At 45.1% G+C, this 72,089-nt stretch overlaps 1 protein-coding gene across 1 annotated transcript; it reads left to right on the forward strand.

The window, feature by feature from the left end:
- Positions 1–4,516: 4,516 nt before the first annotated feature.
- Positions 4,517–37,454, forward strand: TGFBI (transforming growth factor beta induced). The gene is made up of 15 exons (XM_079144343.1): positions 4,517–4,738; positions 9,565–9,663; positions 18,996–19,060; positions 20,572–20,732; positions 21,063–21,227; positions 21,464–21,610; positions 23,815–23,956; positions 27,067–27,279; positions 28,012–28,149; positions 28,734–28,879; positions 29,675–29,811; positions 30,599–30,729; positions 33,271–33,395; positions 35,062–35,164; positions 35,705–37,454. Exons 1-15 carry the CDS (start codon positions 4,605–4,607, stop codon positions 35,920–35,922), a joined length of 2,124 nt encoding a protein of 707 aa, XP_079000469.1. The 5' UTR covers positions 4,517–4,604; the 3' UTR covers positions 35,923–37,454.
- Positions 37,455–72,089: the final 34,635 nt, after the last annotated feature.

Consider the following 72,089-nt stretch of genomic DNA (forward strand, 5'->3'; position numbering starts at 1 on the left):
CTTCCCAGCCTCTTGCCTATGAGAGGTATGTTTCCTAGAAATGGTGATGCTGCCAGTTTTCCTGGTCCCAGGAAATGTTTTCCAGTATGCAGCAAGAGCTTGTGTCTCTTCGAGTGCCTTCCAGAACCCTAGACCAGGTATTCAGTTTCAAACAGAAAAGTTTTTTGCTGTCAATCTAATGAGTATTTTCAGATCATTATTGTGATAGTTGCTAGACTATCATATCTTTTCATTGACCTCTCTAATACAGAACAATTACTGGAAAGAGGGAATAACAACAGCAATTCAGAATGATTGGCCATTGTACTTGACCTATCTCATACAACCTACCCTAGAGTATTGTGAAGTAGGTTTTATCATCATTTCTGGGAGGCTGAATAATCAACTTAAGGCTGTTTAACTAGAAAGTAGCAAGACTGGTGTTGGAACTCAGGTTACCTGCCTCCAGAGCTGGCACTCAACAACTTTGCTACACCAATGCCATTCTTCGTCCACCTGGTTGGGAGATCCAAGCTATAAACCTAAACTATAGTTATGGTTTGTATATGAGGTGTCCCCAGAAGTTCCTGTGTTACTGCAGGAGTGTTTGGAAGTGAAATGATGGGGTTGTGAGATCTATAACCCAGTCAATCTACTGTGAATGGAATAACTGGGTGATCACTGTAGGTAGGTGGGGTGTGGCTGGAGGAGCTGTATAATTGAGGCTGAGCCCTGGAAGGGTGCATATTTTCTGCAGTCCCTTTCTGTCCTCTCTCTGCTTCCAAGCTACCATGAGCAGAACAGCTTTCCTCTGCTGCCCTTTTGCTATGATGTTCTGTCTCATCTTGGGGAGTAATGAAATTGCCTGACATGGACCAAATCTCTGAAACAATGAGTCAAAATAAACTTTGTCTCCTCTAAGTTGTTCTTGTCAGGTATTTTGGTCACAACAATGCAACACTGACTAACACATGGAGAAATGTTGCCAAGGGCTGCTTTCTCCCCTCTGAACACACACCCTTTCCAGAAACTTCCATTCCTTGCCCTACCCTTCTGGTCAGGACCACCCTGATTTTACAAAGGTGTTACTTTAACATCAGCTTGTATTTGGATGCCAACACACAGAGGCCACACTGTGTTTCAGACCCTCACCCTGGACAAGCCCACCTTCCCAGCTTAGAATCTTAGCTGCCATCCAACTTATGTGCCTAGTGGGGTCATTGCCAGTGGCACCTCTCTCTTTGTAGGATCCACTGGCTGAGCAGAAAGTCAGTAAATAGGATTTTTTGATGTGGAAATCACCAGTGTCCCTTGAGACTTCAGAAAAACAAAGAAAAATGATGATAAATACCACAATAAGGAAAATGATTCACAGATAAAGTAAGCCTAACTCCCAGGAGCCCAAACCCAGAACTAGTCCAGCAAGAGAAGCATACTCCTCTCTCAGAAAAGTTGTTTCAGGGAAAATCCACTTATTCTAGACTAAATCTTGTGCTCAACAATCCTCACCAGCAAGCAGTGATGCCCCACCTGGGCAGAGACAGGACAAAGGGAACATTTATCCCCATGGGACAGAGGAGTCTAGCACTGGAACTGGACCCTATGTGTAGCAGAGGAGTAAATGTCTCTCTCTGGGGGAAATGGAGTAAGGTAGGAGACCAGGAGGGCATCAGGGAAGGACCTGGCTATTCCCAAAGTTAAAGCCACTCCAGAACGTGCTTCAGTCTTTAGTGCAAAAGATATAGGCTAGGGTTAAAATGTTCCAGGGAACTTTTTATAGTTTTGTAATCTTTTGTTTCCTGAGTGCCAAGTGCTAGACACCACTTACTGATTTGGTCCAGCCTGAATTCTGTGTCCCACCCGGTCATGATGGTGGTTCTCTGAAATTCTCTCCTATGGCCTCTCTGGATTTCCCTGGACCTTTCTGTTCCTTCAGTGTTCCTCTTCTGCCTGCCCCTCAACCCTCTCAATGTTTCCAACTTCTCTACATCAGAAAATCCTCCCTAGGACTCTGCCAGTCATCCTTTCCTCTTCTCACTCTTTCTCCTCCTCTATTCCAACCCATGTTCCCCAGGGAGCTCATCCAGTTCGTGGCTTTCGAGACCACCTCTAATGGTGGAGACTCAAATAGGCTTCTTCAATTCTCATAGCTCTCCTGAGCTGCACATCTGTAAACACAGCTGTCTCCCATCCAGTTCATCCACCTGGAAATGTGGGGGCTTGTTAAGCACCATGTGGACACAAGTGGCTCACTGCCCTTGTGCACCCAAATGTGCTCCTTCCCAGGGTTCCCTGTTGATGCATCCAGTCCTCCCAGCTATAAGCCCCCTAGTTTTCTCTATCCCTGTCCCCTATTCTCCATGTCCAAAGAACTTCCACATCTAGACGGTGCTATTCCTAAAATCTTCCCTAAACCTGTTCATGCCTCTCCACTTGCTCTACTATTCCAATCAGGCCCTCAATACCTTTCTGCCCTCAGAGGAAAGAGACCCCACTCTTCCTCCAGCACCTAAACTGCTCTGCTCCAGGCTCTTCTTTACCTCCCACACTCATTACCTCCCTCCCTCCCACAGCTTTGACCTTCTCCTTCCCACCTTTTTCTATCAGGGTTCTTGACTGTGTCTCCCTCTGGCTTCCATCCTAACTCTCCCCTTCCCTAACACTCACCATCTCCACTGCTTCCTCTCTGCCTCCAACCACCATATCTGGTTTTGGCCATACTGCTCTCCACAGCCAAGTCCCCAGGGACCTCTTTGTTTCCGACCAGTGGATGCGGTTGGGATCTGCCTTGTGTGCAGCATTCCTCTCTGTTAACAGCTTCCCCCTTCTAGGACTCCCTCCTCCCATGACAGCTCCACACTAGCCATTTCCGCCTACTCTGCCGTCAGCACTCTTTTATCTCTTTATGGACTGCTCTCTGCCCCTGTCTCCTCTCCATCATCTGTCATCACTCACCTCTGCCTTCACATGCCCTCACTGCAGAATGACTCCCAGGTGTGAATCTCCAACCTGCATCCCTCACTAAAGGCCCAGATCCTTACATCCAGCTGCCCAGGGGATGCTCCATCTGGATGAGTCACAAGCGCCTCAAACTCAGTGTGCCTTAAACCATTTATCTTCTGGCAAACCTGCATTCTCCTCCAGGTCCCTCGTACTAAAACCGGCACCACTGTCCACCAAGATTCTCGGGCCAAAACGCCATGGTCATCCTTGACTCTTCTTTCTCCCCAACTCCATGTATGCAGCTCCTAGGTCTCCTGAGCATGTTACCTCCTAGACACCTCTCTTCCTCTCCATCTCTGCTACCACTGTTCAAGCTCTCACATAGTCCCCTCTTGGTCACCCGATTTTCCTGCCTCCCACCTTGCCTTATTTCATCTGGTCTTCTCAAAGCCTGTTCCTGACACCCACCGACCATGGCACTGGCTTGCTTCCCCATTACCTGTAGGACTCGGCTTGGGGTGGGCCCCGCTATACTCCTGCCTTCCACCCCTATCCTGGACTCCAATCCTCATGCTTCAGACAACTGGGTAACTTGTTTCCTAAATATATGCTTCATTTTGCCTGGTTAACTCCATTTCATCTTTCAGGCCTAAAAGTAGACGTCAGCTCCTGTCCAGGCCAGGTGCCTTCTCTGGACTCCCAAAGCCTAAGTTACTCCTCTCTGTACCACTCTGTTGGCTTGACTGTGAGCTTCTTTGGAAGAACTGGGTCTCATTCACACAATCATCTTTGTCTCCCCAGGGCTAGCAATGCCAGGTAACTGATGGGTGATTAATAAGGGCTGGAGTGAGTACTTACTTCATTTGCATAATTGCTCTGACCATTTGCTTAATTGCTCTGAGCTCCTTCAGGGCAAGAATCTTGCCTTTTCCATCTCTTTGAATCTTTATCTGGCACATAATGCTGCAGAGATGTTCGTTGACAGATAGATGAATAAGGTGAGGACTCCACCCTTCCCCAGGTTTCCAAGAGCAGCTTAGTGCCCAAGGTAACCTGCCCCACATTTTAAGGCTCTGTCAACCAGAAGATTTACTCCCATCCGTGTTTCTATTATCATGACTGGAGTATCTGGAACACAGAGGCCAGTCTGATGGGCCGCAGCGTTGTGGGAATCAGCACAGCCCCCTCCCCTTTCCTGCAGTGTTTGTAACCTGATCATTGAGGCATCTTAGGACTCAGGACATGGAGCACCCAAGGGAGGAACAAAGTTTGAGGCGGGCCTCAGAGACAGTGACCCCTCACTCCCAATGTCCCCACTTGGAAGAAGCCAAGGAGCCTCCCGCAGGACCTGCACACTTGGTGCCCAAGGGCCAATTGACTAGCGAGGAGACGGAGGGGGGCCTGAGAGGAGGGCTGGGCAGCGCAGGAGAGAGCAGAGAGGAAAGTGATCTGTGTGCGGAGGGGGAGTAGTGGGTGCGGATCGCAGCCCCGGGCGCGCGGGTTGGGAGGCGCCAGCAGCCCGCCCTCCCCACGCCGGCCGACCGGCTTCCCCGCCCCTCGTGGCCGCTCCCTCGGCTCGCCGCTTACTTAACCTGGCGCGGGCAGCGGGGCGCTCTCACTTCCCCGGAGCAGCCCTCTGGCGCGTCGTTCCGTCGGTCAGTCGGTGCGCGTCCTCCCTCTCCATGGAGCTCCTTGTGCGGCTGCTGGTCCTTGCCCTGGCGCTGGCCCTGGGTCCCGCCGTGACCCTGGCGGGTCCAGCCAAGTCACCTTATCAGCTGGTGCTGCAGCACAGCCGGCTCCGGGGCCGCCAGCACGGGTAAGCCAACCCGAGGGACGAGTCTCCAGGCTCGGAACGCACGCCGCTGGGGATATCAAAGAGGGCAGAGAGCAGGGGACAAAGCCCGAAAGAAAAGCAGGCAACGTGCAGCGCTGAGACCAGTCCTGCATTCGGTGGAGGGAGGGAGGTGCAGGATGATGGAGGGAAGCCCTCGCAGGACGTATTGTAGTGGAAGAGTGTGGGGGAGCTGACCAGTGACCCCCGACACAGGACAAGAGCATGGGACAGCTGGCGCTTTCAGTTTCTCCTCCCAGGCATAGATAGTAGGGGGCGTGGGCACCTTTCTGACCAGAATCATCGTGGGAAGGTGCCCAAGGCAGAGTGGAAGCCCAACAGCCATGCACATAGCCGGCCCAGCTAGGTCATTGTCCAGTGACTCCAGACATGAGACTGGGGCTACGCCAGGTAGCATAGGTGCCTCAAGCTCTGCACCTGGTCATGCCCTGTACTCACCATGTGACACCAGGCAGTGCTTTCTGGGCACGGAAGAGACAGTGTGGCATCTCCCCCTGCCCCACACAGAAATGAAGAGTATTATTCACCTAGCTTTCATGCAGGGGTGGGAAAACTGAGTCCCCAGAGGACACAAGACCTTCCCACAATCCTCTGGTATGTATTGGAGCCAGGATTAGTTTGACTTAAAGCAAATCCTGAGTTTGTAACCATGGGGCATTGTAACTGCCAGTATTCCTTTGAGTCATGGAAGATGTCTTTGCTTTAGGAGGCAGACCCAGGTGAAAGATCTGACCTGGTAAAGATCCAGGCACAGACCCATGCAAAGCTGGGCAATATTTCTACATCCTTCCAAAGTAGGCCATGTGGGCTTCGCACATTGCCAGGCTTTACTGTGGGTTTCAGGGAGTCCTCAGGGGAGGACCAGATGCTATTGAATCTGGCATTGACATTATAGGCAATGCCAGCCCTCTAAGGGTCTGGCCAGATCTGTACTCCGATGAAAACTCACCGTTGAAGGTGATAAAGTTAATTTTGTAGGCCCCAGTAAACACCTTGGCGCCCCATACCTGGGCATACTATACAGGGTTGATATGGGATGCCCCTTTTAGAGTGCAGTAACCCTTGTTTCCTCCTTGGCTTTGTGTCCTCACTTGGCCTTTTGGGTGCTCAGGGATTTGGGGGAAAATGGCTCTTGGGGGCAAGTTTATCTTGTCTGCAGAATGAAATCAAGCCACAGCTTCAACAGGCTCCTGGAAGAAGGAGAGCATTGGGGATGTCCTGGAGTCTTTAGGGAAGTGGGAGACCACCTTTGACTTAGGCCATGTGCAAAAGGGTGAGAGAGCAGGTTAGAAAGATATGGGGGATATGAGGCCTCAGTGTCAAAATGTGATAACTGGCATTTTAATTTTATTTATTTATTTATTCTTGGTACTGAGGATTTAACCCAGGGATGCTATACCACTGAGCTAAATCCCCAACCCTTTTAATTTTAATTTTGAGACAGGGTCTCACTACGTTGCTCACTAAGTTGTTGAAGCTGGCTTTGAACTTGTGATCCTCCTGCCTCAGCCTCCCAAGCCACTGAAATTACAGGCCTGGCATTTTTATTCTCTCTCCCCCAGCTCACCTTTAGTCCTTCTGCCTTTCTTGTGTTTTGTTTGGGTGCCACAATCTGTTCCTCCTGCCTTTTAACCACGAAGTCAAGAGAAGATCCCCATAGTGTGCCCCGCTTGCATTGTCTCCCAGAATGGCATTTCTGTACCCAGTGAAGGGTCCCCAAAGACACTGAGGGTGCGACACCAAGAACCTAGTAAACCTGCTTCCCTTCAGAGGCCAGAAAAGACACTGACAGGCTGGAAAATGTTTTTTTTTTTTTTTTTTTTTTAATGCAGATTTTTTTTTTTTTTTTGAGTTTCAAATATTAGATCAATTTCCCTGCCATACCCCTGCAGGCGAATCCTCTTGATTAACTTCTTGCAGTGCAGTTGGGAAAACCCATAGTAGTCTGTGATGGGCACAATGATAAGAAGTTACATGAGTACTGCCTCCCCAGTAAAATCTGGATGCACATGTGCATGAACCATGACAAAGTGGTTGCAGGCACGGTTGCATTTACCCTGATCTAACTGTCCCTTAAAAATACCACGGGACTGCCTGGCCCTGCACACATGGGTGTGGCACCCTGCACAAATGGATAACCCTGTTCAAGTTCCAACCCTTTATTCAAAGTGAGAACTGGTGAAAAGGGAAGAAAAACTTTTCTGCTAGTTTAAGGAAATGGAGAATGCTCCAGGATGTGAGGGACAAAACGGTCACTGTTTGGCTCACAGGCAGCATTTTCTCCCTACCACCCCTTTTGTGTTCAACTTCCCCACAGCACAGTGAGATCTCTTGTCACATTCCCATTTTACAGATAGTGAGAGTGATTTCATCTGAACATAGAAAACTTTTGGGAGGGTAGTCTCTGTAATGTGGTCTCTTGACTTCCAGGTATATCTTTTGCAATGGGAGGGGGGAAATGCTACCAAAAGAGAAGTTAGAAATGCAACCACACTTCCAAACATCAAAAATCAAAAATTGGACTGAACTTCCTAAAGCACTTGGTTTTTCAAGTTCAAGTTGAAGAGCAGCACTGTTATGCTTGAGGCAGAAGGCCCAGAAATGGCTTGCTCTTTTTGATTGTACTACATCATAAATTTCCTGTGTACACAGCTCAAACACGCCTGATATGAGAGGGTCACTGCAGTCCCCAACTGTTGTGCCTGTCACTAAGGGCAGCAGCAGTGGACTCTACCTCTGCAGAGGAATGTTGGAACCATATTCACAAAAAGCACTCTGAAGATTGGCCAAATGCCTACAGAAAGTTGCAAGGAATCCATCAACACTAATTATTTCCTGCTTGGTCAGATAGGAGAACTTGGGGAATTATTCAATGATAAGTAAGACTTACGGCTGGAGTGTGGCTGGCTGGGAGTCTTCAGGGGTTACTTAGGGACTAATTCAAGCATCAAACAGGGAAGCAAAGTGTTTAGAAATCTGTTGGGGGCTGGGGACATTTGGTGAGACCCTGTTGGGAATAAGGAACCCCCGCCTGCCCTCCTGCTGACTTGTGATCTTCTGTCCAGCCTTAGCTCCTCTCCCCATCAGGTTGTCACATTAGTTCCCTAATACTCACTTTGCCTCTGTGACACATTCACCTTTGCCTATTGAACAAAAATGTGGACAAGAGGTGATGGTCATGTGGTAGAAGAGACAGGGCAAAAAAGTGAACATTCACCCAATAACCTAAATATTTAAGAGCTGACTAAGTTCTAGCAGTTCAAATAGTGAGATGGTAGGTATAGCTCTCACTGCAAAATCAGTGTTTTCCTGCAAATATCATGCATATCAAAGGATACCTGTGGATTACATTTTTAAAGTCACAAAGAAATTGATATTGAAGAAAATTGTCCACCCTTTGGATCACCCCTGAAGCTCTCTCAGCACTGGGGTCTTGTGAAAGCTCTAAGTTGTAGTTTCTATGGTTTGTCTGATTTATGATTCAGTCAGATGAACTGCCTGATTTATGATTCAGTCAGATGAACTCCCATCATCTCCCCTCCCAATTGTAACCATGAAGCCACCAGCAGCTTCCTTACCCCAGGGGTTCCTAATGGTTTGAGCACAGTTTGGACTGGGAGATGGTATAATATAATAAAAGATTATTCTAACCTTCTTCTACATCTGACTGGGTGCCAGAGTCCATCCAGAATGTCAAAGATAGAAAGATGCAGAGGGGTTTTTTTTTTAGGGAGTTATTGGGGATTGAACATGGAGAACTCAGCCACTGAGCCACATCCCCAGCCCTATTTTGTATTTTATTTAGAGATAGGGTCTCAATGAGTTACTTAGCACCTCACTTTTGCTGAGGCTGGCTTTGAACTTGCGATCCTCCTGTCTCAGCCTCCCTAGCTGCTGGGATTTCAGGCAGACACCACCACATGCAGCTCCCTCAGGGTTCTTTTGAAGGTAGCTGGAGAAAAGTGACATCCATGGCAAATCAGTTATAGGGTTTCTGGTAACTAGCATCCAAATGAGCTGCATCTCAGGTCAGAGGATGTAAAGAGGAGTGTCACATGGGGCAGTGGAGGAAGGCTTTTTGGGAGAACTGGAAATCAAGCTGAGGACTAAGTAACTGACAACTGAAAGTTAAATGGGAGAACACCCCCTGTTTTGGTCCTAACATCAGGTGGCCATGCACCCTCATTTACAGGGTTGTCACTCTGGGTGAGTCCTTTCTTGGGAGACAGGTCTAGACACTGAGTATATCTGTATGTGGAGCTAACTGGGAGGTGCTGGGATATTCCCCTTTGACTGCAGAGCCTGTGACAGATACTGGGATGTCAAGTGTGGGCTCAGGGTTGAGTATAGATGCAGAAAACAGCTGGAATGTCTTTCAAAAGCTGCTTTGCTTAGGAAACATATCACTTTGACTTTGCTCTTTTTCTCAATCTATAGCATGTAATCTAAAACATTTAAATGCCTTTATTTACACTGGTCCATTGCCCATGCCAAGGAGAGTTACATGAAATTATATCATTGTGCCAAGGAGAGTTACATGACGTTATATCAATGTGTAAGATAGAAAAACAATTTTTTATTTGATGGAAAACTTTCATGGAGACTGATAGGAATCTGAGTAGACAGGTCCAAAGCCTACGTCATAACCTCCCTGCTGCTAAGACTGAAATGGCTATCACTCTTGCATCTCTGGACAGTTCTGATGAGCTGGGAAGACCTACATGATGTGATGGACATCAAGGTAGGTGGTGGACATGCTGACCTTACTAACACTGTGATTTTGTTTCTAGCCCCAATGTGTGTGCTGTGCAGAAGCTCATTGGCACCAACAAGAAGTATTTCACCAACTGCAAGCAGTGGTACCAGAGGAAAATCTGTGGTAAATCAACGTGAGTATCTGTAATTATCCAAGACCACCAGCCACCTAGGAGGCCACATTGCATGTGTGTCAGCTGCAGGTACCCCCGGGGCTGGGCCAGCCACCCTCTAAAAGGTCAGGCTGCCTAAAGAATCATGAAGATTCATGTACAAACGTGTCAGGGAATGTGTTTGGGGAGTGGCATTTTTAGGAAGCTGACCAATTTTGTTTTGCATTTTTAAGACTGCTGACAACACTTGGATACATTGTTCAGGGCTGATTTGAGATTGCAAGAAGCATAAAATTGTATGTGTATGTGTGTCTAAATCTTCACCAAATGATTCAAATATTCCACGGAGAGGCCACCAGCATGTTACTCAGGGAAAGAAAATCTGTTGGTGAACTGATGTGAAAGCCCATTCTTACTCTGTTGTCCTAAGGTAAACACCTCAAGAAGATTTAGATTTATGTACCCCTGATGAAATGGCCCCACATGTTAAGACAAGCTCAGACCCTGTCTCTGCCAATTAACATTGACAGAATTTATCTTTAGAATGCTCAGCTGTCTTATTTGTAAACTGGAAATAATGAAAGACCTGCTTTATGGTTTTGTTATGAGGATTAAATGAAATAATGTACATAAGAGAACAAATATGGTGGCTGGCACATAGTAACTGCTCAATAAATACTAGCTCCTATTATCATTACCCTAGAGTTTGCAAATTAGACCACACAAACAGAAGGAAAAGTGGTAACAGGTTGTGGTCCGGTGCAGTTACTATAGGGCTTATTGGTATCTCTATCGCACAAAAGGAGGCAGTCTTCCCCCACACTGCCCAGCACCTGGTGGAAACAGAGTAGTGTGCATGTTTTAACAGAATTCTGGGGAAACGTAATCTGTTTGGACACTAACTGTCAGCAGATGTCAAAGCTGGCTTTCTTCAACATATAGAAAGATGTGCTGTGCAAAACCTCCTGAGCCACTTGTGGGAGTCTGACCTTCCTCTTATCTACATAATAGGAAGATAGAGAGACTCTAAGCCACTATCCTGGACTTTTTCCACTGTTAGGGATTTTAAAATTTATTTCTTTGATGTTGCTTTCAAGTAATCATCACCTTCAGCTTAATAATTAATTAAAAGAAAGGGAAATGCTCTTTCCCTAAATGTACAGGGATATAAATATCCCAATGTGTGGCCCTGATTATGTGAGGCAATTATCAATCCTAGTCTGGATCAAGTGAATTAGGAATCACAGCAGAAATGGAGAGAGCTACCACTCTCTGGAGCCTGTCTAAGGCAGGTCTGTGGCAGCTGGCTCCCTGCCTGATGACAGTCTAGCCTCAAATCTAAGAGGTGCGTGACTTAGAAGGACACACCCCACAGTTTCAGTGAACAGAAGTTCAATAATTTTTCCAGTTTTGAACAAAACAAGATTATGTAAATTCTATGGCTAGCCTATCCTTCCCTGATACCCAAATTAAAAAAATAATAATAATAATGCGGGGTGTGGTGGGACACACCGATAGTCTCAACAACTTGGGAGGCTGAGATAGAAAGATTGTAAGTTTGAAACCAGCCTGAGCAATTTAGTGAGACCCTGTCTCAAAATAAAAAATAAAAAGGACTGGAGGTGTATCTCAATGGTAGAGGAACCCCGAGTTCAAAAATAATAATACCCCTAGTACCAACTGATTTTTTTCATATGTGTGCATTATCTACTCAAGCAATTAATTACTCTATTAAACACAAAGCCTGGCCCCACATAATTACTTCTTGGAAGGTAACTAAAGCACCTGTGCCAAGAGAACAGCTCTTCTCCATTTCAAAGCTCTGGGTTTCATAGAGGTCATATTTTTGTTAGTTGAAGTTTCTCTAAAAATATTCACCCACTTGTGATGGCAAGCTTGCCACAGGGAGGCATCTGCCATGCCATTTTGGGTGCCACCCGGTTGCCCAACTGGTTAACAGTAGCTTGATGACTTTCCTCGGCCGCTCAGGGCTGACACTGATGGAGGATGAGTCACGTTGGCTTATTGGCTCTTACCACCCGCCTCTTTCTGTGTGTGTGTGCCAGGACAAGGCACAAGCAGTAGAGCTATGTGTTGACAAACACTTGTGGCAATAACCTTGCCCTCTGGGGCAGGTTTGGCTTTGAGAACGTGGTGAGCAAGTGGAGCAGTACCCTCACTCTAGTCAGCATGGAGGAGAGCCCAGGAATGGAGAAAAGGAAAATGTGTGGGGGATGGTCTCATGAAATCAAAGGGAAAGGATGTTCACATTCAGCTCTTGAATGTAACTATTGCTCTGAGTAGCTTCAAAAAAGAGGAAATGAGGAGAGAAAAACAAGAGTCGTTGTAAAATTTCATGATCCAGGACAAGAGAGGCCCTTCCTGGAACATCACGTGCAGCATCAGAAAGGTGGAGCTGACTTGGAAAAGAACCAGCAAAGTCAGAGAGGAAAAGAGGAAGAGGTTGAACTCACTTCTGTTGTCCCCCAAAGCTAAGGGCAGTTTTGCAGGGAACTTGTTTATCTAGGACCAAGACCCCTGAGGATGATGCCATCTGACCACTGTGAATTAAGTGCTATGGCTACAGGGAGTGGGAGTGCATGCTGGCTGGAATTGATGTCATCCTGGGGAAAGTAGGTCCCTAGTGCATTTAGTTGGGTAAGGAACCAAGTGGGACATGGTGGTTGCAGTAAAGAAAACCATCTTAGAGTGGTCTTCTAAGTCTGGCCCTTTCCCCAGCAAGACCCCAGAGAGGAGGCTGAAGCAGACAGGTATGTTGGAATGAAAGAGAGCAAATTGGATTGGAGGCCAACACAGGTCATCAAGGGGCCTAAGACCAGAAGGAAAATTTGAACTTGAAAGCAAATAAGCAGCACCAAGATCCAAGCTTGGGGAGAAGACTGTGGTGTGAGTTCACACAGAGACACAGGGACAGGCCTGGTGAAGCAGGACCCTGCAGCCACTTGTCTACAGCTGGGAGGGTTTGGACTTCACCTCCCCGAGGGGAGAGGACAGCACACTCAGTTCTGTCCTCCTCAGGGGAAGCTGCCATGTCTTCAGACAAGAGTTTTTCTGCATTTCTGAAGAGAGAAGAATGTGAGACTTGGGTACTATGTGTCAAGCCAACATACACATTTTATTACAAGATGTAGTTACCACTGGGCTCCTACCTAGGGACTTGAGTACCTTCTATACCTTAGAAACTCACTTTAGCTTTTATTTCAGATCCTAAGGAACACCAGAGTGATAAAATCATCAATCAAAAAGGGTTATGGGAAGTAAACATCATCCTCCTCTCTGATTTCAGGCCCTGGTTTGATTGGTAGCCATAAAATTCTTACATGTGGCAGCTTGAACAAAGGTGCAGGAAATTGTGGTCAGGAGCCTGGCTGTCTCTCTGCTGGCCTTTTTGTGTGTGAGCCCTGGAGAGAGGGAGATCTGTTTAACAGCTAAGCCAGAACAGACGTCATGGGGATGTCATAGACATAGCAGGAGCTCAGACATCATGAATGTGACACAGGGAGGCAGCTGGCAGGTAGGGATGGCAACTCTCCATTCCAAAATCTTGAAATTGTTCCATCAGCAACACATTTCACAAGTGCAGAAGCAGTTCTCTGGAACCAAGATGGGCTGGCAGAATACTGCTGTTTTTCTAGTAGCAAGTGTTGCTTTGCCCAGGGGCTAAATTGTAATACTTGTTCAGCACTGTCTTAGGCTTAGAGATGACACCTTTACTAAAGCCAGCCAGGACAAGGTTGAGCTTTTCCATCAGGTGGCAGGTCTGTTTTCAGTAGATTTTATTCTAAATAGGGCACTCCGAGACATCTGACATGAAACTGGAAAAGAGCCATTCATTTTCTCTTTTCTGTACCCCATAACCTTCACCCCAAAGGAAAAAGAAGAGGATGGTGAGAAGCCATCTAGGCTGTCCCCAAGCCCACCCCAGTACTTTTTCATATTCCCCTGACAACCAGCTAGGACTTCATGGATGATCTGCTCCAAATAAGGGAAATTGGACATATACCAAAAACATATCTGTTGAGCAGTCCTTCTTGAAGATTCTAGAACATTCTGTAAATTAGGAGGCTGCTTAGCTGATTTGAAATTTTGTGCCACTGAGAACTTACATGAATCACCTATTTTCTTCTGGGGATAAAAGCCCTGGGAAAGGTAGAAAAATTACCCCTAAAGATGTTCACATCCTAATCTGCAAACCTATAAAGATGTTCTCTTACATGGACAAAGGGACTTTGCAGCTGTGGTTAAGTCAAGGATCTTGAGAGTGGGGAGCCTTATCCTGGATTATTTGGTGAATCCAATGTAGTCATCAGAGTTCTTATCAGAGGGAGATGGAAGGTTCAAATCAGAGATGTTGTGGAAAGTTGGGGTGATATGACAACAAGCATGCAGCAGCCTCTGGAAGCTGGGAATGGAAAGGATGGAGTTTCTAAATGCCTCTGGAAGGAATGCAACCTTTGCTTTAGCCCCATGAGGCTGATTAGTGGCTCTAACCTCCAGAATTAACATAATAAATTTGTATTGTTTTAAACCACTACATTTGTGGATATTTGTTACAGTAAGCTCTGGGAAACTAATAGAGGCCTTCTTTCTACCCATGTATTATGGGGAATTTATTTATTACAATGTGATTTGATCAGTGGACTCACTGTAGGATATTGCTTTGCATAAAGTTATTATTCTAGCTTCTACTTTAAAGTCTACGCCTGAAATGTTTTGTTTTAGAGGATGCTCAACAACTGAGCACTTAGTGGACATCAGGCATCTGTTAAGTGCTTCTCGTATGCAAGCTCATTCACTTATCACACTGTATGAGCTAATAGAATGTGATCTTAGCCCATTTGTAGATAGGGAGACTGAGGCCCAACAAGCCTAAGCATCCTGCTCAGAGTCATCTGCTGGTAAATGGGGCAGTTCTGTCCACTATATTGTGCCACTCCCAGGGAGAATCAAGCCTAGCAGCTAGTGTCAGGGAAGGAATACAAGTGAGCATTCCTGTAGGACCTGGGTGAACTGCCCAGGTCTCTCTCTCCAGCCCTGAAAGCTGTGTTTGTGGTCCCAGAGACAAAACCTCCTCAGGATCAGAGAAGCCCTTTTGCCCCAAAGACACTCCCAATCTGTTGGTCTTGCTGATCCTTTGCTGCAAGAGGCCTCCTCAAAAGCCCTCATCAGATGATGGGCATGGGACCTGAGAAGACAATCAGCATCCAGGAGTCCCCAAAATGTCCTCCTACACCACACACAAATTACCACAATTGCATACACTCATTTTCTGAAGTCTTCATCCTAATCACTAACCAGGCTGCTGAATTCCTGTGGTGGTGGAAGCCTTTGCTGGTGGAAGGTGGGTTAGAACAATCCCTGAATTTTTATTGTGGACCTTAAGAATCAGCTGAGCTGCCTTTACAAGGCCAGAAGTGTAGAAAAAAGTGAACCACTTCAGGCAGGCAGTCTGTGGGGCATCCCGATGTCTAGACACTGTGACTCTGTGTTTGCTCTGCAATTCCTGTTGGAAACTACGGCCCAGTGAATAGTTTACCTTCCGTCACAGGAGTCTGGCTCTCAGGCTCTGCTCCTTGCTCCATCTATTCCATGAGTCTAGTTAATTCCTGGGCATTTATGGCCAGTAAAGCACACTGGGGAGAGAGTGATTGTTTTAACTTCATATTAACTGTGGAAAATTGCTTTGGGGAGAGAAATACTGGTCCTTTCCTCTGTCCAGGTCTGTGTAAAATGTTGGAGGGGGATGGAGGAGAGCTTCTCAAGAATCCTTAAACCTAGACCCTGTGTAGATACTATCTTTTTGTCCCATTCCTTCAAATAACCTTCTAACCCTGACACCTTGACTCACTTTCTTCTGCAGCTTGTTCTGTCCTAAGAAACTGGAACCAGATAACTTGTTGCCTTGAAGAGTTTGCTTTTTCTGACCTGAGGTTTTTAGTTATTAGAGACTGTTTCTGGTTAAAGAGAAATCAGGAGCAGAACAGTTTTGGCTGATGAAATTCAGAGACCAGGAATTTGGTCCTTGATGTTTAGGGACACCTAAGAATGGCAGGGGATGCAGAGGAGAGGCTCCTGCTGGTTTCTGTCCTTCTCTGTGTTCATCCTAGAGGGATGGCATCAGACCCAGGCTTCTGCTTCTCTGTGTTCTCCCCAGATCCCACATGGAGTAGCACACTGGGCACAGGGAGGGTGGGAGAAGATGCTGTGGAGATCAGCAGCCCAGAAATCTCTAGTAAGGATTATCCCAGTGAGCCATTTTCTAGGTCTACAGCCTGTAGCTGCCCTCTGCTTCTCTGGAAACAGGAAGGAAAGGGTCATTATTGTTGGGACGGCTGGAGCAAGGAGACTTGTAGCTGTAGAATCATCTAAAGTCATAAGCCTGCCATGCCAGACTGAGAGGTCCCGCCTCCACTTGCACATACAGAGAGGGCAGAGGAGAGGGAGGCAAGCAAGGCAAGAGGATGAGGAAGAAGCTGCTGAGAGCTGTGCTCAGTTCACCAGAAAAAGATTTTGCCTCGGGGGAGGCTTTGCAGCCTCAGAAACTGAGTCTCTGCTGTGGGGAACTTGCTGCAAAAGCCATGTGTATGTGACAGCAGGGTGCGGTCCAGCAGCCATGAGACACGGGTGCAGAGAGCCCACCTGAAGAGGCACAGGAGTGCTGATGGGAGTGAACCTTAACCACTTTGCAGACACAACTGTGCCCTCCAGATGTCCGTGTCTGATCAGTATGCTTTTCCCAAATGTGTGCATTGTCAAGAGCAATGGAAAAGGAGTCAGACTTGGCACAATGTGAGGAGGGCCCTAGGCCTTCCTCAACCCACCTGCCCTGTTAAGAGGCCCCTTCACCCCTCAGAGCTTTCTTCTTATTTCATCCTGTTAACCCACCCCTTGCTGAGACTGTTCTTCTCAGCTCTGTCCTTTTCTCCCCAGCGCCCCAGCCCCACTTTCTCCTGTGATATTCCCTACATGTCCTACTTACACACATGAGCATATGTGCCCATGGGCACGTGCACGCACACACGCATACACACACACCCCTTGTTGCAGGAACAATAGGTTCACATTTGGTGAGACCACCTGAGCTATTTGTCTTTTCTGTGCTTTTTTTTTTTTCTGGGGGTGGGGCACAGATGGAACTCAGAAGCCAATATTTTTTGAGAGTCTTTGGCCAGATTGATGGGGGGCTCCAAGTCATAGAGTATGTAGCACCCATGCTCCCCAGAGATGAGGACTTGGTAGATTTTCCAACTGTCCTTCTGTACTCCATGGAATTTTATACAAATACTTTGGGAAAGAAATTAAGTTTGGGGGGATATGATCTATTCTTGCTTCCCCAACTCCAGCCACAGAGCCCCAGTATTTATCAGAGAAAGGTTGGGATCCCATGTATGGGTTTTTCAGGGACTTTGGGTTCAAAGCTTGGAGCTCTCCCTAGATTGAGAGAGTGGCTCTCTATCCCCTAGAAATCAACCCACCAACTAGAAGACCTGTGAATGTGAGGTTGGAAGAAGTTTTAGAGATCATCTTGTTTAACTTCACCTCATTTTATATATGGGTAACTGAGACCAGAGAGAGAAAGAGACTTTCAAGGTCCCTCTGCTAGTTACCAATGAATCACAATGCAGATCCCATTATTCTAGTACTGTTTCTCTTAAACTACATGCCTTTACAAGTTGTGTGTTAATGAAATATTATTTTAGTTGCAGAGTTAATTTTAGTTGCTGAAGATAAAATTGTGGGTGGGTCAAGGTCTGTCTTGGGACCCCAGCAGGGATGCAAGGTTAGAAAGGAACAGAAGGGCTGGACAAAAGGAGAGAGAGGAAGCAGGAGAATGGAGAAAGTGAGACAGAGAAGAATGTGTCTCACTTTTCACTCCTCAGTCATTTCCTTGGGTCCCACCTGTAGCCGAGTGGTACCTGTAACTCCCTGGTATCCTGAGAATCTGAAACATCCCCCTGGATAATTGGCGAACCAGGCTTCATCTTCACTTGACTAAGTCTTACCTGAGTTGACTCTGGTTAATTCAAAAGAGCAGGATGTCCCGTGCACACTGAGAGCACACTCCAGTGCCCCAAAGCCACATTTCTTCCCAATCCATCTACCTCTCTTCTGGTGATGTCATTAAGCATCCTGCATGCACAAGTCTAATAAAACACATAGAAATTCAAGTCTCTCTTGTCCCAAAGGGCATATCCATGTATAAGAAAGAAAGGGAAGGCAGGGGAGACCATGCTGTTTGCATCTGGCTCCAGGTCTGCTAAGGAGAGATGGCTGGTGCTGTGGTGTGACCTCCAACTGATCTTTCTTAGGAGTAGACTTTTAGAAGTTTTCCTTGCAATGTTATTTAAAGTCCTAGTCTTTGGGGACTTCCTCATAGTATTGCATTGTCTGAAGCTGTGTCTTTCAGACCTCCACACAGGGGTCAATGTCTCATTATAGGCTGGTCTGAAGAAGGAGAGGAGAAGAAGGTCTTTAGTTTTCCTGAACAAATTGTTTCAAAGGTTAAAACTGTACTACCAGTCTCATGTTCATCCAAATGCAGAGAATTTTACCAATGGAAAGTATGGGTTATCTCCTGGAAGGACAAGGGCATGGTTGAAAGACAAGGATGGATGAGGAACACTTTACTAGGTACTCCTTTGTATATCTTCAGTGTGAAACCATAAAAACATCTTTATCGATGAACATGTTTTTAGTTTTAAAATTTAAGAAAGACAACTTCATAAGAGGAGCTGGGCTTTTATTTTAATTTTAAAATTTAATGTTTGATTGCAAAAACTGAGAAAAACTTATGATTGTTTATGCCCTGTGCTTTTTGGTTATTAAATCAGAAAGTTAGAAGAACATGAGAGATTTAACCAGTGACACTGCACATACACACATGCATTTTACAGATGAGGAAACTGAGACCCAGAGAGGAAAGGGGACTGGCCAGGATGTGAGGGATTGAGCTAGAACTAGTGCGTTTCTGTCTGCACCTTCCTGCTCCCTTTCCAGCACACTGCCCATCTGGTTTCCGGTGCATGTTGAAAAGAAATTTTTGGTGTTTTCTAATCACATTATTGACTATACTGAATTAGTTGGGTTCCTCAGTTGGTTTGTGATAGATGTTGGCAAACTTCAGGAACATTCTACAAGGCCAAGGAGGTATGAGGAGCTCCTTGCCAGTGGAAGGCAGTTTTGATCTAGCAAGTGGCCTCCTAAGAGGAGGATGTCACACCCATGCTTTGTCTTCCTCTACTCTGAGGTGATTTTTGTTGGGGCAGAGAGACTGATGGCACTGGAGAAGGAATGAAGCCCTGCCTGACACATGTGTGTGCCTCTTGTTACAGAGTCATCAGCTACGAGTGCTGTCCTGGATATGAGAAGGTCCCAGGAGAGAAGGGCTGTCCAGCAGGTAATAAGCCAGGCCTTGCCTGTGGGTGTGGGTGGAGGAGTGAGTTAAGAGAGGAACATGCATGTAAAAGGGTGCAAGGTCTGAACGGGGGTCCTCGGGATAAGGGTATGTTGGCATTCTCCCAAGTATTCACTGGCCTTTATGTTCCATGCAAGAGGCAGAGGATGGGAGTGAGAAATGGTGTGTTTCCTGAGCTACTCCTCAACGAACAGGTGCAGTAGAACCCAGCTACCCGGCCTCTTCAGTAGGTGCAGGCTCCTGGCCCTCCTGTCTCTGGCTGAGAATGATTCTAAATGCATTCAGCAGGGTTGGCCTGGCAGTCTTTTGCTTTCTGATCAGTCTTGCTAGAGGTCAGATGGAATAACTTGGTCTCTGATTGGGCTGGGAACCCAGAACACCCAGACTCTGTGTCCAAACTCAGCCCGCTGGAGCTCAGCAGGGAGGAGAGCCACAGGCTAGGGAGGCTCACCGAAAGTCAACAAAGGGTATCATGAATGGCCACTCCCTACCAAAAACAGCATGCCACCTGTCAAATTGATCAGTCTCTTCTTTAGTGCCACACATCACCAGAAACTGTGCAAAGGAGTTGCTATTTATTTTTAAATTAAGAATGTGAGCCTGAAAATGGCTAATAAAGTGTGGTAGTAAAAGCAGTGTGATACTGAGCATAGGAGTCAATAACTAGAGCAAAGTAATAAAATATAGATTCCCATAACAGATAACAAAATAGACCTTTTTGACAAAAAGAAAGAGAGAAAGAAAAGAAAAGGAAAAGAAAAAAGAGAAAAAAAAAAAAAAAAGAATGTGAGCCTGAAACTTAAAAGGTTGGGGGAAACAACGTGTTAGTGCCAAGGTCTTGAGGAGGGTGTGGTTGGTGTGGGTGGGGGCCTGGCATTATGACCCAAATGGAAGGACTAGCAGGGCTGGAAAGAATGGATGGGAAACGGAGATTGGCCATAAAGGGGAGCTTGACCTCTGGACCCTAGTTTTAGATCTTTTAAAATGAACATTAGGCTCACTGTCTAAGAAGGCTCACTGTCAACTTCAGGTTATTTTGTAGAAAACACATTTTATTTATTACCTGCAAATACACAAATACCTCACGGTTTACAGTTGTTTCATTCTAGTAGAGGCCATTAGGAAACTAGTTCCAATAACAAGATAAATCTGTAAAACTAGTCTGTAATTAGGATTTCTATTTCTGGTGTACATTCCTTACCTATGTTATCTAAATGTCTAGGGGGAAAAACTGTGCTCTGCTGCATTTAAAATGATTAGGAAAAAAAAATGATTAGAAATTTCCAATTAGCTGAGTTCACATAGAGAGTTATTTGACTTCGTGAGTTATTTTAAGCTTTGAGCTCCACAGCAATAGACTGTCTTCGGGCTTTTCCACCCACTTCCTTGCCCCTCTTCACCAGTGGATGTATCTCCAGGCCTCTCTGGCAGAGAAGGTCTGGCTTGGGTGGCCCCCCAGAGACCTAATGCTCCTCTGTCTTCTGCCCCTGTAGCTCTTCCTCTCTCAAATCTGTACGAGACCCTGGGAGTTGTTGGATCCACCACCACTCAGCTGTACACAGACCGCACGGAGAAGCTGAGGCCTGAGATGGAAGGGCCCGGCAGCTTCACCATCTTTGCCCCTAGCAACGAGGCCTGGGCTTCCTTGCCAGCGGTGAGCCATTCCTTCTGCCTCAGGGGCTCTTCCTGGGAACTGCCTTACTCTCCGAGGACTGGGCATGGAGAATAGGATCTGTAGCAATGTCCTACTGTTTCTGGAAGCTTTTCCATTCACCCCTCAGATAAAACTTAAATATGACTCAACAAGTCTCTTCCAGTGTCTGTCTGTCCCAGTGGGGACAGACTCACTGAGTAGGGCTCTTTGGCAAAAGAGAGGTCTAAGTCCACTTGGGTCTTAGGAAGCAGGTTTCCCAGGGGAGCGAGGGTCCACCCTTTGAACATGAGGTCTGCAGCCCCATAACTGTCACACTGTTTCTCCTTCTAGGAAGTTCTGGACTCCCTGGTGAGCAATGTCAACATTGAGCTGCTCAACGCTCTCCGCTACCACATGGTGGACAGGAGGGTCCTGACTGATGAGCTGAAGCATGGCATGTCCCTCACCTCCATGTACCAGAATTCCAACATCCAAATCCACCACTATCCCAATGGGGTAGGGGAATCCCCAGCCACACAGCACTATCTTCTGTCTACCCTGAACCCACTGCTGGGCCATATGTGGGGCTGCTTTCTGGGATTTTGTCCTGCAATCCCTCACCTCCTGGGTTTTCTCCTCATATCCTCTTGTTCCACAATGGGTGGGTGTGAAAACACCATTTTCCCCTCCTGAGGATTCCAGACTCTGCTTCTGTTTTGCTAACCACTTGTCCTTGCTTCTTCTCTGAGCAGATTGTAACTGTCAACTGTGCTCGGCTGCTGAAAGCTGACCACCATGCCACCAACGGTGTGGTGCACCTCATTGACAAGGTCATCTCCACCATTACCAACAACATCCAGCAAATCATTGAGATTGAGGACACCTTCGAGACCCTTCGGGTGAGGGACTTCCCTGAATGGAGGCCCAGGCTAGGGACACCTGGCCTCCCAAGAGGGGCCTAGTAGAGCAGAGGATGTCTCATGTGGGAAGCATGGAGAATCCACTAATCATATGCCCTGCTTCACCTGGCTGTGAAATGCCTGCTGTCTGTCCTCTCCTTTGCAAAGCTTTCCTTTCCTTGACTACCCTGGAAGGTTCAGTGGTTTGTGACTATACAGGGTCCTCTGAGCCCTGGGCTGCCTGGACCTCCACTGTGGATCCCACAAGTAAGAGGACCCTTCCTCCCAAATGTTGGCTCCCTCATGGGGGCACTAGAATAATGGCCTGACAGGCTGTGTAGACCACCCATTCCCACCCTAGGATACCTACCCCAGTCCTACCCATGTTTCCTTGAAGCCCAGACCAAGCAGAGAGGCTACCAGTGTGAACACAGGAGTTTAAGGGCTGACTCCTGGGCTGGCTTCTGACTGTTCTGGATGAAGAACACGGTCCCTTCCCCTGTGCCCAGCAAGTATCTGTCTTACAACTGGAGGCATGAGTGGCATTACTCTTGAAAGCGGCCGCTGAGGGAAGTAAATGCAGGCTGCCCTGTCAGGGTTTTTGCTATGATTCAAGGAGGACTTCCTCACCACAAAGGGTACAAGTGGGAGTGGGCCACCCCTCCCTGGAGATCTCCAACACAGAGAGAAAAATACGCTGGGTCCAGCTGGAGTAGATGGGCCTCAGCAAGTGGGCATGACTTGGAACTGACTCTGGAGGGCTCTGTGACTCTGCACTCTTCTCCCCTGTCTTTCTTCTGGGTCACCCAAAGGACAAGGGTCTGCAAGGGAAAGATGTCACTCAAAGTTGGCAGCATATGTTTTCATTAACAACAGATGATCCTGTTGAAACTCCTCTTACTATTTAGGTTTGGCAAATATTCCTCCCTTCCTTTACCCTCTTTGACCTCCCTGATGGCCATCTTTCCTGTTTCCAACAGACTTACTAAGCACCTCCTACTTTCCGGGTATTGTTCTATGTGCTGAGGTATAGAGTGAACAATTCAAATTTCTGTCCTTGGTGGTGCTAATATTCTCTGTTGTGTTAACCACTCAACACAAGCGAACAAGGTAGCCACAGACTGTGAATAGAGTGTGAGGTCAGCAAGTCAGTGGTGAGCAGAGTAGCTGGAGGACAAGGGCAGGCCTCTTTGGAAGAGATAACTGGAGTGGAGGCCTGATGGATGATAATGGGCCTGTTCTGCAAAACACTGGCAAGAGGATGGCCAGTGGATGGAGGGCAAGAGCAGAGCCCAAGAAGACACAGCAAAATGGAAGCAAAAGAGCCAGAGGGACAACCCTAGAAGGGAATAAGATGATGAGGCAAGGCCACACCAGACCATGCAGGGCCTTGCAGAGTGGGACAGGAGGCTGGTTCTACCCCGAGACTGACAGGAAGCTTTTAGGAGCTCATCGTGGCTGCTGTGTAGAGAATGGGTCATGTGATCCTTACACTCCTGGAGCTGACATAAGTAATTACCAATAACTATGGAATTACAGTTGAGAGAAGGACAGCAGGAAAGTATCTGTGCCAGGCAGATAGACTTTAATCTGGGGGCTCATAGGCCCTGAGGAATGCCAAGCTGACCTCCCAAAGAAAGGGCATTCCTGAAGAAGGAATAAAAGTCAAAGAAGCAAAGAAAGAGTGAAGGGCTGAGGGAACAACCTGAAGGTTGGAAGGAAGAAGTACAGTAGTATCTGAAAGATGGCCATTATGGTTGGGGTCAAGCCAGGCCCCACGGAGGCCATAGGAGAAGGGAGGTTTGGTCCAGCATCTCTAAATCTCTAATCTCTATTCTCTCTCTCTCTCTCTCTCTTTTTTTTTTTTTTTTTTTTTTTGACTAGGGGTTGAACTCAGGGATTCTTTACCACAGAACTACATCCCCAGTCCTTTTTAGTTTATTTCAAGACAGGGTCTCCCTAAGTTGCTGAGGGTCTTGCTAAGTTGTTGAGAATGGCCTTGAACTTATAATCCTCCTGCCTCAGCCTCCTGAGTTTCTGAGATTATAGGAGTGTGCCACCATACCCAGATCAGCTTCTCTCTTCATCTTGGGCTTCTATAAGAGCCTCCAGCCCCAACAGAGAACTAGCAAGTCTGTGTGTTCATCCTTCTGGGGAGAGACCAGAGCCTCCATGAAGTTCTTCATCCTCTCTCTTCCTCCCAGGCTGCTGTGGCTGCATCAGGGCTCAACACCGTGCTTGAGAGTGATGGCCAGTTCACTCTCCTGGCTCCAACCAATGAGGCCTTTGAGAAGATCCCTGCTGAGACCCTGAACCGAATCCTGGGTGACCCTGAGGCTCTGAGAGGTGAACACCCTTAGCTTCTGCAGCTGCCTAATCAGCCAGACTGAGTCCAAGACCTACTCTAGTCTGAGACAGGCATGCTACCTATATGAGGCCTTTCAGCCATGGCTTCTGTTGTTCCTGTCTGGCCATGTCTCTGCAGAAGCCAGAGAGCCCCTCCCTGGCTTTAAGGGGTGAGCCCAGAACCCCACAGCATTTGTTGAGAGCTAGAGAGGTAGACAGAGCTGGAAGTCACAGATGACCTGGCCAGACACAGAAAAAGACTTGAATGGCCAAGACCAGAGCAAGGCTGCCAGGTGGATAGGCAGTTTGGAGATGTGGGATGGGGGTGGCAGGTAATGACATCCTAGAAAAGGAATTACCAAGCTGACCCTTGAAATCTGCCTGTGTCTGACCAGAGGCCTCATGAATAAGCTACAGTTAATACTTAGTTCTTAACTCTCCATTGCTGGTTCCATCCTTTCCTCAGTGAGCTGCTAAGTTAGCTGGTCATTAACTATTGCCAGAGGGGAGGGAAGGGACAAGCATAGAAGGGAGGTTAGAGGGGGCTCTGCTCTTCCTCCACCTGGCTCCTTTCAACTCTATACTTCTTTTTTTTTTTTTATTTTTTAAAATTGTAAATGGACACAATGACTTTATTTATTTTTATGTAGTGCTGAGGATCGAACCCAGTTCCTCACATATGCTAGGTGAGCACTCTACCACTGAGCCACAACCCCAGCCCTCAACTCTGTACTTCTTAAGGATCATAAGCACTAAATTTCCTGATCAGTCCCAAATGCCCTGGAAAGGAAAATAGGCCCCAACCACACAATTCCTCCCAAACAAAATCCAGGGATGACTTCATTTCTTTTGAATCAATTTAAACCTACCTTTGCATTACAATGCCTCATGCATTTCAGACACCCTTTAAATTTAGAATGTTCTCCTTCTGGCAAGGCAGAGATAGAAAAGGGCACATTTCTGAAAGCACAGATGGGATCTGTTGTGTGTCCAGAGGATTATGATGCCTCTAGATGCCTGTGCTGTGCTGGGTCCTGGGGTCACAAAAGTGAATACTGTCCAGTCATTGCCTTCAAGGACATTAAAGCCTAGTGGAGTAGCAGGCTTCAAAACAGGTTGTTGGGATCTGATCTGATGAGTTCAATGACAGAGGTACTTAACACAGTGTGGGAATGAGGCAGGGATGGGGCCCATGCAGGTTCAGGGGTCTTGAACCTTTCTGGAGAAGAGTCTTACAGCCATCTCAGCATGTTTTGCTTCCCATTTAGAACTATGTCCCCTGTTGTGTTAGCCAGCTTTCTATCACTTTAACAAATACCTGAGACAATCAACTTATAAAGAGAAAAAGTTCATTTGGGCTCAGTTTGGGAAATTTCAGTCTATGGGCTATTGCTTTTGGGCCTGTGACTTTGGGACCATTCACCTGAAAAGACAGAGAGAAAGGGTACAGGTTTCCCCAATCCTCTGAGGGCCCACCCCCAATGATCTAAAGACCTCCCACTAGGCCCCACCTCTTAAAATTTCTGCCACTTCCTAATAACACTATCCTGGGACCAAGCCTTTAACACCTGGGCCTTTGGGGAACATTCCAGATCAGAACTATAGTACCTAATAAAACATCTTTTGTGAAGAGCATTATTATATCTTCATAAGTGTCAGAACTCCTTACTGTAAAGCAGAAGAAAAAATGACTGCTAATTTGTGTCTTTTGCATATCTGGTTTTTCCTGCTTGGTAACTGGTTTTCTCAAAGAAAGGGCCCTCTGTTGCTATAGCTGCAGAGTTGAAGGAAGAAGGCCATGGGTCTACCATCAGGGGTCTCCTGCTGTTACTAGTAGGTTGACTAATAGGCAAGAAGCAACCTTAGGCTGGAATGTCCCATTCGAAGCTTGACTTCCATTCCGGGCCTTGCTCACCCTTTGAGTGGCCCTAAAAAGTCACCTCTACCCCACCCTGGAGTTTCAGTTTCCTTGACTGAGATGCAAGATCCCCAACATGCCTGTAGGGTCTTGCTGTCCTTTCTCTTCTCTGGCTGAATAAGGTCAGCACTGTCTTTCAAAGCCTGTTTCCAGCAGCCCAGAGCCTCTACAGTGTCTCAGAACTTCCTCTTCTCCATGACAGCACAGTTTTGGTTCCCACATTCGGGGACAGATTGAAACTCAACTCTGGTGAGACTGCAAGACAAAGGGCCTTGGTGGTCTTGGAGAGCAGCAGCCCAGAAACCTGTTTGGTCTGGGAGTAGAGGGAGGCATTGCCTCCTTGACCATCCTTATAGCCACCTCTGTGTGGAGGTCATATGCCAGCAAGAGCCATGATGGGCTTAGGAGCCCTTTGTGGGGTCCTGCCCCCCTGCCCTGTCCCTCATGTAGCACCTGGACAAGTGAATTAGCAATTATATTTATTATTTCAGGTGTGGCAAATGGAATGGCCAAGGCTGTGTCTTACTGTTCACCATACACACCTCTAAGACAGAGCCTAGAAGCTGGTAGTAGGCCCTTGGGTAAAATGAACCAAAACCCAGACAAATGTAAAATGTACAAATAACTTAGAACTGTCCTTTGCTGCAGTTTTCATCTTTTCCTGTTGTATTTTACATTTTTATAAAGGTTAGTAGATTTAAAAATCCCATGATAGTCTCACTTGAGTTTTTCTTTTCCCCCTGAAGTTCAGGTCCTAATAGAGAATTCCCCCTGCAGTTGAGTGCTCTCAAGTTAATGGGAACATTTGTGGAGCATTTGCTCTGTTGTCAGGCAGTGTGCTGAGTGCTTTTCATTTCAGATTTCGTGGCAGCCTTACAGTAGCCTAGGAGACACATGCTTTCCTCATCTCCACTTGACTGATGAGGAAGATGAGACCCAAGAAGGCTGAATCCCCCAACCCGCCGGTGGCGATGGGATTCAAACTCAGGCAGTCTAACTATAGAGCCCCAGCTAGTTTTTAGAGGGTGGCCTACAGGAGGAGAAAGCACCTGGGCCCTGTGGCATCCCAGTCTTATCTGAAGGTCATTATCCAAAAGAGTAGAATCCTCACAGCTGTGGGCAGGCTGCCAACTGGCCCTGAGGTTGGAGTGGAGCAGGCTCTGGCTTGACCTGTGTCCTGTTCTATACCCAGACCTGCTGAATAACCACATCCTGAAGTCGGCCATGTGTGCTGAGGCCATTGTTGCGGGGATGTCCATGGAGACTCTGGAGGGCACCACACTGGAGGTGGGCTGCAGCGGGGACATGCTCACTATCAATGGCAAGGCCATCATCTCTAACAAAGACATCCTGGCCACCAATGGTGTGATCCATTTCATAGATGAGCTGCTCATCCCAGATTCAGGTAAGCCAGGCCTCCAGGGCTCTTGGTTCTGCTAGGTTTACCACCCCTGCTGTCCCTAGAGGTGGGGTTGGGGGATTCAGGAATCCTTTGGGCCTCCTCTTTGTCTGCACTTAACTGATGGGTTGGGACCAGATTGTAAGGAGTCATAACTTCAGGCATGGGGAGCTTGACGTTACCTGGGAGGTAGTGGGGAGCTATTGAGAAAGTACGTAGAGAGGGAAGACACAATCTCAGAATCCTTTCAGAAGATCTGCCTGCTGTGGTTGGGCATAGAGGACCATTTGCTGACCTCAGAGTTTGCTTCATCAATGGTGCTCAAGCCATCCCAGGGACACTGACCTAGGGAGGATGACTGGATGGACTCTGGCTTCTGTCCTAGTTAGCCTGTTGGTGAAGGAATCTCACAGTTATAAACAAAGCTCCTTCTATGGGAGAGGTCATGACCCTTATGTACTCTTCAGAAGCCACCACACAGGCAACGGTGGCCTGCCCAGCATCAGACAGGCCCTAATGAAACCGCCTAGGACAGCCACTCTCTGCCCAACTGAAGCTCACCTATTTTCCTCTGAGTTAGGTTTTCTGATGACACAAACCCACTGGGCCCTGCAGTGTTTAGAGAATTGTTGACTCACGAGATGACATTCCTGCTGATACGTGTCACGCGCTGGGGTGGACGGATGCTAAGTGCAAACAGCACTGTTAACTTTTGAACCCACTCTCTCCTTCCCGTAGCCAAGACGCTGTTTGAGTTGGCTGCCGAGTCTGACGTTTCCACAGCCATTGACCTTTTCAGACAAGCGGGCCTCGGCACACATCTCTCCGGAAATGAACGGTTGACCCTTCTGGCCCCCCTGAATTCTGTATTCAAAGGTAACATGGGGAAAATGTCCCAGCTAGGCCATCTTTGGGGACAGCCACACCACCCTTGTCACCTCCAGGACACTCTCCTTATTTTCAGGACCCATTAGACCTTCCACCAAGCTCTGTCCAAAGCAGATGTGACTCCATCAAGAAATTCAGGCTCACTGTTTCGTTTGGCCGTGCTGAGAGTTCATTTGGGGATCTGTTTCTCAGAACTCCAGATTTCACCTCTGCCAGGAGAGCATTGTGACCCCTTGCCTTTTTGTTTGTAGGATCAATGCCAATGCTTAGGCAGGTGGTCAGTGTGAAGGTAGCACTGAGCTGCAGCCCTGGGGAAGGCAGAGAAGGGGGCCAAGTCATGTGCACACCTTCCCTGTTCACTTAGTGCAAGACTCCAAACACCTTCCATTATCTCCACTTTTTTTCCTTTGAGGAAGATGCCAGATGTTAAGGAATATTGGCAGCCTTGCTTGATTTCTCAATCTCCATTTCCAAACTCAAATAGTATTGGGCTTTTCACTGTATTTGTCTCTCATCCTTCTTGTCCTCTAAGGAGCCTATCTCTGTGGATATAACCACACCTTCTCTTATAGATGGAACTCCTCGAATTGATGCCCAAACAAAGAATTTGCTTCTGAACCACATAGTTAAAGACCAGGTGGCCTCCAAGTATCTGTATCATGGACAGACCCTGGAAACGCTGGGTGGCAAGAAACTGAGAGTTTTTGTCTATCGTAATGTAAGTTCTGGGTTCTAAATCATGCCCTTTCTGTGCAACTCTGAGAAATGGAAGTTGTAGTCATATTTTTTAAAATGCCCTCGATAAGCAGGAGTTTGCATGTGAATTGGTTTCTAATAAGGAAGGAAGTGATTTCTGCAAAGCGTATAAGATAATAAGTGAGCTCCTGGAGAAAGATTAGAACCTCTTTTTCTGGAGGTCTCAGAGAATAAACCACACATCTGTCTGATCTGGATCATTAAAGAGTAAGGCCACCTGGAACTCAGAGGGACACATGGGAAGAGGAATGAAGGTTTTGAGTCTTTCTGAGCTTATGTGAAGAGAAGTCCTCTGAATGGCCATCCTTGGTCCAGAAGGCTCTCTTTTGTCTTCTATCTTGTCTTCAAACCCCACAACTACCCTGGGATATCAAAAGGCAAAGCGTTGCTCCTGCTTGGGACCACCCAGCATAATTTGACTAAAGATGGTAGTTATCTGTTAAATAAATAGGCCAATGGCTTCCTTCTTCTTATTTGATCATTGTCCAAGTCCCTCAAGTGTAACTAATGTTCTCTTTATGGGGCCCCTGTGTAACTTTACTGGGACCTCTATGTCCTTTCTTTCCTTGAGGAAGGCCATTTTGTATTGTTTTCTTTCCTGGAGAAAATGTATCATTTTATCCCAATCTTTTTGACACACCCCAATATATCTTCACTGAGTTTTATGGATGATGCCATCAGTACAGGCCCTGAACAGATGGGCGGCCCCACCTGGGAGGATGACGGGCCCTGCCTTTCTCTGCCCTCTTCTCTGCAGAGCCTGTGCATCGAGAATAGCTGCATTGCTGCCCATGACAAAAGGGGGCGGTACGGGACTCTGTTCACCATGGACCGGATGCTGACCCCTCCCATGGGGACTGTCATGGACATCCTGAAGGGTGACAGTCACTTTAGGTAACCAGTCTTATCCCGGGGGGGACTTTTGCCAAGTGGTCATGCCTAGGCAGGATGCTGTACCTCAGCTTCCTGAGAGCTTCGGTTAACACTAGTAGTACACTGGTGTGACCATCCAGGCTTGGGGTAGGAGAAGGACAAGAGTCACCTTGGAATCTTAAATTTAGAATAAAGTTTACTCCAGGAGTGTCATCCCTATAGTCAAGGGAAGTGGAAAGAGGGACTATGTTTTTATTACTAAAGCACAAGAGAAAGTTTGCTCTCTCATTGTAAGGTCCCCAAGAGCTGAGAGCACATGACTCTGAGGAGGAGACATGTCTTTCCCTCTCTTGCTGCAGTATCTACTTATTAAAACTGAAGTCCCCAGGCCACTTGGTTTTTCTTGCCCTGCCATCTTCATTTCTGGGTATTGTCATCTTGAGTTTCTCAGCTGTCTGCACCAGAACCTGGGAGACACACCTTTCTTTACTCCCCACAATCATATACCCAGTCCCCAGTGGCTCAGCCAATCCCTGGGTCAGCCATGTCTCCCAACTGTCTTTTCCCTCTTTCCCCTCTGGTCCCTGACCTCTGCCCATTTAAACATGCATGGCATTAATATTGGGTGGAGAGAAGATGCAGACAAGAATAGTTTCCTTTTCTTGCATAGAGAGCATGTCAAAAGCAGTAAGGTGTATGCCTTTTGGTTGTCTGGACTCTACTACCCCCAGTGGTGAGGTATTTGGAGAAAACCTCCCCAACTCATCCCTTCACAGGTGGGTGACATTTTCTTTGCATGTATCCACAGCATGCTGGTAGCTGCCATCCAGTCTGCAGGGCTGACAGAGACCCTCAACCGGGAAGGGGTCTACACAGTCTTTGCTCCCACAAATGAAGCCTTCCAAGCCATGCCACCAGGAGAACTGAACAAACTCTTGGGTAAAAACCAATTTAAGTCCAGGTTTCCACTTTTCTAAAGTAAAGATCCATCAGGGCATCAGCAAGAAGCAGCAGATGTGTCCAAAAGCATTGACTCAAAGGAATTTAGTGATGAGCCCATTTGTAGAATGGGCAGTGTTGAGGGAACTAGCAAAGGGTGAGGCCATCCAGGGCTGGTGACAGAAGGAAGCCTTTACCACCCCTGGATCTGGGGTGGGGAGTGAGGACAGAAACCAGGGAGACCTTGCACCTTGGACAGAGAGCAACAGAGCCATTCATAGCCACTGTCAGGACTATGGCACAGGAGGCCGCTAAGTGCCCTAGCTTCCTCTCCTCCTAGCTGTCTGCTGGGCCTTCCATTAGCCAATCACAGGAGGAGGAGGGAGCCAGGATGTTGCCATTTGTCAGTTTTCTGGGGCACCAAATGAGACAAAGACAGATAGGCAGAAATTGAGTGTGGATAACAACCAGCCCAGTCACAGGGGTGTGTTTTCCACTGGGGACCTGTGAGAAGAGCAATAATGAAGCCATTTACTTGTGTTACTTGTGTTCACTGTCACTTGGGTTAAAAGCTTTCCCAAGAAGTTAGTCACAGCCTTGAGAAATTTCCCTGAGGACCTGTGGGAGGCAATCTAGCAGTAACAAGCCTGGGTTCCGGGATTACCTGAAAGCGGGTTCAAATCCTGGCCCAGCCATTTACCAAGTGAGTGACCTCCAGCAAGTTGCTTAACCCTTCTGAGCCTCAGTTTCCCCATTAGAAAAATGAGGGTGTCCAGAGTCCCTCACTGGATGTGTTATGGGAATTCTGTAGGGTGCTGCGTGCAGTGCTCGGTACACATCCTGAATCAACAAGAGCTGTGAGGACAAGAGGGCCCTGGGGCTGCGAGTGTTTAGCTCAGCTGCAGCCCCTTGAGAGGCACAGCCACCATCACAGAAAGGTGAGTCTGAGGAGGAGGAAGAGGAGGAGGACAAGGAAGGACCTCAGCCAAACCTCTAGGCACACATTGTTTATGCCTCCCTTCCTGCAGGAGAATGGACAGCTCAGGTTGCAGTCGGCTCTGAGCTAAATTTGTGTCCTGTTTAATTTTCTTTATTGCTAAATGAATGTGTGTGTCCCTGAGGCTGACGTATGTTCCTGAGAAGAGGGGAGAAGTTCACTCTGAACATAAACTTTCCATCCTCTCTCCGCTAGGCAAGAATGGAATATTCCCCAGGTGGCCCAGGCCTGTTGGGCTTCCCTCTCATTTTCAATTGTGTGGGAGTGGAGGAGGAGCAAAGGAAAAACTTCCCAAACACCTCCACCCCAAGCAGGCCGTATGGGCAGCCCTGAGGGCAGAGTGTAGTCCAGCTCCTTCTGGAAAGAAAGAGGCCCCTGGCATCCGGGGCCTCTGCTGGCTCTGCACCTCCTGACAGTATTTTTGTGGAAAGGGAACTCTTGTAGTGGCAGCTGTAGAGGTTTAAAACCACTTGGTACCCATGACTTCATCCCCTGGCACTAATGTAGATTTGTACAAGTAAGTCTACAAGATGCTTTAAAGTCGGTCAGGGGAGATGGAACTCACCTGTAATCCCAATGCCCTGGGAGGCCAAGGCAAGAGGATCTCAGGTTAGAGGCTAGCCTGGGCAACTTAGCAACACCCTGTCTCAAAATAGAAAGGTCTAGGAATGTAGCATAGAGGTAGAATGCATCTGGATTTGATTCCCAGTACCACCAGAAAAAAAGCTTTAAAACTTCCTCTGTTCTCAGATTCAAGATGATGGGAATAGCTGCCCTTGAACCCTGGGAGAATCAGCCATTGACCTGCAACAGGAGTTTCAGAGTTGAGAGGGCAGCTGGCAGCTCTAGAATCTGCCTCCCACACTTAATTTGGGAAAGGCCTCTTCACCTTTATGAGCAATCAGATTCCTCCCCAGTTGGTGGAGAAATGGATGTGGGCTGAAAGGAATGGAGACGTGCCGAGGAGAGATGCTGCAGAGGGAATACCCACTCTGCCCTGACCTCATGGGCTCTGTGTCGCCTCCAGAGTGCAGCTGTTCGCTCTTTTAAAGTCTCCCTTCAGGAAACAGCTATCTCAAACAGAATGTGCATTTGAGGGCAGAATGTGTAAATATTTCACTACTGTGTTGTAAGCATCGGGAGCCACACTGCTGAATCGTCCCAGATGCCAGTGCTAGAAAGATCCCTGGCTTTCCATGCAAATGTTTAGTTCATGGAAACATGAGTCATTCTCACAGGGGAGTATGGATTAACTCCTTCTCAGCAGCTAGGGAGCCCAGCATCATAGAAAGTCTGAGCTTAACCCAGCAGCCCTGGTCCTGCGGGGGCAGATTCGTGGCCACAGATGTGTGCTTGGGTCCACTGACTATTAGGCAGATAGCAGGTCACAGGGATTTGCACACACTGAGTGCTCATTATGAGGGCAGAAAGTTCTCCATCTCAGGGGTGACCACTTGCATCTTCTCATCTGGGCCCTCCTTGATCTCTCCAGCTAGTTTCCAATCTTGGGATTAACTCTGCCTCCTTATCCCACCAACCTGTAGGAAATGCCAAGGAACTTGCCAACATCCTGAAATACCATGTAGGTGATGAAATCCTGGTTAGTGGAGGCATTGGGGCCCTGGTGCGACTGAAGTCTCTCCAAGGAGACAAGCTGGAAGTCAGTTCGGTGAGTGCACCAGCAAGAAGTCTGGCTCTGGCCTCCAGGGTTCCAAGGCACCCAGGATGGCCCACAACACACACATCCTTTAAGATGTATCCTGAATCTCTGAGAGCAGTTTGTCCAAAGAAAGAGAGAAAAGAGAACGGTGTCCTCGGGGAAATGAAGTGAGATTGTAGTTAAACACGAGTAAGAATTTCCAGATTTACAGAGGATAAAGTATCTGGGGACACCCTTTTGGGAGATGGCAAGGAATGACATATGTGTCTTGAGAGAGTAACTCCTTATCCCCTTCCCATTGGCCCCCAAATCCAGCAGTTCACTGAGCTGCCTCATGAACCAGACCATTCCAAGGATCTTTTCAGTTCTAATGCCTGCCCTGTGAGTCTTCCCTTGCTCTGCATGTTGATGATACTGTTCTGCCTTGGAGCTTTGCTCAGAGCATCCCTACCTTGGAGAGAGAGCAGATAGCCAGCCCAGGCTAGCCCAGTGGCTTCATTGGCAGAGGCCACTGACTTCTCCATGGAGTCCCCTGCTCTTTTCTCATGACCTTCAGCATCTATTGATCACCAGTCCAGGAGCATGGGAAGACATGTAGGGAGGTAGACTGGGAGTAATTTGTTTGACTCCTGCAGGTCAGGCCAGAACCTCTGAGCACCTAGTTTCAGGTGTTGGGTCCTGTCTGTCATAGGAACACGTTCAAGAAGGCCTGAGGTAGATATACCCTTTGTGGGCCTCCTTTGAGAAAATCTGAAGCTGGGCATCCAGAAAAAGTGGAAAGAGTCTTTTGCATAGAACTGAAGTCCTGGCTTCTGGGCCCAGCTATCATAGCTATATAGCTTAAAGGATGTACTTTGTCTCTCCTGAGCCTCAGTTTCCAATAAGTGAGACAATAAGATCTACCCTCCTTCTGGGTATGGTGGTATACACCTGTAATTCCAGCAGCTTGGGAGTCCGAGGCAGGAGGATTGCAAGCTCAAGTTCAGCCTGAGAAAAATTTTGAAAAGAGAGGAAACTGGGAATGTAGCTCAGTGGTGCAGTGCCCCTGGGTTAAATTCCCCAGTAACAGAAAGAAAGCAAATCAAAACAAAATAAACTACCTTCCTTACCATACTCTACTCTGAGGACTAAGTTGGTAACACAAAGGAGAATTTTGTAAATCGCAATGTGCCTAATCCATCCCAGGGGTTGATGGTCTGCAGAGGGTTGAAGGTCTTGTGTCACTCAGCAGAGTATCCCCAGTACTTAGAGAGAACCTGGCACAGGCATGTGTTCAGTAAATGCCTAGTGAATGAATAAAATAATTATGTTCTGGACCAGGCATGGTGGCGTAGACCTGTAATCCTAGCAGCTTGGGAGGCTGAGAGAGGAGAATTGTGAGTTCAAAGCCAGTCTCAGCAACTCAGTGAGGCCCTAAGCAGCTCAGTGAGACCTTGCCTCTAAATAAAATACAGAACAGGGCTGAGGATGTGACTCAGTGGTTAAGCACCCCTGGGTTCAATCCCTCATAACGCCCCCCAAAAATTATGTTCTGTTTTATAATTTATTTATTTATTTATTTATTTTGGTGCTGGGGATCGAACCCAGGGCTTTGTACTTGCAAGGCAAGCACTCTACCGACTGAGCTATCTCCCCAGCCCCTCTGTTTTATAATTGTTGTCTCTCTTTCCTTTAGAAAAACAATGTAGTGAATGTTAATAAGGAACCTGTTGCTGAAGCTGACATCATGGCTACAAATGGCGTGGTCCATGCCATCACCAGCATTCTTCAGCCTCCAGGTGAGTCTCTAACATATCACATCCCTGCTGACTCTGCAGCTGTTCCTTCTCTCCATGTGCCAGAAGAAAAATGGTTCTAAACAAAGATACCATGAAACTGTGGCGTTCCCACAGTGGCTACATGGATGGCCTCCTTGTGGCAGCTTAAAAAGTGAATTGGGGACTGTGGTTTTGAAGGTGCTACACTAAGGAGCTTGAGGATACATTTCTCCTTGCCGAATTGCCCTCTGGCTTAGCTTCACTCAGACATGGTCCAGTTGTGTGGTGCATGCAGGTGCTGGTTGCAGGGTTACCAGCACTCTTCTTCCAGTATCTCTTTACTCCCAGGGCAACTGGACTTCAGTCCTGTCCCTCTTCACTTGGGCACTTTACCTTGCTCTGCTCTCCCTCCCCATGGACCAAATTCCACCATGAGCTAAGAAAAGTTATAGGGGAAAAATTTGTGTGGAAACATGAGTCAGAAAGCCCAATAGTGCCTGTCATTCATGACTGTTAGGAACGCCATGCTAAGCATACCAAAGCTGCTTTTTCCTTCTCCAGCCAACAGACCTCAGGAACGAGGGGATGAGCTTGCAGACTCTGCCCTGGAAATCTTCAAACAGGCATCTGCATTTTCCAGGGTAAGACGCTTGCTAGGTTCACGCCTGGCTGGAACAGCCGTGGGGCCCCCGCTTGGGCCCATGAAGGGTCTTTCCAGACCCTGTCTTCCTTGGCCACTTTCTCAGAGCTTTTTTGAAATATCCCCCCACTTCCACTGATACATCCGCTGCCTTAGCTGATGTGGAATCCATGAAAAGTACCCAGGTAGCCCCTGCTTCCTTTGTGAACTTTAGCCCACAGAGGAGTAGGGCTGAGCTCCTGGGAGCCACCAGTCCCTCAACTCCAGGCTCTGATCTTGATGGAAAAGCCCAGCTTGGGGGTCTCCCATAAATGTCCACTTGAGCCCCCACTTGAAAGGGGCTTACACAGACTAGGACTGCTGAGACCTGCTGAGGGACTCCCAATGGCCCCTCAGTTCTATTTTCCCTTTCCCCTTTCTCTCCCCGGCATGTTTTCTGTGTAGGCATGGCAGTGGGCCAAGCCACTCCATAAGTAGGTGCAGGTATAATTTTCTCTAGAAAATTTGACGCCTTGTGTTCTCTTTCAGGCTTCCCAGAGATCAGTGAGACTAGGTAAGTCTGGTCTGGATTTGTAGTCCTTGCATTTCTCATCTGGGCCATACCCCCAGCAGGCCCAAGCCTGCCATCTACTGTATAGACATAAGAACATCATGGAACAGTAGAATAAGCTGACCTTTGAACGCAGATCAGCGAGATGAATTGAGGTCAGACTCAGAAAACCTTTTCCTTTTCTGTAAGATGAAGATTATAAGAATAACATCCTGTTAAGGTTGCTGGGAGCTTTGGTTTTGGGAACCTGGGAATATTGCACAGGGACTTGGCAGGAGTGTATGGTAAGGATGTGGTTCCAAGCAGATAGATATAGAAAACCCCAGCACATCAGACATGGAATAAGATAGGAAGTTTTACAAACCAAAAAACACCTGCTGTGTGTGGGAAAGCATGGCAGAAGGCCACTTGGCCCCTTCCTCGAGATTCTGAAAGTGTCCCAAAAGAACATGGGACGTCTGCATCTTTTTCACTTTTCAAACCTCTTTTACAGCTCCTGTCTACCAGAGGTTGTTGGAGAGGATGAAGCATTAGCGCGAAGGGCCACAGGAGGAATGCACCTCCCAGCTTCCCGCCGATTTCTCTCAGTTTGCCAAAGAGACTATTTGAATGTCTTTGAAACCAAATATCACACTTCAATACACCTGGGCCGCACCATAATGAGATCTGAGCCTTGGGCTATTGGGGGTGGGGTGGGAGAATATGTGCTTTTTACTTTTTGTTCCCCCTAAACATGGTTGTTGATCTACTGCGTGTAGAGATCTGGATGTCGTTACCTGACATTCATTTCCAGAAAGGACTCACCCCAAATGTGGAAATTTCCTGCCTATGCCAAGTGCCTGGAAAAGAGCTGCAGCATTGTGGAGCTCACAAACCATGAATCAAGCAATGCAGCACTCTGGGAAGTTCCGGCATGGTTTGGTAACGCTCTTCCTACACAGCTGGAGAAATGGCGTCATTATAAGCTATGAGTTGAACTGTTTCTGTCAAATGTGTCTTGCATCCACATGTGGCTTGGATGCTTCTATGTGGCCCTGTCCAGGTAGAAAAGGATGTAAAGCCCTTATTTCCTGAGTGTGACAGCCATGGTGTGTTTGTAATAATAAAACCAGTGAAATAGATGCCCTGTGTGGATGGGACTGTGTTGGTCTGGGTTCTGTTCCTTGGGGGCTGTCACATTCCTTCATACCTCAAGTTCTTCTGTGACCAGCTCAGCAAGGAGCTCTGAGGGATGGTCCTTGGGAAATTCCAGCAGCTGACCCTCAGATACCCACATAGCTCATGGGGATTTAAACCTCGATCTTTGAACTTGTTTCATTTCTACCTCCACCAGCCCTGGGCGTTTGAGTCCTCATTACACTTTATTTTTTCCTATGTTTATATCGGTGCATTATAATTGGACCTAATGGTGGGATTTGTTGTTACATATTTGTGCATACACACAATGTAACAATATAACATGGTCAATATTATTCCCCAGCCCCATCACTTTATTCCTCTCATTACTCTGAAGCATCTTCCCTTCTGCGTTGTGATCCCTGTCTTTGTACTGTGAAGTTGTTGCTTAGGTGGTCGCATTACACAGATGAGGAGACTGAGGCTCAGGAAAGGGAAAACCACTGATAATGTAGAAAATGGCTGGGGTTATAACTGACTCCCAGAGACCATCATCTGATGAGAGCGAGTCCAAGTTTCCCACGCCTTAGCCTCTGTCCCAATCCATAATCAAATTCCTTCCCTGCTCCTTATCTGCCATCTAGACTGCCTTGGCACTCAGGGAGCCATTCTGTCGCTGTGGAGTCACTGCACCCTACCTGTGTGGCCCTGAGGATTCATTTAACTCTCAGAGGCTGCTCCTCTGTAACAGGGAAACGACTGTCACATCCACTTCCTGGATCCATCATGAGGATGAAATGAGAGTCCATGTAGAATGGTTGGTGCAGCACGGTGTGTCCTTCCTGTTACCATTAATGGATGCTCAGGATCCGTGAAGCTGTGAGCTTTTATTTGTGTCTTTCCCAGAGGCATCCACTTTCCAGGAGAGTGGGACAGTCCTGCCTGTTCTCACCTGACTCTGCCAAGGCTGATTCACTCCACTTCATGAACCCAGCGACTCAATAATATGTCCATAACAAAATACAGCTCGGCCCACCATTACTGAGACTAGAGCGAAGAACGAGGTACCCAGAGGTCCTGCCTTCAAGAGCTTCCAGCTTAGAGAAAGACACATTAAATCAACCCAGTAAAGTCACTCATCCAGTTTGGTATGTGGTTTAGTGGTAGAGCCTTTGCCTGGCATGTGCAAGGCCCCCGGTTCAATCTTCAGCACTGCAAATAAATAAAGTCGCTCATCCATTTTTTCCACAGATATTTGTTAAGGGCCATCTACATACATTCCCATGCTAGGCCCTGGGGATAGACTTGTCCTTGTTCTCATGAAGTTTCCCTACAGATGGGGAAGAGAATCATCAATCAGTGAATGGCACTATGGAGTATGTGTACAGGGACTCTGAAGGATAGCACTGTGGTTCTGTGATAGGTAATGAAGGCATCTGAAAAAGTAGGGGCCAGAGGAAGGGATTCCGGGAGCAACCAGAAGTGGGAGGAGATGAGGCGAGGTGAAGGAGCTAACTGGAGGGAAGGGTCAGGCTGGAGAAGGCTCAGGGAGAAGGTGCCCTGAGAGGTGAAGCTTAGCCTTATGTGAGTACCCAATCATGGTTCCTTTCCGATAGCTCATCATGCCTCCCAGGCTGTCGCCAGCTTGGGCTGCCACAGTGGCTTTGCTCATCTGGGTTTCCTACAGCTGTGCATTGCCTGAAGCACCCCCAAATACATGTACCTGGACTTAACCAAGACAACATCAGAACCCAAAGAGATGGCTAGCATAACTTTTAAAAATCCTTGCATTTAAAATAAAAATCACCACAGTGGTACTGGTCTTGGAGATCAGGAACAGGTCCTTGTTCCCCCAGTGATAAAGATTAAACACCCGAGAAACGCTGCAAAGCAAGTGTAGAAAGTAAGTTTTATTTAAGAAAGAGACAGAGAGAAGAGGGGCCCAGAGCTGGGTGCTTGTGGAAGTGGGTGTGTCTTGCCCTTTTATAGATCCCAGAAGCCCCACCTTCTCCTTTCTTCTTCAAGTAGCTGCCTAAGAACAGGAAGGAGCAGTAAAGGGGGTAATCCCTTGAGTTGGGAAGTGCAGTCCCCACCTCCAGAGATGTTAGCTGTTAGCAACCCCTTGTCTTGTCTTTGATAACCAGCCCTCATCTTCTCAACTCCCACCAACCATTATCTACACCAGGACTTCCACCCCCTGCCTCAGTGCATTAAGGAATGTGACATATCCTATGCTCTTGGGCCAGGCGGTGCTGCAGGCAGGTTGCTTTTGGATAAATAAGTCTGAAAAGTAAGCTCATTTTATAGAATTATTCTCTTAACTTCATGTTCCCACCATCCTCATTTTTTTGTCCCCTTCCAACAGGAGTCCTTTAAAATGCCAAATGCTAAACTGTAGGTTTAAGGTCCTCCTCACTTCTCCCCTCCACTTGCCCTCACATCCCCAGCCCTTCCAATAAGAGGCTCTCCAGCATATTCTCTAAACTGTTCCCGGGGAGGCCTGTGACTGATAACCTTCCCTCCTAGCCAGAGAGGGCCCAGTTCCCTTTTTAGGGGTCCTGAACAGCCCCTCACTACCCTCACACCATCCTGTTTCTCACAGAGACTCAGATTAAGCATTAATCAGAGGCTCCCATCCAGAGAATAAACTTCCAGCACTCAGGGGTCAGCCACTGGGCACCTCCAGATGTGAGCGAGTTGGGGAGAGAGGTGCCTGTCCTATGCCCCGAACCATCCAAAGACCAGAAGGCAGCACATGAGGGAAGGAGGTAGCTCAGGCCTCTCCTGAGCCCTTATCAAGGACGAGGATGCAGAGGACGGGGAAATGGTTCCACTTGTTCATGTCCCCCTTTGCTGTCCCTCTAGGACTAAAGGGTTTTCTGGGGTGTAGAGAGGATTGCAAAGACCCTCAGCATTGGGACCAAGAGACCTTTCCAGAATGGGGTATGCCTTCCTCACCCAGCGGACAGGAACTGCCTCCACCTGGCCTCACTGGCAAACTGAAAGGTGAGCTCAGTTATGGGCCAGAAGGCTGTGCACCCACATGCGTTATGCTATTTCTTCCATCCATGCTATCTATCTATGAACTAGGGGAAAACAAGGAGAATTTCATTTTCCTGTTATAGGAATGGAAGCTCAGAAGGGTATCTGCCAGATCACCAAACAGGAAGAATTTGAAACACAGACCTGTCCAACAAGAGTCCACACTCTTAACCACTCTGTTCCCCTCTACCCACTCGCACCAGGGTCCATGGAAGGGTGGCCAAGGCAGCCCTAGACAAGCAGGACATGGGGGCCAGAGTGGCCAGAAAAGCACCCTCATAGAGGCCCCAGGAAGCATAGTCTCTGCTGGCACAGCCTAGACCATCACTTGTTCATATGCTGCTGGGGGACAAGGACAGGAGCAGCCACAGCAAAGGGTGTCCTGGTACTACATGGATATCAGGAAAAAGAGAGAGGAAAATACCTCTTTGCTTGGAACCATGATTCAACATTATGCTTTTGAGGAGCTGCCTGGAATATTGTGCTCAGACCTCTTTCAAAGCCAGGAGAGGAGGTCATGGAATGAGGGATGGGCCCAATGCCTCATCCAGAGAAGTCAAATGGGGCCACGTCTGGCCATCCCTGCCTGGCAAGGAAAGAAACTCGTCCTCACCAGAGCCAGTCCAGGAACTAAATTGGGAGCGGAGGGAGCCTGGTACCCCCGATATACACATGTGTACACATGCACTCACACATTCTCTCACACACTGCACACTCCTCCTCACACACATCCTTGTATACATTCACATGTATACACACTTATCCACATGCACACACCCACACACACTCCTCCATGGGTCTCAGAGACCCAAGACATAGCCTCAGGCATAGACAGCTTGTACTCCACAAACTCTCTGGGGCCTGGGGAGAAAGGTAGCCACTGAGGTGTGATTGCCCCATAGGAACCTTCCAGCTCTGACCTCAGGCCTGTTGGGGGAAGGTTCCCAGAGGCATCCACACCCCAGTCAGCCATGTAGTCCCTACCATTAGAGGGAAGAGAGTAGAGGAGATCCCTCTGGTGAGAGGTCTGCGCCATGCTGGGCATTGTAGACTGTATTAGGGATTTTAGACATTATCCTTAGAACTGTGAGAAGGCACTGGAGGGGGGTTAGTGGGGAACAGGGATGTGCCTGGCACACAGTAAGTATTCAAAACCCAGAACGTGGTTCCCAGAGAACAATGGTCACTTCTCTCAGTAAGGTGAGCTCAGGTCCCTGTTGCTCTCTGGAAAAGGAAGAGGAGCTTTCCCTACATGCTTACAGTGTCCTTCTGGAGGAGGAGAATAGCTGTGTTCAGGAAACAGACTTAATTGCACAGTTGAATGGGTCACTTCCTCTTGAGCAGGTGACAACCCTCTAATCCTTAGGGGGAGGCAGTTTCATGGTTAGAGAGTTTTTTTCCCTATTCCCAAGACCTTCCCCCAGTTTTATAAGAAGGAAGAAGCTCTGAGATTTGGGAGTAGCAGAGACAGAGAGGAAAGACTTCTGATTAAATATTTTCATTTGGACAGAAATGAGTTTTTGAGTGAACAGATGGAGAACTACTCTCCTCCCCTGTCAATGGGGGAGGAGTGGGTCCCCATGGCTCCTTGGCAACAGTTCATAAATAATTCAAGTTCAGGGACTCTATCTGCATGTAGGGACTTCCCTGATGATAGCTCTCAGTCAAGCTTCTCAAATAGAAGGGTGAGGACAAAGACCTGCCAGAGGAGCTATTTGCAGTTTTGGAGCAGAAGAGAATTAGTCACTCCCAGGGAAGGAAGGAAGGGGAGAGAAAGAGGATGAGGGATAAGTACCTCAATCCTGCAGGGGCAGCTCCTCAGAACAGGCCTGAGAACTAAAGAAGAACAGGGTCTCCAAACAGCCCAGATGCAGCCTCAAATCCCAGGCCTACAATTAGATCCCACCATGTCCAGCCTAGAACAGGAGTTCCTGATCCTCAAGGCCAGGAGCTCCCGACAGAAGCAAAGGACTCTCTCCTCAGGAAAACGCCCATGTATCCGTAGCCCATGTATCTGTAGCTCTGGCAGCTTTGAGGACCCCTACCCCTTGAACTCTTATGCCAATCATATTTTATACAGACCTGAAATCTGCAGCTCCAAATGCTTCCTGAGTGCAGCTTACAAGTCTCCACCCCCAGGGCATCCTGAACAGACACTGTGCACAAGAGGTGGTGGACAAACAGAATGAGTATGGCATCAAGCTGCTACAGGGCATAGAGGCTATACCTCAATGGCATAAGTGGCAGTGTGACAGCAAAAGAGGAAAGAGTTTATAGTGCTAACCACCCGGGCACCAGTCCGTGGAGAATGCCTGCCATGTCAGCAGTGTGGAAGACCTTGACTCGCAATGCAGAATGGTTTCAACAACAGAGTGCGCATGGGTGGCACATTCTGTGTCACAAAGCAAAAAACCCTCAGCCTTAAAAAACCTTAAGTAATGTGGAACCATCTTATTTGTGGTTCATTGTTTACCTACTAGAAATAATTCAACCAGGAAGTAAATCCTAAAGTCATATACCAATAGCCTACCCCCTTTATGGAAATCATGGAGTTGATGCCAGCAAATGATTAAAAATAAAATTCTCTTCATCATCTTTCTAACCAAATTTTTTACTTTAGAAAAATCATATTTGTGAATTTTCTATTTTTTTGTACTGGGAACTGAACCCAGAGGTGCTATACCACCTAGCCTTGCTAAGGTTTTGAGGCTGGCCTCAAACCTGCCCTCAACCACCAGAGGACCTGGGACTACATGTATACAACCCCACAAACAGCTCATTTTTTAAAAAAAATTTTAATCTAACTGTAATTTGATTTACTCTAAGATGGGAATTCATAGTCTAAATGAATTTCACCTCCAAATTGTTATCCCACCACCAGAAACTCAATTACTTCCTTATCTATGGCTATTTTTTATTTCTATTCATACCAGCTATGTCTCTGGGCCATATTTTCTGTCCTTTTGATGTACATAGCTGTGCTTACATCTGTAGCACACCACGTAAATTGGTGTTAATTCAGTATCTCTTAATATCTCATAGAGTTAGATCTCTTTGCTTTTGAAGATAACTTTTTTCTTTTTACAAAATTAACACTTTCTCCTTGCAAAAGTTTTGGGAAATGAAGAACAGCAGAAAAAAAAGTAAAAAAAACCTACAAAGCCTACCAGTGACCATCATTGTCAAATTAGTTTTAATAGCTCCTTCCAGATTTTGTTTTTGAGGACCAAGTGAACATCTATAATGTATTATAATCTTCCTTTACTGTACCCAAATAAATTATTAATAGGTTTCAAAATAAAACTAAAACAAGCATTGTGATAGGCAGAATTTTAAGGCAACTTCCATGACTTAAACTTGCATGACCCCAGTGTTATTCCCTTGTTGGCACTAGGGAGATTATCCAGGTGGGGTGGATTCAGTCACACAGCTCTTTAAAAGCAACATTTTATCTCCAGCAGGTGGCAGAAGTGGAGGTCAGAAAGAAGATGGGGAAGGATTCCATGCCAAGATGGGCTAGGGAGGGACCATGAGAGGTACCCTGGAGTAGAACCCTCAATTGACAGCCATGGAGGAAATGGACACCTCTAGACCTACAACCACAAGGGACTCAATTCTGTCACCAACCTAAATGAGCTAGGAAAGGGATTCTTCTACGGAACCTTCAGTAAGGGTCCTAGTGACCTCATGGTTTCTGCCTGTAAGACCGGAGTAGAGAGCTCAGCCGAGCCTACCCAGAATCTTAACTTTACAAAATTGTGAGACAGTGAATAGGTGTTGTTGTTTGGAGTCACTAAATTCATAGTAATTTGTTAAACATTTAAACCAGTGAATGATAAAAAGAAAAGCCCTCTAAACATATTCTAACATTAGAAAAATCATATTTGGGAATAGTCCTATAATTTTATTTTCTTCATTAAGCATCCACAGCGAACTCCGAGTTGGCTTTGCTCCATGGAGATCTTGGACCTGGGAGTTGGTTCCAGGCCCTGTGAGTGCCTACTGCACAGGAACAGACCCTTCTTTCAGAAATCAGGGTAATTCCCTAGCCCTAAACGTCCCCATTCCCATGAGAACCTGCTGGGTGTGGGGGTGAGCCATGGCCATAGCTGTGTTCTTGGGATTCCTCCCTGATGGGCTAACTGACAGCCCAAGAATATTGACACATTGGGATGACATTTGACTGAAAATATGATCACCATCAGCTGAACCTGTGAGAGCTCACAACGTCTTCTGGGAATAAGTGTTCACCTTTGCATTTTAACACATGCACTCTTCAAGTATTTTGCCCTGTAGCAGCTAAAGTGGACCTAGGGCTGGCCAGAAACGGGTATTAGGTCACTAAGAGCCCTAGAACTCTGCCAGTCACACTCTCTGGTGCCAATAATAATAATAATCAAAGCTACCTCTTGCCGGGTGTGGTAGCACATGCCTGTAATCCCAGTGACTCAGGAGGCTGAAGCAAGAGGATCATAAGTTCAAAGCCAGTCCGGACAACTTAGCCAGACCCTGTATCAAAATAAAAAATTAAAAGGGCTGGAGATATAGCTCAGTGGTAGAGCACTTGCCTAGTGTAGTCATTTTTTTGTTACTGTGACCTCGTAAGAACCCCTTAGAGGTGGTAAAGTTTATTTGGGGTTCCTGGTTTCAGAGGTTCAGTCCATGGTTAGACTGACTCCATTGCTCTGGGATCAAAGTAAGGAAGAAATATTATGGTAGAAAGGCATGGTGGAGGACCACTTCTCTGCTCATTGTGGCCAAGAAGCAGAAAGAGAGAAAGAAAAAGAGGGGAAGGGGTCACAGGGAAGATGAACTTTTTCAGGGCATGCCCCCAATGACTTCTTCCAGTCACACACCACCTGCCGACAGTTATCACCCAGATGGTCTGTTCAGACTTGGATGAAATGATTAGGTTACATTTCACCTCTGAATATTTCTGCATTAACACAGGATCCATCCCCAGTACCTCAGGCAGAGCAGGTGGGAGGGGGTGATGGAAATGGATTTATTTTGGTTGTGTGTAAGGTTTCTTTGTTTTGTTTTGGGAGGTGCTGGGGATGGAACCCAGGGCCTTGGGCATGCTAGGCAAGTACTCTACTACTGAATTACATTTCCAGCCCTCTTTTGCTTTACTTTGAGAAAGGTCTTACTAAGTTGCAAAGGCTGGCCTCAAAACTTGCAATCCTCCTGCCTCATCCTCCCAAGCAGCTGGGATTACAAGTTTGTGCCATCTTGCCTGGTTTTAGTCTCTTTCAACCACCACTTTGGGTGGCCAATGGTAAGATGTGCGTTCATCACAGCACACAGAGAAGTGGTTCTCAATCCTGGCTGAATGTTAGAATTCTCTGGGGAACTTTTAAAAATCCTAATTCCTGGACCTTTACTCCAACAATTCTGATTTTAGTTGGTCTTACCAAAACTGTTTGAAAACCTCCCCAAGTGATTTGAATGTGCAGAACAATGGTTCTCCAATATGGCCGTGTATGTCAAACTGTGGTCCATGTGATCATTATCAGCAATAAGAAAGTTGATGCTACCTACGGGTAGTTTCAACTCTTGCAGGATTTATGAATCAAACCTATTGTTCCTTAAATCCAGGTGACTGCAAGAGAGATGACTCCGAGCAAAGGACAAGCCAGAAAGGGAAGATGGAGTTAGTTCCTTCAGGTTTGGGCAATGACTGGAGACTTCTAGGCACTGCTCCAAGGATCTGGAACAGAACATTGTAAAAGCCAGCAGTTGATAATATGTTGATTATGATATTCCTACAAATCTCAAAAGTATCTTATTCTTATCTTGGTGCCTTCTACCTTGAAGGGGAAGGATTATCATATTTGGTTGAATACCCTTCAAATGATTAACATGTCTATGTGCAGAGTTGAGCTGGAATCTGACCCAGAATTGAAGGTAGAAAGAAGACAGATGCAAAATGAATAAAGGCCAAGCTTTTATCCTATTTTAGTTACATCCATAGGGCATCTGCAGGCCCAAGTGAAGAGTCAGTGTTTTTTAGCAGCCTCTAAGTTACAGCATCTCCTAGGAACTTGTTGAAAAATAAAACCTGTGGGCCTCACCTCAGCCCAACTCTATCAACAATTCCCTGTAGTTTTAGGAACTCCCCTAAGTGACGTGGGGCACAGTTTGAGAATCACCATCGGAGGTAGGGACCACATCTACTAGACCAGCAGCCCAGAGGCGGCAGAGAGGGAGTGTCTGGTTCTCTCCAATCTTTTTTCCCCATGGGGCCCAGTACTGTCAGACTAGAATCCTGCCAGCCACATCTGGAACCTAGCATGGATTCTGTTTCCTGACAAGGTCAGGGCAGCCACATTGGTATCATTATGTAAATATGCAAAAAGCAACATTCTTGAAGGAAAGCCCTTGACTTTGTGATTTAATGAGCTCTGGCTCAGACCTCCCTCCAGATGTCTATTTACCGGTTCACCAACAGCTGCCAGGGAGATAAACAGGGTTGATTTGTTTGTTTTCTCTCAATTTAATGCATCAGTTTCTGAAGCCTAAACACCGTTTCTGGAAAGCTGTGGGATTTCCCTGGTCTAAGAAAATAGGAAAGTTAGCACCTCTCTGAAAGGAGGGGTAGGACTATTTTTCTGAACATTTTCTTTGGTTCTTTCTATAAATGTATGTAGAATGCCTGTTGGTATGCAAGCACCAAAGTAGGAACTAGAGGGAGAAATGACAATACCATGTATTGTGTTAGTTAATGGTAGCTTCACAATCATCATGATGTACGTAATATTATTAACCCCCCTCCGGTTTTGCAGATGAATAAACTGAGGCTCAAAGAAATCACCACATGCCCCAGTTCACACAGACAGTGATTGGGGGCCATAGGGTGGGGAGGAAGGCGAAGAACAGGGTTGCTTTGTCTATTATTTGTGATCTGCACAACTGTGGACTGAGGCAGTTGGTTAAAGACCCTGAAGGGAATGGCCGCCTGTAAGGTAAAGGATTAGCCAGTTGGAGTCTGGTAGACTGATCTACACTAAATGCATGTGCCTCTGTTTCACACGAAAAAAAAGGGAAGAGCCTTTGGGCTTTGAATGTCCACCTCCTGAGACCATTGCCATTTAATAAACCATCTCTACCTGGTTTAGTTAGCACTTTCCTTATTTACTTTGACCCTATTGCAGGCATGGTTCTTGCCACCAGGCGAACAATGGGAATTAGAAAGACAAGAGAGGGATAGAGAAGCTGATTTGTACTCACTGGTCCAGTTCACAGAACTGGTGGGATCCCAAGAACCTTCTTCCTTTTCTACCCTAAAGAGACTCCATCCCACGAACCCCACACCCACCCCAGACGTCAGAAGTCAAGGATCAACATCCCTCTCCCCTACTAGGTTACCAGGTTTTCAGGGACACACTCCTCCATCTTAGAGACTACTGGTTTCTAGACAGGATTCTTGGGGGAGGGATAATGTTCCAAATGACCTCCTTGGTTTTTGGTTCTTGGTTTTTTTGTTGTTTTGTTTTGTTTTGTTTTCAGTGCTGGGAATCAAACTCAGGGCTTTGTGCATGCTAGGCAAATGCTCTACCATTGTCCTATATACCCAACCCCCCAAAGTGATCTCCTTATGAACACACAGTCCAGGGTGGCCGTGCCACCCTGAGCTGGAGAACCTTGCCCTTGAAGAGAGAGTGCTCAGTTAGAGTTGAATGTGGAAGGAAGCAGAGGAGGAAAGTCAGGGCCATGGACCATGGGGGTAAAGGGCAAAAGAGGCGACCCCTCTGTTTTCCGGGAGCACAGGCCCTGCTCTTCAGCTCCCCACTCTGGGTTCTGAGATGTTATCCCAAGGCTTGCATTGAAAACCCAGCTGCTGTGCCTGGCCTTGCCATGGAAGTTTTTTAAAACCAGAACATCAGGAAGAAGAGCCAAATATGCAGCAGGGCACAGCTCCACCCAGAGGTCCCTGGATAGCTGAAGGACCACCTCTTCACAGAGAGGAAAAGTCATGATGTCATGGTGCAATTCCAAGTCTGAAATGAGGGGAGCACCCACAGCCACAGGAGGCAGCCAGTAGAACTGAGAGGGAGCAGAAGAGAGCGTTCTCTGCTTCATCTTCTGCCAGATGCATGCATTTCTCATTATCCAGTGGCTTCCTGCCTGAAGCTCTTGCATTGAAATGGAGCATGTCTTCAGTCATCCTCCCAGGGTTCACACTCACAGATTCAAATGAGCTCAGCTCATCTCCCAATACCCCTCTAGGCCAACTAGCTTCTCCATCCTAAAATGACCCCAAGAGCTTTGAACATTTTCTTTCCTTTTTCACAACAGAAAATTGGAAGGGAGGATCACTCTGCTGTGTGAAGAATGGGCTGGCAGGCATGAAAGGAAAGCAGGGAGCCCAGATGGTTGTCTGTCAGTGGTCCAGGAGAAAGGGGATGGAATAAGGACTCACTGTAGACCAGGTTACAGTGCAATGATGACAAATGATTGAATTCAGGATATATTTCAGAAGTAGAGTCAATAGGATCTGTTGATGGATTCAACTGTAGGTGATAAAAAGAGGAGAATCAAAGATAGCTGTCTAATTTCCAATGTAGGCAACTAAGTGGATGGACCTGCAATTTTCCAACAGGAAGGACAGAGTGGGTAGTAGGAGATCAAGAGTTTTGACTTATCAAGTTTGAAATATCTCTGAAACATTCTGTGTGGAGAATTGGGTATTAGAATCTGAAGGTCGGAAGAGACCTAGACTAGAGATATATATTTGGAAATCATGAGCATGCAGTTTAAGACCTCCATACTGAATAAATTCATGGAAGAGAGAATGGGCATAGAGAAGACACCAGAGCTCTGGGTGCTTCTACCTGACAGAGTAGGAGCCAGTAAGAGATTAAGTCCCATGGAGAGGAAGGAGAAGAGGAGAAATTGGGGTTTGGGAGTTTTAGAAGAGAAAGTGGTTAAATTTGCTGAGGTACAATAAGATAAGGAAAGAGAACTGAATTGAACTGAGGTCTCCTTGATCAGTTAGTGACCTGTAGAGAGAGAAGTCCTTTACCAGTGGATTAAGAAGAAAGCAGAAAAAGCTGCTTTGCCAGGAAGGGGGCAAGGAAGTGGGAGGTTGCCAGGAGGGGACGTGGGTCAAGGGGAGACAGTATGTGTGTTGCTTTGTTTTACTTTGTTCTTAGGGGGAGGGGGACCATCTCCATTTCCTCCAGGTGGACCATACTAGGGCTCAGAGGCTACTGGGACTAATTCAGTGGAATGAAAAAGCTGGTGGTATAGGAGGTTAGCGTCTGGGATCCCCAGTGTAAATTGGGGTCACTTGTGATGGACACTCCCACACCTTGTCTAGAAATGAAGAGAAGACAAGCAGAGAGCCTAGGGTCGGTATTGGAAAGTAGCTTTGGTGAGGGAAAGTGAAGAAATCCTGGATTTCCACAAACTCACTGTAAGAACCATAAGGTGGGGTCATCAGTTGGGAAGAAAGTTTGAGAAGAGGAAGTGTGAAATAGTCACCCTAGAGTTCTTTAGAGATGCAGGTTTCCTGGCACAGCGATTCCCATTCAACTGCGGCTGGAGTGGAATTCTGAGCCCAAGGTTTTTGAGTGTCCCTGGCTCCTCGCCACCTCAGATGATGCTTAGTGTAGGAGTCCTCCTGTATCCAGCATGAAGGATCATTGTCTCCTTCGTTTCACACCGTGAATTGGAAAACGATTGATCAAAATGTCAAGTTGAATTGCTCTGCCCCCTCATTCCATTATACCACTGCTAATATCTGAGCTTCCAAGCTGGGCCCAGTTCAAGTTCCCTTTTAGCTCAGTTTTTCTCTCTTCCAAAGTTTGAGGTCCACTCGTAGTGGAGAGGGACACCGAAGGAGGCGCTTGCTACCCGCAGTTCATCATCTTTCCCAGGACCCCTGGAGGAGGCGGCCGATGGGGTTGGAGACTAAGTGGGTACTTGCTTCTTCGAAGGAGGGACGGCCCTCATCCCGCAGACAGATCAAGGGCTTCCCGCGACACCTACCCACGCAATTGCATCAGGGCGTGGGCAGGGGATGCGACAATCCTGAGGACCTTCTGGATGAGAATAACCCGAAGGGGTGCTCCAACGCCTGGGAGCTGGGGAGAGTGAACAGGCTCAGAAGCATAGTCCGGCATGATCAAAGGCGCATAAGATGTCACCAGACCCAAGAGGGGTGAATGGTGGGTGGGACAGCTGCCCAGATGAAGGGCGGAGACTGTAGCCTGAGAGGGCCCCAGGTGCTCCATTCCTGTCCGCACTGCTACTCCCTGCCTCCGTGCACACTGTCTCAGCTTCCCTGGGGTCTCAGAGATTTGCTGGATTGGGAAGACTCTCCCCATTCCACCCAACCTTACCCCGAGGGAACAGATGCTGCAGGTATCTAAAGCCCTAGTTAGTTCTCATTCATAACTCCTGGGCAGGGATTTAATGTGAGAAACACTTGGGCATGTCTAAACCGCCAGGGTAGTAGTAGGTTCCTGTCCTCTTGCAGCTTATATTCTATAGGAGAGTTCCACGTTAGAGAAACTGTTGCCAAACCTGAGTTTGGACGTTTATCCCATGGAAAATCAGTGTCTGAGAGAGGAGCCTTTAGGAGAAAGGTTTTAATCAGTGGTCAAAGATTGTAAAAGAAGGAGTTTTGCTCATCTTCTCCATTCCAGAGGGTTGGTGGGTTACAGATACAGTATAGGAATAAAGAGGGAGAGAGGCAGGCTAATAAAAGAGAGGAATATTGTCTTTTCTGGAAATAGGTAAACATCTTCCAGGAACTCAGGTGACACCCCTTTATTCTTCTCATAGTCTAGTGTTTCTGGTTATGGTTTATAGTAGATGTCTATAGTATTAAAAGTGTGTGTGGGTCTTGGGGGGAGGAGCTAGGCAATTCTAGGTCAAAATAATCCTATATTATACTTTTGGACAAAATATTTCTCAAGGCAGACATGGTGGTGCTGGCCTGTAATCCCAGTGACTCCAGAGGTCAAGGCAGGAGGATCCCAATTTAATGAGACCAGCCTCTGAAACTTAATGAGACTCAGTCTCAAAATTAAAAATGAGCCCATCGTGAGACACCTGCTGGAGACTGGAAGCTCATTGTCAGATACCTCTCATATATCAGGCTACTGAAGATTGGGAGATTTGAATACTATATGACTGTTAAGTGTAGATTTTTCTTTTTTCTCCTTATTGAAAAATTTTAAGTTTTTATTTCTTTATTTTTCTCGCTGTCTTTTCCTTCTGTTTAACTGTTCCCTCAGAGTTTCTTTCTTCCTTTTCACATGCTAACAACCAACTTCTTTTGATTACATTCTCACTCTTTCTATTATCTAGAACTTCTATATATTCTTTTCTTATCCCATTAACAGCTACATGCTACACCCCTCCACATCCTCTTTGTCCTCCATTAGAAACTGCAGACCTTGTTGCAAATCTGTTTGTTATAGTGAAGATAATAATTGAACTCATTCTGTTTATTATGACAATATTGTTAATGTCCTCATAGGGGCTATTTGGTCTAGGGTTGCATACTGTCTGAACTGGGCACTGCTAATATTGATCTCCCCCTAAAAGAAAAGGTTTTGGAAACTATACAGCCACTATAAGCCTATAGGGGGGAAACTGCAATACCCCAGATCTGCACTGCTAGAGGGGAAGATACATGGACAACATGAAAAAACAAGGGAAGAAAATGATCCAAACAAATCTAGATTCTATATTAATAGAATCCAGTGACAGTGCGGTAACAGAAATGTCAGAAAAGGACTTCAGATTATTCATGATTAAGATGATTCATGAAGCAAAGGATGAGTTAAGAGAGCCCATACAGGCAATGAATGATTATACCAATAAGCAGTTGAAAGAGCAACTGCAGGAAGCAAAAGCTCATTTCAACAAAGAGATAGAGAGTCTCAAAGAAAACCCAAACAGAAATCCTTGAAATGAAGCTGGGGAGAAACATAAACCAAATAAAAAACTCAATGGAAAGCATCACCAACAGATTAGACCTCTTAGAAGACAGAACCTCAGACAATGAGGACAAAATATTTAATCTTGAAAATAAAGTTGCCCAAACAGAGAAGATTATAAGAAATCATGAATAGAATCTCCAAGAACCATGGGACATCAAGAAAAGACCAAATTTAATAATTATCGAGATTGAGCAAGGCACAGAGATACAAACCAAAGGAATGAACAATCTCTTCAATTAAATAATATCAGAAAATTTTCCAAGCCTGAAGAATGAAATGAAAAATCAAATACAAGGGGCTTACGGAACAAATACACAAAATCACAACAGATCCACACCAAGTCACATTATAATGAAAATGCCTAACATACAAAATAAAGATAGGATTTTGAAGGCTGGGAGAGAGAAGCATCAGATTACATATAGGGGGAAACCAATACAGATATCAGCAGATTTCTCAGCCCAGACTCTGAAAGCAAGAAGGGCCTGGAACAATATATTTCAAGCTCTGAAAGAACATCGTTACCAACCAAGAATCCTATACCCAGCAAAACTAACTTTCAGATTTGAAGATGAAATAAAATCCTTCCATGATAAACAAAACTAAAAGAATTTACAAATAGAAAGACTGCAGTACAGAATATTCTCAACAAAATATTCTGTGAGGAGGAAATGAAAAACAACAATGTAGGTCAGCAAAGGGAGGAACTACCTTAAAGAAAAATCCATTCAAAGGAGAAACCAAGCCAAGTTAAAAACCAAAAATAAGCCCAAAAGACTGGGAATACAAATCATATCTCAATAATAACCCTGAACGTTAATGGCCTAAACTCATCAATCAAAAGACATACACTGGCAGAATGGATTAAAAAGAAAGACCCAACAATATGCTGCCTTCAATATAATAATGCTGCTTTCATCTCGTAGAAAAAGACATCCACAGACTACAGGTGAAAGGATGGGAAAAAAACCTACCACACACACAGACTCAGTAAAAAAGTAGGGGTTTCCATCCTTATTTCAGATAAAGTGAACTTCAAACCAAAATTAGTCAAAAGGGATAAAGAAGAACATTTCGTACTGCTTAAAGGAACCATAAATGAGGAAGACATAGCGATTGTAAATATTTATGCCCCAAATAACAGTGCATCCATGTACATCAAACAAATCCTTCTCGATTCCAGGAATCAAATAGACCACAACACAATAATTCTGGGTGACTTTAACACACTCCTGTCACCACTGGATAGGTCTTCCAAATAAAAACTAAACAAAGAAAATATAGAACTCAATAACACAATCAATAACCTAGACTTAACAGACATATATAGAATATTCTATCCATCAATGAGTGAATTCACTTTCTTCTCAGCAGCACATGGAACCTTCTTGAAAATAGACCATATGTTATGCCACAAAGCAGCCCTTAGGAAATGAAAAAAAATAGAGATACTGCCTTGTGTTCTATCAGATCATAATGGAATCAAATTAGAAATCAATGACAAAATAAAAAACAGAAATTACTCCAACACCTGGGGACTAAATAATATGCTATTGAATGAAGCATGGATAACAGAAAACATCAGGGAGGAGATAGAAAAATTCTTAGAGGTCAATGAGAACAATGATATAACATATCAAAATCTCTGGGACACTATGAAAGCAGTACTAAGAGGAAAATTCATTGCATGGAGCTCATTCAAGAAAAGAATAAAAAGTCAACCATTAAATGACCTAACATTACAGCTCAAAGCCCTAGAAAAAGAAGAACAGAATAACAGCAAAAGTAGAAGAAGATAGGAAATAATTAAAATCAGAGCTGAAATCAATGAAATCGAAACAAAAAACAATTCAAAAAATTGACAAAATGAAAAGTTGGTTGTTTGAAAAAGTAAACCAAATAGACAAGTCCTTAGCCACACTAACAAAGAGAAGGAGAGAGAAAACTCAAATTACTAAAATTCATGATGAGAATGGAAATATCACAACAGATACCATTGAAATACATAACCTAATGAGAAACTACTTTGAAAATCTATATTCCAACAAAATATAAAATACCAAAGACATCAACAAATTTCTAGAGACATATGCTCCTCCCAAACTGAACCAGGAGGACATACACAATTTAAACAGATCAATATCAAGCAATGAAATAGAAGAAGACATCAAAAGTCTACCATCCAAGAAAAGCCCAGGACCAGATGGATTCGCAGCTGAGTTCTACAAGACCTTCAAAGAACTCATTCCAATACTTCTCAAAGTATTCCAGGAAATGGAAAAGGAGGGTACCCTACCAAACTCATTCTATGAAGCTAATATCACCTTTATACTCAAACCAGGCAAAGACACATCAAGGAAAGAAAATTTTAGACCAATATCCTTGATGAATATAGATGCAAAGATCCTTAACAAAATACTGGCAAACTGTATCCAAAAACATATTAAGAAAATTGTGCACCACGATCAAGTGGGGTTCATCCCTGGAATGCAAGGATGGTTTAACATCTATAAATCAATAAATGTAATCCATCATGTCAATAGACTTAAGGATAAGAATCATATGGTTATTTCAATTGATGCAGAAAAAACATTTGACAAAATACAACACCCCTGCATGCTAAAAACACTAGAAAAAATAGGGATAGTAGGAACACACCTGAACACTGTAAAGGCTATTTATGCTAAGCCCACGGCCAACATTATTCTTTTTTTTTTTTTTCCAACATCATTCTTAATGGAGAAAAATTGAAAGCATTCCTTTTTAAAACGGGAACAAGATAGGGATGCCCACTTTCACCACTTCTATTCAATATCATACTCAAAATACTAGCCAGAGCAATTAGACAAACTAAAGAAATTAAAGGGATATGAATAGGAAAAGAGGAACTTAAGCTGTCACTATTTGCTGATGACATGATTCTATAATTAGAGGATACAAAAAACTCCTCCAGAAAACTTCTAGACCTGATCAATGAATTCAGCAAAATAGCAGGTTATAAAATCAACATGCATAAATCTAAAGCATTTTTATACATAAGTGATGAAACTTCTGAAAGGGAAATGAGGAAAACAACTCCATTTGCAATAGCCTCAAAAAAAAAAAAAAAATACTTGGGAATCAATCTAACCAAAGAAGTAAAAGATCTCTACAATGAAAACTACAAAACACTGAAGAAAGAAATTGAGGAAGACCTTAGAAGATAGAAAGATCTCCTGTGTTCTTGGATAGGCAGAATTAATATTATCAAAATGGCCATACTTCCAAAGGCACTAAACAGATTTAACGCAATTCCAATTAAAATCCCTATGACATTTCTCATAGAAACAGAAAAATCAATCATGAAATTCATCTGGAAGAACAAAAGACCCAGAATAGCCAAAGCAATCCTGGGCAGGAAGAGTGATGCAGGAGGTATCACTATACCAAAACTTAAACTCTACTATAGGGCAATAGTAACAAAAACAGCATGATACTGGCACCAAAATAGACAGGTAGATCTATGGTACATGATAGAAGACACACAGACATACCCACATAAGTACAGTAACCTCATACTAGACAAGGGTGCCAAAAACTTACAATGGAGAAAGGATAGCCTCTTCAACAAATGGTGCTGGGAAAACTGTAAATCCATATGCAGTAAAATGAAACTAAACCCCTATCTCTCACCCTGTACAAAACTCAACTCAAGGATCTAGGAATTAGACTTGAGATCCTTCACCAAATAGAAGAAAAAGTAGGCCTAATCGCCATCATGTTGGCTTAGGACCAGACTTCCTCATCAAGATCCCCATAGTGCAAGAAATAAAAGCAAGAATCAATAAATGGGATAGATTCAAACTAAAAAGTTTTTTCTCAGCACAGGAAAAAATCAATAATGTGAAAAGAGAGCCTATAGAATGGGAGAAAATCTTTTCTACACACACTTCAGAAAGAGCACTCATCTCCAAAGTTTATAAAGAACTTAAAAAACTTCACACCCAAAATACAAGGAACCATCAATAAATGGGCTAAGGAAATGGGCAGACACTTCACAGAAGAAGATATACAGGAGATCAACAAATATATGAAAAGTGCTAATCATCCTGGGTAATTAGAGAAATGCAAATTAAAACCACCCTAAGATTTCATCTAACTCCAATTAGAATGGCTATTATCAAGAACACAAGGAACAATAAGTGTTGGTGAGGATGTGGGGGAAAAGGTAAACTCATACATTGCTGGTGGGGTTGCAAATTGGTACAGCCACTCTGGAAAGCAGTGTGGAGATTCCTCAGAAAACTTGGAATGGAACCACCATTTGACCCAGTTATCCCACTCCTTGGTTTATACCCAAAGGACTTAAAATCAGCATACTACAGTGATGCAGCCACATCAACTTCACAGCAGCTCAATTCACAATAACTAGATTGTGGAACCAATCTAGATGCCCTTCAGTTGACGAATAGATAAAGAAACTGTAGTATATGGAATATTACTCAGTCATAAAGAATAGTAAAATTATGGCATTTGCTGGTAAATGGATGAAGTTGGAAAATATCATGATAAGTGAAATAGGCCAAGCCCAAAGAACCAAATGCCAAGTGTTTTCCCTGATAAGTGCATGACAATATATAACGATGGGGGTGGCGGGGGAAGAGAAGAATGGAGGAACTTTGGATGGTGTAGAGGAAAAAGGGGTGGGAGGGGGTGGGAATGGAAAAACTAGAATGAAACACAGTATTACCCTATATATATGTATGATTACATGAATGGTGTGAATATATATTGTGTACAACCATAGAAATGAAAAATTGTACCCCATTTGTGTACAGTGAATCAAAATGTGTCTGTAAAAATAAAAAATATTTTAATAAAAAAATTAAAAATGAAAAGGATCGGTCATGTAACTCAACAACAGATCACCCCTGGATTCAATCTCCAGTACTTAAAAAAAAAAAAAAAAAAAGTAACCTAAACAATTGTTATCATCATAACCCACACATCAGAGATGCTATCTACAACAAAGCTAATAGGAGATTAATTTTGTATTGCCCAGCTGTGTGACCTCCAAAATTAGGAATTTTTTTTCCCCCAGTACTGAGGGTTGAACCCAGGGAGGTTGAACTATAGCCCCAGTCTTGTTTGGTGCTTGGATTGAACCCAGAGCACTTAACTGCTGAGCTACATCCCCAACCCTTTTTATTTTCTGAGACAGGGTTTTGTTAAATTGCTCAAGCCAGCCTCCAACTTGTGATCCTCCTGCCTCAGGCTCCCAAATTGCTGGAATTATAGGAGGGTGCCTCCACTCCTGGAAAATTAGTGATTTTTAATTCAACTAAGAACAAATGAACCTAGAAAGTTTATTTTGATTTTTTTCCCCAAGTAACAAAACCACATAAAATACCTGGAAGTTGTACAAAATGCTAAGAAGGAAAGAAGAGATGGAGGGAAGCTGAGTCGTAACATCTACTTTTAGCATCTCACCCCTGGACAGCACTGGCACAAGTTAGGGAGGAAGGAACTTAGGATGTTCAAAGACCTACAGAAAAATCCCTGAGCTCTGCAGTGGAGTAAGGATGGGGAGGGTCTCACTAGCTGTGGTCATCAAGCGGTATATGCAAAGAAAATAGTTCGTACAGATAAAATAATAATAGATGGCAGCTATTGCTTGCAGAGTTCAAGAGGTCTTCCTAATTGTTCTTGGAACATAAACCACATGGAGGCCTGAAGGTCCTGGGATTCTGACCTTCATGGTGAATTTCCTGCTGCGAGTTGTTAGTATTTTTTTTTTTTTTTTTTTTTTTTTTTTTCTGTTCCCCGAACGGGAAGGACAGGCTGGTCAACCCGCCCTGCATGTCCAGATCGAGGAGAAGGCTACATACTTTTGTGTCAGGCCATCAACGCCACTCAAGTTGTTAGCAACCAGCTAATTTAGCAAATTTGAAAAGCACAGAGAGCACATCTAAAAAGCTTCAAACTGAGCGATTATACAGAGTTTAGAGTACGTGAAAGTTGTGCAAATTTGTGCAAAAGGGTCAGAAAGCACCCGCGGGTCTCGAACCCCAGCCCCAGGGATTAGACAGATAGAAAGTCCGGCATGAGGAAGTAACCGCTTGAGCTAAAGCCGACCCGGAAAAGTGGGGACGGCTGAAACTTCTAAACCACTATAGAGTGACGTGGAGTGGGAAGGGCTGCGTGTGCTCCCCGCCCAGAGAGCCCTGCGTCAGCCGGTCACGCCTGCTTGAGCTTCCCGACCGACTGGGAGCAGGTCTGGAAAGAACTCTAGGTCTCCGCCGGCCCCGCCAGCCGAGTAGCTTAGGGAACCGAGCCTGGTGCGGGAGGGGAGGGAAGAGGGAAGCACACAAAGCAGACCGCTGGCCCCCATCTGGGTCCCGCAGCCAGGTCACCGATGCATCCCCCTCCTCCTCCAAGATTTCAGGGTACTCCAGGGCAGATGCGGTAGCCCATGCCCTCCGAAAAACCACCCTGAGCGACCTGTGAACTCTGTGTCAGGTCCTGAACTGGGTCCTGAGAACAGAGGTCCTGTCAGCAAATGCTCTTTGGTTGAAGAGGTGAATGAATGAATGAGGTGGGGCACCATGGCCCGGGAGAAAAACCAGGACTTGAAAGTCTCAGGTCAAGAAAAACTCAGTTATGGGCTTAAGTAGTGTGAATCATTCTTCCTTTTCCCCACCCCACCTCCCTGTCTGCATTTCTTTCCTTTTAGAGAATTAAAGAACTGAATGGCAACATTAACCACACAGTTCCTAACATAGGAACAGGGACCTCAAGGATGATCAATTATATTCCTTTTTATGGAGCACACCTTATGTTCCAAGCTCTTTTTTAAGCATTTATGTCATTTAATTGCTAGAACAATTAAAGTCAGTAATGTTGGCCCCATTTTGCAGATGAATAAACTGAGAAACAGAGGATTTAAGTAACTGAAATGTCAGGGATTACCAAAAAAAGGATACAGTTACTCAGGTATAGAACCTAAGTTTGAACTCTCAAGGAAGAGAATTACCTGAAGTGTCTGTTTGTCTGCCTATCTTGCTATAAAATATTTTGAACAGCTAATAAACTGCATTAGGGATCTTCATCTTGTTCTTTGATGTTTCCCTGGTACCTGGTATAGTGCGTGGTTCACAATAGACATTCAGTAGCAGTCATTTGCTGAGTGAGAAAGAGGACAGGGCATCATCATATTAGAAACAGTGCTGCCATCGACCTGGATTTGAATCCCATCTCCCTCACTGACAAGCTGTGTGACTTTAGGTTCTTTATTATTTCTTATGTTCATTTTGTATTAAGCAAAAAAACACAAGTACAGTAAAAATTAAAACCAATACAGGTAATGAAAACCACCCTTGACCTGTCCAACTGCTAATCCAGATTCCTTCCCAGATGGCTGTTTGTAACTGCCACTTGAAAGTGTGCGGAGTCTCCTCGTCCTCTTCCTGTAATTTAAAGGTAAATAAAAATACATAGCTTTGTTTTGGTTATGGCTGTATTTTGTTTGATAAGATGGGACATCACTGCACACATCATTCTGTATTTACTCTCTTACTCTGTGGGAAATTCCACAGCCCATCTGGGAAATCTTCGGACAACAGTGTCTGGATTTCGTAATGGCCCCCAAGAGTACAGGAACCACAATTTGTTTTGCCACCCTCTGTTAGGACTGGGTATTGGAGTTGTTTCTGTGTTTTTTACTAGTTTGCAGCTAGTAAGAACTCCAATGAACATCTTTGCACAGGCCTTTTTATAAACATGGGCAATTGTTTCTTTTCTTTTTTTCTTTTTGGTGTTGGGTATTGAACCCAGGGGTACTTTATGACTGAGCTATGTCCCCAGCCCTTTTTATTTTCTTATGTTGAGACAGGGTCTCACTAATTTGCCCAGGCTGGCCTTGAACTTGCGATTCTCCTGCCTCAGCCTTCCTAGTTGTTGGCATTATACTCATGTGCCACTGTGCTGGATAGGCAAGTGTTTCTTAAAGATAAGTTCCCTGAAGCAGAAGTGCTGAGCTGCATGGCATATACATTAAAAGAGTAATTGCCACATTGTCATCCTAAAATCAGGCTGTTAATAGTATTTCCTGCTGGAGGTGTAGGAAATTCTGCTGAAAGAGTGCACCTCAGTCAGGTCAGAGTAGGTTTTGTAAACAATTACAGAAAGAATTGCCAACATTTTTCCCCCACTGCTATCCTTGCCCAATTCACCCCCACCCATTTGATCAAGCCCTGGCTTTGGGACTGGAGTCTAGGTTTAGAACTGGCCAGCAGAAAGGCAGTCGGGTGTCCCAGGTGCTCCCCCTGGTGGGCAAATATCCCTGGACAGTAAAGAAGTCCCCCATCTCTGTAAGCCCTAAATCAGATCACAGCCCTACCCTGAAAAACAGCCTCCCATTCTTCTGAGCCTTGTCTCCCCAGGGCCTGCCACAGCACCTAGCAGTAGAAAGCACCCAGTATTTGTTAGATGAATGTATGAATGAATAAATAAATGATACCAACAAGCAGAATTATGATTGAAATTGAAATTATAATTGAAATTGAGGGCTAGCAGTGAGTGAGGCACTACATGCCTCACAGGGCATTTGTTCACTTTATATACCCTTCTGTGATCAATAAGAACATTTTTTTTCCTGGAGCGGACTTTAACCAGAGGCAGTATCCTGAGTACTCTGAAGTAGAGGGAAGTGGGGACAGAAGGCAGAAGGGCTTTGCACACCTTTGCTTCAGTAATCCTTTACATAGTCTGCAAGGTAGATCCTGTTATTCATTTCCTGGGCAAGCCAAGTAAGGCTCAAAGAGCAAAGAAGGATGTACAGCAGTATTTTGCTCAAATAAGGGAAGTCTGAGGAGTGGAGGATTGGAATACAGTCTCTTCCTCTAATCCCAAAGGACACAGAGTCCAAATGGAAGTACAACCCCCACTATGGCAATGGTGGCTTTTCTCAATGGGGAAATCAATGCTGGCTGGAATTCAGTGGTGGGCTCATCCATTCAGCACATTGTTAAAGATCATCTATGTGTGCCTGACTCTTCAGAGGATATTCAGCAGGTGATTCTAGCTTTCAAAAGCCTTATAGGCCAGAGATAGCAAATGATTGCTCTGAAAGATGTCAAGTGATATGTTTGGAGTATGGACAGGCTGCCATATATGACCAGATTATGCATGACTGACATCTGGGCATTGCTCCTCAAACTGACCACAATGTGATTGGTACTCTCTGGAGTCGTGTAGTGCACAATTTGAGCTGCAGGTGTGAATGGGATAAGTCATCAGGAATAAGGTGATCAATCTAAGGAGTGAGAAGAAATCTCAGAGAACACCAATATAAAGGGATCTGCAGAAGAAACAAAAATCAGAAAGGCAGGAGAAACAGAATGCTAGAGAAGTCAGTAGAAGTGGAAACAAGATGGTGGCCATCTATGTCAGAGGTTGTGAACAGTCAAGCAGAAGACTCCCCAGAGTTTGTGGCAACAAGAAGCTTGTTGGTGACATTGGCAGGGGTGGAGAGGATAAGAGTTGGTTTCCTATTTGTTAAGGGGTGGATCGGATATGGGGACAGGGTGAAGATATTCAGTACTTTCTACATGTTGGGCTGTGAAAGGACAGAGGGAGTAAGGGCTATCAGGACTAGGGAGAGCTTTATTTTGTGGTGGATCTTTGTAATTGGAGCCTTGAGCATGTATGTCTAAATGCTGTTGCAAAGGAAGCTGTAGCAGAGAGAAATTGAAAATAATAGAGTGTCACTAGATGATCCATGTAGGAAGGCTTCTAGGAGGGAGAAGGAGTGGGATTCATAGTGGGCAAAGATCCAAGATGGTAGCCAGTGAGGCTTCATGGAGGAGACATGCCTTAGTCCTTGGCAAAATGGGTCCCTTCCCTAATTTTAGTGCTTGAAAGAAATTTGCCTACAACCCTCTCCATAGTGTGACAAGGAACTGTCAGAGACGCAAGGGAAAATGCACACCCCAAACTCTTCTAGATCATTCTCCAGTGACCAGAACGCTAAAACATGCCTGATGGAATGGCCTGAGCTGCTCCCAGAGCCTATGTGGGTCTTCTCAGGGCACCCTCCCAAGAGCAGACCACACCACAGGGGAAGCCAACTCATTTTATGAGGCCAATAATACTCTGATGCCAGAAAAACATAATACAAGAAAACAACAGAAAAAATCCCTCATGAGCATAGATATTAATTCTTAATAAAGTTTCAATAGTTCAATAATTTATCAAAAGGCTAATTCTTCAGGATCAAGTAGGTTTATCCTAGAAATGGAAGGTTGGTTGAATAGTTGAAAAATCAATCGATATAGTTCACTATATGAACAAACCAGAAAACAATAGCTATCCTATGATATAGTTACATCATCACAGCAATTAGATATAGAAAAGGCACTTCAAAAATCCAACATCCATTCCTGATAACATTAAATAATAATTTTAAAAAAACTTTCAGCAAATTAGGAACCGTAGGGAGCTTTGTCAGTCGTCAATCTGGTAATCACATCTACAAAATCTTACATCTAACATTGTACTGAAGTATGAAACACTAAATGCTTCCCCTCTATGATCAGAAATCAAACAGGGATGTCTCCTTGTAGCACTTTTATTTAACATTACACAGAAGGTTCTAGTCAGTGTGACAAGTCAAGAAAAAGAAATAAAAGTTATGTAATTCAGAAAGTAAGAAGTAAAACTGTTCTGATTGACAGGGGAAATGATCATCTGTGTAGAAAAGTGGTGGAATCTACAAAATGTTTCTAGAATTAGTGAATTTAGCAAGGTTCCAGGACACGAGAGCAGCATATAAAAATCAATCGTATTTTCATTTCTTAGTAACAAACTGTACCTCGATATCTTTTAAAATACCATTTACAAAAGCACCAAAATCTAGAAAATTCTTAAGTGTGGGCATAACAAAATACATGCTGAGAAAAATGTCAGAAAACTTAAATTAGTGGAGAAACATACCTTCTTTGTGTGCTGTCAATTCTCTCCAAAGTGTTTGAGGATTCAGTGCACTTCCAGATTGCCAACTGGCTTTTTTTTTTTTTTTTTTTTTTTGGCAAGAAATTGACAGGTTAATTCCAAAATTCACAAAAATCAAAGAACCTAGCTATGCCAAATAACTTTGAAGAAAAATAAAACTGGAAAGCTAACACCTCTCACTTCTCTTTTTTAAAAAGTCTGTTCTTTTTAGTTATACATGACAATAGAATGTATTTTGACATATCATACATATATAGAGTATAATTCCCATTCTTGTGGTTGTACATGATGTGGAGTTATACTGGTTGTGTATTCATATAAGAACATAGGAAAGCTATGTCCAATTCATTCTACTGTCTTTCCCAACACCACTCACTTCTAAGATTTAAGTAATCTAGACAGTGTGGATGTGAAAGCCCTGGAACTCTCATACACTTCTGGTGGGAATATAAAATGATGTCATCACTTGGGAAGAAAAAGAGTTCGGTGGTTGTGGTTTCTTAAAAAACTGAACACACACTATCATGTGATCCAGCCATTAGGTTGCATGATATTTACTCAAGAGAAAAGAAGCACATGTAGAAAGAAAATTTTGTACGTTAATTTTCCTAGCACCTTCATTTTTTATAGCCCAAACAGGAAACAACTCAAATGTTCATGAACAGCTCAATAAACAGTCTATGCTACATTCATATACTACTTGGCAACAAGGGGGAATAAAATTTCGAGATGTGCAAAACATGGTGAATCTCAAAATAATTATGCTGAGAGAAAGAAACCGAAAGAAAACAGAACATACTATTTGGTTCTTATTTATATAAATTTTTTTTTAAAAAATGTAAACTAATCTAAAAAGAAAATTGGGCAGAACAAAAGTTGCCAGCAGACAGGGAGCAGAATGGGAAGAAGGGAGTGTGGAATTACAAAGGGTGAGGGGTCTTTTGAGAGTATGCTATATGTTCACTATCTTTATTATGGTGATGGTTTCATGGGCCCGGGAAAATGTCACAATTATAGTTTGCTGCATGTCAACTATATCTCAATAAATCTATTAAAAGACTTATAGTATATGCATCTCCTTATATACAATAGCCTCAGACTGCACAAAGGTTAGGGACAGCGTGGTGGCAGGATATCAATGGGGAAAAGTTAACATTAAGAAAGAACCAAAGAACTTTTCCTGAGTGTGCTGTGTTCACAAGAGAAAGAGACATAACATCTTTTTCCATTGCCAAATACTCAGAGATTTCAAAAAGTCACTGGATACTATAATTAACAGCAAGTATTTATTTAGCAACCATCGTGATCCCAGCCTTGAGTCAGATTCTTGACAAACATACAGTAATTCCCTTGACAAACAGAGGATTCTCTCGATCCTCCTTTTAAACTGAGGCTCAGAGATCTTGAGTCAGCTATCTAAAGTTGCACAGCAAGGAAATGACAGAGCCAGGACCTGTGGGGCCTGCAATTGTTGCACCCATTTCCTCTCCCTCCCTGGGTCACTCCCTGCAGGCAGATCCCAGTGGGCGGCTGCAGGCCTCTGGCTGCATGTGGGCGGGTGTTGAGACAATGGGCCAAGCCTGTCCAAGCTGTCAGCTCTCCAAGGTTAGCTATTGTGTGGAGCTAAATATAGCTGATTGTTGGGGAGAAAGAGAAAATAAGATTTACTTTTAGGAGGTTCAAAGGATTTGGGCAACCTGAAAGGTCCTCAAGGCCTTTGCAGAACTGGACTGAAATGTCATTGTCTAAACACAGTTGGAGTGTGGTTTCTTGGCAAGGGAGGAGGTGTCCCAGCCCAAGGAGGTGCAACCCATCCCTCTGCTCAAAATAGAGACTAGCCATTTCCTGAGTGGGAGTCAGCTGGCGAGGGGAGGCAGATCCAGCCCTATGGGCTCTGGCCATGAAGGATTTGGCAATGCCACTGGAGGATGGGGAGTGGGGTGAATACTTAAGGCCCCTGAGATCTCAGGCTGCAACTGGGGTGACAGACAAGGGCTAAGAGACGGCTGCAGTATGGCTGAGCAGGAGGGAGACGGCTCCCACTTTGCATGGTGTGTGTATTTTGCAGGCAGTGGAGGAAGCCCTACGGACTGAGTCAAACTTTGGGGCCAAGGTTCTAGGGAGAGGCCATCCCTGTGGAAGTTTGAGCATACAGGTGGCATGGAGGCTGCGGGTCACTGGGCTCAGGTAAGCTGATGTTTTCTAGAAAAGGAGGCAGAGGGTGGAGGAGGATCCTGGCTGTGTAAGTGAGTGTGCAGAGGTGGTGATCTTACTAAGTGAGCAATAGTGCTCTTCCCAGGATCCAATTCAGCACCTGGTGGCAGTTGCTTTGCGCTGGCACCATGACCTGCTAGTTAAATGTACAAATAACTGTCTGGTTAACGAGCCAGTGCCCAGGTCCTCCAGAATAACCTCCACTGTTATGGCTGTCCTTGTCCTACCCCAGCAAGCAACACAGGATCCTCCTCTACCGCTCCCATGAACTCACCTACCAGAAGGTTAATGCTTATCCTCCCTCTGACTGGTGCCAGGTTTGGGAAATTTTGGAGCATCATTTTTGTTGGACCAGAAAGAGTCCATTGATATTTCCTACTTGTCGGATAGCACTCTAGGTGGCTTCCCCACCTCAACAACAGCAACAACAGTAAGAGCAACAGCAGCTAACAAGGACTGGGTGCTCATTAGGGGCCAGGCACCATGCTGTGATTCACATTGATTACGAGATATAATGCCACCCATTCAGTATAACCCATGTAGTAGGTTTTGATATTATCCTTCATTTAAAAAAATTATATGGATGCTGTGGGTGCCTATAATCCCAGTCATTCAGGAGACTGAGATAGGAGGATCACAATTTCAAGACCAGCCTCAGCAACTTAGCAAGACTCTACGAACTTAGCGAGACCCTGCCTCAAAATAAAAAATAAAAAGGTCTGCAAATGTAGCTTGGTGGTAAAGTGCCCCCTGGGTTCAATCCCTGGTACTAAAAACCAAAACAAAAGAAAGATAATAGCAACAACAACAACAAACCCCTGAGGCTCAGAGAGATTCAGTAACTTGCTCCAAGTCACACAGGTAGTGAGTGGCAAAGCCTGACTCAAACCCAATGCCTGCTGACTCCAGAGCTCCTGCTCTGAATTTACTCCATACTGTGAAACATAGTATGAAAATGCTCCAAAAATTGTCTTGGAAATCATGGTTCTAATATTAAAGGAACTCTGCTTCCTTCTGCTCTGAGAGTTCAGCATCTTTATCAGACATTCCCCCTAACTTTGCACCCTAATGTTTTTAATGCCCCCTCTGAATTTGGAAGATACCATCCTTGTGCTGTGAAAATAAATTTGATCATGCCCAGAGCTTCCCCTTTAATCTTATTTAGCAGCAATCCTTGTGTAGAGAACGCTAGTGAGATCGGGCCAATGTCTGCAAGGACTGACAGGAACTCACGGCCTTCCCCAGCTCCATGCCATCTCTTTGCTCTTTAAACTCTAGAGCTTTCCTGGAAACCCTGCTTCCTGATACTTTTTTTTATTGTTATGCTGAAGTCAGTGCAAAGGCCATTAATCTCTGCAGTGCCTCCTTGGCAAGCCTCATAAAGATGCCCTGTTCCTGAAAGCAGGCCTCCTGCTGACTGTATTCTAGGAAGTGTCCAATGTGTTAACAGCTGGTCACGAGCATGTACTCATCCATTCCTTGACTCTAATGAGAGCCAACCATGTGTCAGGCATTGTGCTGGAAAATGGGGACAGAGCCACGGAAAAACAGACCCTGCCCCTGCCCCTGTGCAGTCTGTGGTCTAGGGCAAGAAAACAATAGAAACATGGTCACAGAAATTCAGCTGTGTCATTAGGTTTTATGTTAAGTGCTGTGAAAGAAAAAGCAAAGTGCTAGGTGATGTCAAATCTTATATTGGAGTGTCAAAATGGAAGAAGGAATAGTGTAAATAATACTCAAGCTGACATAGGAAGAGTCAGTCATGTGGAAGAAGGAAAGGTCTGGGAGGAAAGTTCTAGGCAGTGGGACTAGCATGGGTGAGGGCCCTGGGGAAGTAACTGCTTGGCATTCTGAGTTGCACAGGGGCAGCAGTGAAGGGAGGGGGCAGAGAGAGGGGTGCAACCAATTTTCTATGATAGAGGTCTTTGCTAAGAGTGCAGATGAGAACACAGGGCTAAGGAGGGCGGGGGATGAGCTCAAAGCAGCACCTTCAGCAGAAGTGGTCACCTATTTATAGTGGAAAGAGGAGGAACCCCAGATTCTCTTCTTACTCCTAAGGGGAGAATTAGCCACTGTTTTCACAGAAAGACTTACTTTGGCCTAAATCCTATGACTGTGACCAGGGAGAGCATCCACAGTTAAAGTAAACCCAGAAAGGTCATGATAAAAATTAGGCCCTGGCACGCCTGTAATCCCAGCAGCTTGAGAAGCTGAGGCAGGAGGATTATGAGTTCAAAGCCAGCCTTAGCAACTTAGTGAGGCCCTGAGAAGCTCAGCAAGACACTGTCTTTAAATAAAATATAAAAAAGGGCTGGGGATGTAGCTCAGTGGTTAAGCACCCCTGGGTTCAATCCCTGTACCAAAAAAAAAAAAAAAAAAGCCCTGAACTTTTGGGGACTGGACATTGTCTCTATCTAAATTCTTTTTTTTTTTTTTTACTTTTTTTTTATTGTAAACAAATGTGATACATGTTGTTTCTCTGTTTGTACATGGCATAAAGGCATACCATTTGTGTAATCATAAATTTACATGGAGTAAATGTTGTTTGATTCATTCTGTTATTTTTTCCCTTCCCCCTACCCCCCACCCCTCTTTTCCCTCTATACAGTCCTTCCTTCCTCCATTCTTGCCCCCGTCCCTAACCCTAACACTAACCCTTCCCTCCCCCCCATTATGTGTCATCATCCTCTTATTAGCGATATCATTCGTCCTTTGGCTTTTTGAGATTGGCTTATCTCACTTAGCATGATATTCTCCAATTTCATCCATTTGCATGCAAATGCCATAATTTTATCATTCTTTATGGCTGAGTAATATTCCATTGTATATATATACCACAGTTTCTTTATCCATTCATCAATTGAAGGACATCTAGGTTGGTTCCACAGTCTGGCTATTGTGAATTGAGCAGCTATGAACATTGATGTGGCTGTATCTCTGTATTATGCTGATTTTAAGTCCTTTGGGTATAGGCCGAGGAGTGGGATAGCTGGGTCAAATGGTGGTTCCATTCCAAGTTTTCTAAGGAATCTCCACACTGCTTTCCAGAGTGACTGCACTAATTTGCAGCGCCACCAGCAATGTATGAGTGTACCTTTCTCCCCACATCCTCGCCAACACCTGTTGTTGCTTGTATTCTTGATAATCTCCATTCTAATTGGGGTGAGATGGAATCTTAGGGTGGTTTTGATTTGCATTTCTCTTATTACTAGAGATGTTGAACATTTTTCCATATGTTTGTTGATTGCTTGTAGATCTTCTTCTGTGAAGTGTCTATTCATTTCCTTAGCCCATTTGTCAATTGGATTATTTGTATTCTTGGTGTAGAGCTTTTTGAGTTCTTTATAGATTCTGGAGATTAGTGCTCTATCTGAAGTATGATTGGCAAAGATTTTCTCCCACTCTGTAGGCTCTTTCTTCGCATTGCTGATAGTTTTCCTTTGCTAAGAGAAAGCTTTTTAGTTTGAATCTATCCCAGTTATTGATTCTTGCTTTTATTTCTTGTGCTATGGGAGTCCTGTTGAGGAAGTCTCTATCCAAATTCTTTTAGTCAACAGATATAGAAACAACTCAGCTGAAGTGAAAAGAAAAATGTCTTGACTCAGACAACAGAAGAGACCGAGGAATAAACTAGCAGGGTGAAGAGTCTTATGCTTGTCATCAGCTTTTTTCCTGTCCCTGGTCTTTCTGTCCCTTTGTGATCCTCTCTTCCTTTCTCTCCCTCTCCTGTCTTACCTGACATGCTTCATTCTAGGAGAGGCAAAGATGACCTCACCATATTTCAGTTACAAAGGTCAGATGGTTATCTGAATTCTGAGTGTCTGACTTGGATCATAAACCCATCCCTGAGCCAACTGCCAGGATTTTCAGAGCTATTTGATGGCTCCAGATCAGTTCCACCCAAACCAACTAGATCCAGTGCAATTTGAGGAGTGTGGAATGTGAGGGGGGTTATTCCCTCAAGAAGTACTGGCAGACAAAAACAGATCACCTCGTCTCCACGTGTAGCACTTGATTGTTCCATTATTTGCATAAACAAAAAAGAAATGTTGCCCATAATTCGTTGTTAATATTTTGATGCATATCTGATCAATCACACACACACATGTACCTGCATTTTGTTGGTTTGTTTTTTTAATGGAAGAATTTAAATTTAATAGTACTAACATTTAATTTCTCCAAAGAAACTTAAATCCACATTCCTCTACCCAGTGATATACCAAATAAACTATTGTTGGTCTCTATCTTCGTAAACCTCATTTGCAAGCTTCTACTCTCTCCCATTTTTCTTAACACTTAGCACTGGTTTTACTGTCCCTAGTTACATCATCTCATTTGTTTTAGACTTAACCATAAACATTCATATAATGAATATGAATATAAATAATGTTCATATTCCCAAATGTTTTCTATATTCTTCATCTAACCCTAGCTTGCAATCTTTAATTTAAATTTAACCTCAAATGCTTATAGCACTTTCCCCTAGAGAACACTGGTGCACTTTGCACAGCCAGAAGCAACGGTAACTTGGCAGGACAGAAGACTCTTGGAAATGTAGTCCTTTCCCCATCTGGCATCATGGTGCCATTGTCCTCTAGCGTCTGCTGTTGTTAAGTCTAATACCAATCTGATTCATTTTCCTTGCAAGTAAGTTTTCTGTGTGCCTAGAAACACATGAGACACTTTATTTAACCTCAGATTCAAAAAATTTCACCATGACATGACTGAGGTGCTTGCTTGCTTATTTGCTTGGTTTTTGTGCAGCTTAGAATTTTGCAAGAGGGAAGGGTACTGGAGATTGAACCCAACTGCAATTTACCATTGACCTACTTCCCTAGTCCTTTTGACTTTGAGGCAGGGTCTTGTTCAGTTGCTGAAGCTGGCCTTGAGTTTGTAATCCTCCCACCTCAGCCTCTCGGATCACTGTGATTATAGGCATACTCCACCATGCCAAGTCTTTGCAGCTTAGAATTTGATTAGCCCTTTAGTTTTAAATACACAAGCTTTTCTGTAGCTTAGCATTGTATTATTTCTTTAATATTTTTCTCCTGGGTCATTTACCCTAAGGATTGTCTGTTATTTCTATATCAGAACTCTTAGAGCTATTCTTGGTGGATCTTGTATTTGTATTGTATTTATATGTTTATTTGCTCTGTGTGTGTGTGTTTCCCAACTTTTTAGTGTGTGCATGTGTGAGAGATACTTCTTTCACTTGATTTTTCAAACTGCAAATTCCATTTTCTTTAGTTGTTATTCTCATTTTTCAGTAGATAGGTAAATTCTAATTTTTTTTTTTTTTCAGTCTCCAGATCATACCATTTTGAAAACATTCAGTTTCAGAGACCTCTTGTGCTTCCTTTAGAATGCCCATGGGGGCATCAGTGCCTGTTGGGAATTTGGGTTTCCCCCTTAAAATAGCTTGTCAATTCTTCCCTCAAAACACTGGCAACATTGTTACACAGCCTTCTTTTCACATTGTTGAGGGGAAGTTTGTCACCAGCCTGAGTTTTGTCCTTTGGGAGGTCACTAGTTTCTTTCTGCCTATGAGCCCAGAGAGCTCTCAGAAACCAGAGCCCATGCTGGGGGGCTGATGGGGCAGCCTCTCTCTTCTTCAAAGAAGAAGACCTTTCTGAGAAGTGACGAGGTAGGTGCTGTCCTTTCCCTGCCTGGGTCCCCTCAGCACTCATCTCCATGGAACCAAAGAAGACCTCTTATCAATGGTGGGGCACACGGAGAACGATTGGAATCCCCTTCCCCTCTCACTCACTATCTCTTTGTTTCTCTGGTGGCCCAGTAATCAGCCTTTGGTGTTTATCTATCATGTCATCAACTGATAAGTATCCTTGAGATATTAGAGTCATTGTCCAATAATCTGGTGTCTAATGTTCTAATGAAAGGTTTTATTTCTTTAAATGGTTTTATGGGTATTTCTGGGAGAACATGGTATGGGGCGAGGGGAAATGATTTAGTATAGTAATTAAGCTGCTTCATTGCAAACAACACAAACTCCCTGTGTTATATTATTGCTATTGGTGAGCTCTAAGAATTGATGGACAGGCTAGAGGAACAGGCTTGGAAAATGAATGGCTAGGAATCCGTGAAGGTGGAATGGTTGAGAATAGGACTATGGGAACAGTCTGGTTATGACACTGTCTCCAGTTCTGCTGCTCTGGGATACACACCACACAGCTGCTAGGCTTTGAATTGGGCTACTGCCACCATGAATGTCCCTCACTATCACTGAATCTTTGTGCCACCACGTGGCAGGGCATTAACATTCTCCATTTGGGTTTACACAGTGGAAAAGGGCTCAGTCTTCCTCAAGTATCTATAGAGTAAAGATGTCTCCCCCAAAGAAAGGAGTTTTATATTCTGGGCAGTCAAGAGGTGGCCTACCTGCAGATTTCTGACTTCTTCCCCTAGGTGGGCAGTCTCCAG

This window comes from Sciurus vulgaris, assembly GCF_902686455.1.
Source record: "Sciurus vulgaris genome assembly, chromosome: 6".
Classification (NCBI taxonomy): Eukaryota; Metazoa; Chordata; class Mammalia; order Rodentia; family Sciuridae; genus Sciurus; species Sciurus vulgaris.

Excerpts from the sequence above, each read along its gene's own strand:
- TGFBI (XM_079144343.1), top strand. The coding sequence starts at position 4,605 with ATGGAGCTCCTTGTGCGGCTGCTGGTCCTTGCCCTGGCGCTGGCCCTG. Across the intron at positions 27,280-28,011 it reads GCTGCTCATCCCAGATTCAG|CCAAGACGCTGTTTGAGTTG; the intron begins GTAAGCCAGGCC and ends TCCTTCCCGTAG. Across the intron at positions 35,165-35,704 it reads CAGCATTCTTCAGCCTCCAG|CCAACAGACCTCAGGAACGA; the intron begins GTGAGTCTCTAA and ends TTCCTTCTCCAG.